Source organism: Canis lupus, chromosome 10, assembly GCF_003254725.2.
Source record: "Canis lupus dingo isolate Sandy chromosome 10, ASM325472v2, whole genome shotgun sequence".
Taxonomy (NCBI): Eukaryota; Metazoa; Chordata; class Mammalia; order Carnivora; family Canidae; genus Canis; species Canis lupus.
Genome location: NC_064252.1, coordinates 36,715,217 through 36,787,305, shown reverse-complemented (window position 1 = coordinate 36,787,305; position 72,089 = coordinate 36,715,217). Strand labels below are relative to the sequence as shown.

Here is a 72,089-nt window from a genome sequence, read left to right as displayed (position 1 = left end):
CATAGTGTTAAATTCAGAATACTTTAATATAGTAATGTGGTAGGTAATTCACCTATATAACTCTATGTATTAAAAATGACTATAAATACAATAATTTGTTAATTTGTTAATGGACACACAATATTTAAAAATGTAAATTGTAATATCAAAAACATAATATGTGGGGGAAGTGTAAAAATGTAGTTTTTGTATGTGTTCAAAGTTAAGTTGTTATGAGCTTGAAATAGACTATTAGAACTATAAAGTGCTTCCAATGTAAACTTCATGGTAACTAGAAACAAAAACTTGCCTAGATATACAAAAGATAAAGAGATAGGAATCTAAGCATACCACTACAGAAAATCACCAAGTCATAAAGGAAGAAACAAAGGAAATAAAAAAAGCCAGACGACAATTTAAAAAATGACAATAATAACTCCATATCAGTCGATAATTAACTATTAATGGACCAAATTCCTCAAAGGACAGAGTGGCTGAATAGATTAAAAAAAAAAAAAAGGGTGAAACAAATCAAAGCAAAAAACCCACTCAATAGTATGCTGCCCACAAGACTCACATGAGCTTTGAGGACACAAATAGACTAGAAGAGAAGGGATGAAAAAAAGATACGCCATACAAACAGAATGAAAAAGAAAGCAGTGTTAACTACACTAACAGCAAACCAAAGTATACTTTAGCCAAAAACTGTGAGAAGATACAAATAAAATCATTATAATAATGACAGAAGACCCAATTCATCAAGAGAATGTAACAATTATAAATACTTATGCATCCACATTACAGCACTTAAATATATAAAGTGAATATTAATAGATACAAAGGGACAAATAGACATCTATTCAATAATAGTAGGAAATTTTAAACCCCACTTGCACCAATGGTTAGATTTTCCTGGCAGAAAATAAGGACACATTGGACTTAAGTATACATTAGATCAGATGGACCTACCAGATATGTACAGAACTCTCCATCTAACTGCAGCAGAATACACATTCTTCTCAAGTACACATGGAATTTTTCCTAGGATAAGTCATATATTAGTCCAGAAAACAAGTCTTAATAAATTTAAGAATATTCAAGTCATAAAAGCCATCTTTTTGGACCACAGTGACATGAAATTATGAATCAATTATAAGAAGATTAGACAGTTTACAGATATGTGGAAATTAAACAACATACTCCTAAGCAACCAATGGGTAAAAAAAAAACAAAACAAGTCAAAAGGGAAATGAAAAAATGCCTTGAAACAAATGAAAACAGAAACACAACATATCAAAACTTGTGGGATGCCCCAAAAGCAGTTCTTAAAGGGAAATTAATAGTAATAAATGCATATTTAAAAAAACAAAGATCTCAAATAAATAATCTAACTTTGCATTTCAAGAATCTAGAAAAAAAAGAAGAAATGGGACCCAAAGTTATTAGAAAGAAAGAAATAACAAAGATCAGAGTGGAAATAGAGGCTAAAAAGACAAGAGAAAAAAAATCAGTGAAAATAAGAGCTGGATTTTTGAAAAGGTATACAGAATTAACAAACCTTTAGGTAGACTAAGAAAATAATTCAATAAATAAAGAGAAAATATTACAACTGATACCACAGAACAAAGGATCATAAAAGACTTCTTTGGACAACTATATGCCAACAAATTAGATAACCCAGAATAAATGGACAACTTGCTAGAAATATACCAACCATCAGGACTTAATCATGAAGAAATTGAAAATCTGAACAGACCAATTACTGGTAAGAGATTGAATCAGTCATCAGAAACCTTCCTTCTGGGGAAAAAAAAAGTTCAGGACAAGATGGATGGGGAATTCTAGTAAACACTTAAAGAAAAATTAATGTCAATCCTTCTCCAACTCTTCCAAAAATAGAAGAGGGAGCACTTCCAAATTAATTTTCCATATCGGCATTATTCTGATACCAAAGTGAGACAAGTACACTACAAGAAAAGAAAATTATAGGCTAATATTGCAGATATACATATATGGAAAAATACTCACCAAAACATTAGCAAATCAAATACAATAGCACACATTATGCCTTGTATCAAATACAAAGATCACACATTATGACCCAGTGAGATTTATTCCTAGATGCAAGGATGGTTCAACACACACATAAATGTGACAGATCACATTAACAAAATGAAGAATAAAAACAAATTATGATTACCTTAATAGATTCAGAAAATGCATTTGACAAATTCAACATCTTTTCATGATAAATAAAATCACTCAACAAATTATGTATAGATGTAATATACTTCAACATAATAAAGGTCATATATAACAAGACCACAGCTAACAACATACTTAATAATAAAAAGCTGAAAGCTTAAAGACTTCATCAGAATAACTGTTAGAACTAATAAACCACTTCAAAAAAGTTGCAAGATAGAAAATCGTGCTAAAATCAATTATGCTTCTATACACTAACAATAAATTATCAGAAAGAGAAATTAAGAAAACAATCCCATTTATAGTAGCTTATAAAAGAATAAATCACTTAAGAATAAATTTGACCAAGGACATGAAAGAACTATGCACTGAATGCTAGAAGATAATAATGAAAGAAATTGAAGAAGACACAAGTAAATGTAAAGATATGTTCATGAATCAGAAGAATTAAAATTGCCAAAATGTCCATACAGATTCAAAGAATCCCTACCAAAATGCCAATGGCATTTTTCACAGAAATAGAAATATCAATCCTAAAATTTCTGTGGAGCCACAAAGACTCTAAATGTCCAAAGTAATCTCGAGTAAGAAAAAAAAAAAAAAAAGCTGGCGCCATCACACCTCCTAATTCTAAACTATTATACAAAGCTATTGTATACCACAACAGGGTGGTACTGGCTTAAAAGTAAACACAAAGATCAACAGAACAAAATAGAGAGCCCGTAAATAAGCCTATTCATATATGGTCAAATAATTTACAGCAAAGGAGCCAAAAATATACAAAGAGGGAAGGACCACTATCATACATGGTACACACAAATTAACTCAAAATGGTTCAAAGTCTTGAACATAAGACCTAAAACTGTAAAACTCCTGGAAGAAATCATAAGGGAGTAATCTCCTTGACACTGGTCTTGGCAATGAGCTTTTGGATTTGAAGACAAAAGCAAAGGCAAATATAAATAAGAGGAATTACATCAAATTAAAAAGTTCTGCATAGGGCAGCCCTGGTGGCTCAGAGGTTTAGCGCCGCCTTCAGTCCAGGGTGTGGGCCTGGCCAAGTCAGCCTCTCTCTCTCTGTGTCTCTCATGAATAAATAAATAAAATTAAAAAAAAAAAAAAGCACTGCATAGCAAAAGAAACAACAAAACAATCTATAAAATGAGAGAAAATCTTTGCAAAGCACAAATCTTTTAGGATTTATTCATTCATTCATTCATTCATTCATTCATTTATGAGAGACATAGGGAGGCAGAGACTTACGCAGGGGAGCCTTATGCAGGATTCAATCCCAAGACCCCAGGATCACAACCTGAGCTGAAGGCAAGCATTCAACCTCTGAGCCACCCAGGTCCCCTGCAAACTATGTATCTGATAAGAGGTTAACATCCAAAATATATAAGAAACTCATATAACCCAATAGTAAAAAATCAAACCATCCAAATTTTTTTATGGACAAAGGACCTGAATAGACATTTCTCCAAAGAAGACTTACAAATGATCAATAGATACAAAGGTGCTCAACATCATAAATAATCAGGGAAATGCAAATCAAAACCACAATGGGATATCACCTTTTTCCTATTAGGACATTTCCTATCAAGAATACAAAAGATAACAAATGTTCCTGAGGGTATGGAGTAAAGAGAATCCTTAAACATTGTTGATGAAAATGTAAACTGTACATCCTAAATGGAAAACAGTATGGAAATCTCTCAAGAAATTAAAAATAGAACACCATATAATCCAGCAATCCAACTTCTGGGTTTAAATGCAAAGAAAATGAAATTATTATCTTGAAGAGATATCTGTATTACCATGTTTATTGCAGCATTATTCACAATAGCCAAGGTATAAAAACAACCTATGTGTCCATTTAGAGATGAATAAAGAAGATGTGGTGTATACATACAATGGATGACATTCAGCCTTAAAAAGGAATGAAATCTTGCCATTTGTGACAACATGGATGAAACATGTTAAGTGAAACAGGCCAGAAAAAGTGAGATATAAACTGCATGGTACCACTTACATGGTAAATCTTAAAAATAAACAAATAAATAACTCATAGAAACAGAAAGACAGAGTAGAATGGTGGTTGCCAGGGCTCAGGGTTGACTTTCAGGTATAAGATTAATAGGGTTTGAGACTTATACATTAAGTATAACATGGTGACTATAATTGGTTATACTGTATTGTGTAATTGAAATTTGCCAAGAGGAGAGCTTATATGTTCTCACCAAAAAAAGGGGGGGGGGGATATAAGTACATGAGGTGATACATGTATTAATCAACTCAACGATAGGCACCCTTTCACAATATATATGTATACTAAATAATCATGTTGTAGACTTTAAATGTATTATAATTTTATCTGTCAATTATACCTTGATAAAGCTGGAAAAATAAATTTATCAACCTCACTGCATTTAATAGCTGTTCTCTCCACTCGGTCCTGTTTTCTATCCTAGTGACCTGAAGTGTGGGTCCTTAGGTTTATAAGTCCTGATCCTATAATTCTTTAAGAGGACTGAGTGTAGAGAAGGTAGGGGTAGAGGTTGCAGGACCCCCCAAAATGTTATGGATGGAAGGCCCCTCAAAATGTCATTTTATCCTTCCAAAATTTTAACCTGTTTTCATTTCTTCTGTGGGTTCACCAGCAGAGGGCCCCCAATACCTTTTTTCTTTTTCCCCAAAAACCATATTTAAACAAGTGACCTGAAAAATCAGAATCCACTTCATTATAACATATTGATCACTTATCACCCTTACAAGCAATTAGAGATGCTCTTCATGGCACAGAGTGTATGTGTGTATCCTTCTGAAAAAGGAGGCAAAGCTGAATTTTATGGAGAACATGCTGAGAGGTGGTAGGTCTTTTGTCACTATCTTAAGGAATGCAACAAATTTGAACTAGCATGATAAAGTCATTTTATTTAAGATGAAAATTCTTGCAAATTATGTTTCAGAATTAACATTAAAATGGTTGCTTTTAAAAGGATCTGAATTCTGTGTATGTTAACTGAGAATTTAGTTTTCAATCAAGTTGGAGAAACCAAGATTATTATTTTTTTTTAGTCTAAGCTAATCAGTTAAATGAATTTATTGGTTTCCAGCCTACTTTTAATTAGTACATTTAAACTTTATAAATGCAGTGTGCTATCCTATTGTCTCTTTTGGGAGCAGACTATTCTAAATCTGTAAACTACCTTATTTCCTGAACTGGATTTTGTTTGATTAAGGACTTGATTTATCTATTTCATTTACCCTGAGAAAACCTAAAATTTGACTTACTTAAAATCAGTTTTGTGTTCTATATGATAATGTACAACAGAAGAAGTAAGCCCTACTATGAATTATGGACTTTAGTTAATAACAATGTATCAATATTTGTTTATAATTCTAACAAGTATACCACACTGAAACAAGATAATAATAGGGAAAATTGAGTGATAGGAAGGGAGCATATATGGGAACTCTTTGTACTATCTGCTCAATTTTCTATAAACCTAAATCTTCTCTAAGATATAAAGTCTAGTAATTTTTTTTTAAAGATAGAGGAAGAAATAGAATAAGAGTCCAACACGGCCTCCTCAAGGGAAGGAGATACTGTATAGCAATGCCTGCTTCCGCTTGATCTGGAAAAAGCCTTGGAGAGTAGGGCCCCAGAGAATTTTCGGTTTGCTGACCATTTCATCAGTTGTTAACTTAGAAGGTTATTCATGGGGAGGGGTGCACTAGAATTTTCATTTCTAACAAGTTCTGAGGTAATATTTCAAATATGTCTAGGCAGAAGGGCTACTTCACAGAGATCCTGTCCACATGGCAGGGCAAGGAAGTAATAGACATTCCCCAACCCTTAAGCCAGGCCAATCACTGTGACTGGAGGGGCCAGGCCCATCAGCTGTGAAACCATGAAACTGAAAAACAAACACCAGAGCAGACAAAGAACATCTCAGAATTCCTGTGGAGACCAGTGATGCTAGGACCTGACATCTCCTACTTCCCATCTTGGCACTTCAGAAATTCCCCGACATAATTAACAGCCCTGGGGAAGAGAGTGGGCTTCCGTTGGTAAGATTAGTGTCATTGCAGGGGATCCCTGGGTGGCTCAGCGGTTTAGCACCTGCCTTTGGCTCAGGGTGTGATTCTGGAGTCCCAGGATCAAGTCCCACCTCAGACTCCCTGCATGGAGCCTGCTTCTCCCTCTGCCTGTGTCTCTACCTCTCTCTCTGTCTCTCATGAACAAATAAATAAAATCTTAAAAAAAAAAATCATTGTGATTGCAGCTGAGTGGGGGGCCTGAAAAATAAAGCTCAATTACAGAAAAAAAATCTATTTGTTATACATTTATACAAGATATTGAAGATTTGGTAAACTCTTTGTTTACCAAAATTAAGATAAAAGGGAAAAAATTCTAATAGGTTAATAGAGAAATTCATTCTTCATCATTTGTGGTCTAAGATGTACTAAAATACTTTCAATGATTTCATATGTCTCAGGTTTAAAGAAATATCCTTGTTTAAACAGAGACACTGGTACAAATTGATATTTGTTAATAAATTTTGATATGCTTGTTAATCAGAGACAATGTTATAAGATTCAAAATATAAACCAAAGGTCTTAGAAAATTTTTAATAGTCTCACTGTTTATAAATTGTTCTTATATACAGGGTAATTATTGACTACATCTTTACAAATTAATTGTTTGTTATTCCTAAAGAAAGGATTCCACTCTCTTTATTCTGATAATGCTAGCTAACATAATTCATTAGCTAGAACTGTTCAACACCCTCAGATAAGTTTACAAAGCTCTCTGAAGACTTACCGTAAAGTTTTATGCAGGCTACCCCAGCTTACAACTAGCAGGTACAGACAGATTTTCCTGCAGATAAAGTACAGGAACCCTTGCAAGAATTTCAGCTCAGAGACCTGGAAACATCACGAGTGCATGACTGCCCTTGAACCACGTGGAATGAGTTCACAGGTAGTGTGGGAGGGAGAGTGGATTGTACTATGGTAAATCTCCAAGGAATCAAACTTGGGGCTCATTTCTCAGTTAAAAGACCTGACACAGCCATCCTGGATTCCATGCCTGTGGGACATGTAAACTGAGAATCTCTCAGGATTCTTGAGAGAAATATTATAATATTATAATTTTCTCCTGGAGGAGAAAGCTTTTCTGAGATTTTCCCAGATTTTCCCAGATTGTTAAGTAAGAAAAGCTTTTGCCCAAACATTCAATCAAGACTTTGAGTACTAGGAGCCTGCATACCCCACTTTCTCTCATTCTCTCCCTCCTTCTTCTAGCTGTCTTTCCCTCTCTTAGCTTAACATTCTGGGCTGTTAATTGTCAAGGTTGGAAACTTTAACATATCTTCCCTTAATTCTGATGCTTTGATCTCTAAGACTAATCCTTTGTATTTTGACACCTGCCTAATAGGCAGAAAACATGAGCAAACTTGGAGACTAGAAACTGTGCCACTTTCTAGGTGGACCTGGGAATTCAGATACAGGATAGGATTTGCTTTCCTGGTTAGGCACCTGAGGGGAACATTTCTATTACTTCTCACCTTTCTCTGCAACAAAATAGTCACATGGGGGCACCTGGGTGGCTCAGTGATTGAGCCTCTGCCTTTGGCTCAGGGCATGATCCTGGGGTCCTGGGATCAAGTCCTGCATCGAGCTTTCTGCAGGGAGCCTGCTTCTCCCTCTATGTCTCTGTTTCTCTATGTCTCTCATGGATAAATAAATAAAATCTTGGAAAAAAAAAAAAACAGTGACATGTACTCCCATTCTTTGCCATTTTTATTGAGTTTGGAAAGTTGAAAACAAAAATGATTTCCTCTGATAATATTTCCAGACTTCATCGAAATCAGACCTCTTTTCAGAAAGGTGATTTCTGCCTTAAACTCAGGTTAATTTTGAAAAAATGAAATCCAATAAATATTATGTTTGCACTTTTATTGTTTTCAATCTTTGAACTGTTTACTTGACTGAGCTTTTAGATGATGTGAAGTTTGTTGACTTCCAACTATAAGCTTTTCTTCAATAAAAAACTAGGTTGCAAGAAAACAGCTTTAAAGAGATACATAGAGGTCTCTCAAGCTTTGTGGTTTCCATAATAATAAACATTATTTATTGAGTTCCCACTGTTATCAAACTCTATACTAAGGGCTCTACCTTTATTATCTCATTGAATCTTCAAAATATTATCTTGCAGTAAGATAAGGAAAGTGGGGTTCAAAAGTGTATGTAATTTGCCCTGTGTCAAGAGGTTATTAAGAACCTATGAATGAGATCCTATGCATGAGGTTCTATGTATGAACAGGATCATTGTTTGAAATATTAAATATCACCGATCCTGAAAAACATTTTTCAGATTTGTCTTTTGGTTAAAAAGACAACTACAGTCCAAGCATTACTTTATTTACTGTAAAATTAGATTGTCAGTCCAGAAATGCTTTGTTGCTGCTCCAAAGTCAACCAAAACCTTAGCTGTAGATCTGAACACATAGTTTTTGTGAAGTTTACCACTTCATGTAGAACTGTGTAGACTATGAGGAATTGCTATAGTTTCAGAAGAACATTAACTGTTCTTCTTGAGAGTCTCTAATAAATCACTGTAAATCATGTCTGTTTTGGGGTACAGTTACACTCACAAGCAGTTCTCCTATATTATAAATGAATCTCCTTAAACTAACAACCTCTATAATTTTTCCCTGTCTCCCTAGCCTTCTATTCCCTCTCCAGTTACACTAGAGGTTGGCAAACTTTTTATGTCAAGGGTCAGATAGTAAATACCTTAGACTTTGTGGGCTATATGAACTCTGTGGCAATAACTTACCTTAGCCATTGTAACATGAAAACTGCTACAGATAATATATAACTAATTTAGCATGACTGTTTCCAATAAAACTGTATTTACAGAATTGAATTATGAGCTGGATTTGGCCTTTAGGTTGTTAATTTGCCAACCCCAATTCTAAACATACATTATGGGACCTTAAATGAATTAAAACTTCTAAAGCTCTTACTACAGAGCCTAACACACTCTAAATTCTATTTGTTAATAAAATAAAATAAAAACTGAAATACAGGTAATTCCCTAAATATATCACACCCTTCATGTCCCCATGGTTTTTGCCCATACTTCTTCCTGAAATTTTCTAGCCTCTTCTGTACCTGGCTAACTTTTGTGACCTCACTAGATTTGATGTTGACTTTCACCTCCAGGACACTTTCTTTGCTATACAGTTTGGTTAATGTTCCTGCCTATTTAATTACACAATTCCTGATGCCTGCCCCAAATAGCCCCATCACTGGACTCAGAGCTCCCTTACCTGACTACAAGTTTATTCACAGCAGGGACTTTGTCTTCCCACTCAAAGTCCTCAATTCCTAACTGGAGAAGCTTACAAATCTTTTTTAATCACTGAACAATGAAAATCTTCAAATAAATAAACTAAAAGTTTTGTCCATGGGACCTCAGTGATTAAAATCATAATCTAAACAAGTTATAAACCTTTTTCTCAAGTCCCAAACTTATATCAAGAGAAAGAGGAGACCTGTCCACTAGGAGAGAACTCTGCTCCTTTTATACCCTTGAGTAAATTCTGGGAAAGGAAATATTTTGAGAACATGGGGTAAATTACCCTAGAAACTAAAAGATATGAACATAATGAAGATAAAGATTTAATTTAAAAAGAAAAGAAAATACCCTAAGGAAGAAGTAATCTGAACATGTACAGGAAGGCCATGTATGTTGCTCAAAGCTTTGTTTAGGACATTCTGTCTGTGCATTTCTCTCTGTCCTTATGGAAAGAAGTCACATTTATGTGTAATTGCTGAAGAAAAGTGTGTGTGTGTGTGTGTGCGTGTGCATGTGTGCATGTTATGTGTTAGTGTGGTGAGGAACCAAATATTAATAAAATGCAGAAGGTAAGACTTATCAATATATCTGTCATTAGAGGTCAAAAGTAATGGAGAACAAAAGTGTAGTGACTATCATCTTCTTCCATAATTCAGCTTTCCCCTCCTTTCATTTGGTAACTGAATACCTTATTTTCCACAGGAGGACTAACTAGCTCATTCCCACTGTTTGGGTGAGACTCCTACTCCTGGTGAGCACATTCATCATGGTACTCTCCCCCATTGCTACCCAAGGTAAATATGCTTGACTCAGTGAGTTCAATCTGATATTCTCTCCAGAGGTTTCAGGATTTTAATAAACCTATAGGATGGAAAATAATCTGCTTGAGTATTTCCAATGAGCATCTTGTGGAGGTTCACCCTCTGTTCATACTACCTAGTTCTCCAGATCAATCCAACTCTTCTTTTCCACTGATAGAATGAGCTACCTCAAACTTTTTCTTTTGGCCTAAGTTAAGGGAGATTCTGTTGCCCAAAATAAAAACATCCTAATTGACACGTCAGATAAAGTGGTTTGAGAACTCAGAAGAGAGTTATTTTTGGTTAAAGAGATTAGAAACTACTCTATGGATAAATTGGCATTTTATTTAATCACTGAAAAAATAGGTAGGATTCAGATATGAAAAAAAAGAAGGAGGAGGAAAGGGGTTTCCTGAGTAGGATAGTTCTGTGAACAAAATCACGTAGGTAAGATATTGCAGAAGATTGCAAAGGACACTTCAAATAGTTTATTTGGCAGAAATATTTAAATGGAAGAAAGAAGACTGAAAGAGTAACACAACTGACTAAAAAGTAAACACGTGGCACAAAACAAGAGCTTCTATTCCATAACTGAGTAACTGGTACAGAAAACTTGTCAATCAAGTAGGTCCTATTGATGAAGTTTTGGAATATAGGTGAGGTCCAGAGCCAATGACCAAGAAAGAATTCTTGAGATGTCTTTGGTGCAAAATGGTGGTTTTATTAAAGCACGGTGGGGGGGGGGGGGGGGTGGACAGGACCCTTGGACAGGAAGAGTGGCTGCCCCAGGCCTTCAAGGGGTGGCTGATTATATACTTGGGACTTAGGGGAAGTAAACAAAAAGGAGATTTCAAAAGGATTTTCATATGCTAAGGAGGACCTATAAGATACTAGAGGCCTTGCCATTATCAAGTTAAAGATTGTTTTTCCCTCTAGCAAGGCATTAACTTTAAGTCAACTGGAACCTTCCTGAGGAATGTCACACATATCCCACCTTAGGCGGGGATTGTTTGTGGGATATCAGCTGTGCTTTGTCCTCAGCTAGCCCTGTTTCAACCTACAACCATCACTAGTCTCAACCCTTATTCTAATCTTGGTATAGCAGATCCCTGGAAAACCAATAGACTCTTTGTAGGAACCACTATACTATTTAAATATTGCCCCTTTAAGACACCATTGAAACTGGAGAAGACTTAACAGTCTCAATAAAGCATGGCTGCCTTAGGTTTGAATATTAGTACTAAAGAGAAAGTATTCTATATGTCAACAATGCCATAGTGCCAAATGAGAAGATAGAACTCTGGTCACAGTGAGTGAAAATCAGAAAAACTAAAAATGATTCTGTAAAAACTTATGGGAAGAAAATTTTTAAAAAAACAACACACAACTAAAAATTCAGTGAAAAGAGAGAATAAAAATTATAGCTATTTCAGTATTTCTCTAGTTCATTTAGGAAAGCTTTACTCTATTTCACAATTTTCTTAAATAGAACTTTAATGATTCTAAAATTTATTTGAAAGAATAGTCAAGAATTTAAAAAATCAAATGACAAAAAGATATTAGCTATATTTATATACACATACAATCAGAAAAAAAATCCATGGGACAAGGAATAGAATACTCAATAAATGTTGCTGCTAAAAATTGTGGAGGCCGAGAAAATTAAGGCCATTCCACCTTAAGTTCAGCGTTAGCACAAGTACAGCCATCTCAGGCCCCTGTGAATAAGAGCTGAACTTTACCTTACTTCAGTTACAGGGAAAAAAAACAGCTTAACGCCCTAGAAAGCCCCATATTAGAATGAGAACAGAGCTTAATGCCCTTGAAAGCCTCCATATCAGAATGTAAACAGAACTTGAGAAATTTCTCCACCCCTTCTGGAGATCCCCTAGACCAGCCCATAAAACTCAGCTGGAGCCCACCTCGGGGTCCAAGTCCCAGCTCAGCTGTGTCAGGTATACTTGGACCCAAGCTTGATCTTGTTAATAAACCCTCATGTACTTGCATCGGTGTCAGCTCCTTGGTGGTTTCTTGGATTTGCAATCTTAGGCACAACAAAAATTGCTACTTACTTGAAAAATAAAATCAGTTTCCATATTTGCCTGATATTACATATTTTCATGCATTCTGTTAGAATATTAAATATAAAAATAATAGTTTAAAAAAAACTATTTGAATCTGTATTTAATTAACCTCAGGTAGAAAAACTTTTGAATTACAAATGCAATGGAAGAAATCCAAAGTAGAGATGTAATAATGCAGCAATATACTTGTAAAAGTATTTTGATATAAATATGATAGAAAGAAATACTTGATATGCTTCATGTACATAGAGATGTTAAAGATTAATCAAAAGAAGACAATAAGCATCAAATAAAATATGAACAAATGTTATGAAATGGCCAGTCATAAGAGAGGAACTGAAAACGGATAAATTCATTTAAAATCAATCATAATACTAATCAAAGAAATGAAATAAAATAGATATACTATTGTCCTACTAAATGAACATAACAGTTGAGGTTTCAGTCCTTCAGCCCTCATGAGGATTTTGACTATTTGGGAGCATTTATTGGTAGTGTTATTTAAGCCAGTCACCCATCGTGAGATTTCCAACTTCTCTGATCGCAGCTAGTCTTGGCTGTAGGAATCGACCATGAAGGCTGTCCTTTACCTAAAAGCTACCTAAAAGAGGAGACCAATTCCTCCTCTTACATTTGCAGCCCTTGTACCACTGTGTCTTCATCTGGCCCTGATATAGTTCTGTTATTTCTAGAAGTCCATTTTAAGCACTGAAAAAATATTTTTATACCTGAATACTTGGGCTAATGTATGTAATCTTGGAACTTCCATGATTACCACTTAAAAGTCAAAGTATTAAATGTTGAGCATTTTATCAGTTGTTAGTATTATGAAGACAACAATGCTTTTTATGTTGGTGTTACTATTTTTCTGGGCACCCATGAATGTATGCTTATAGTAGAAATAGACTAAAAGGTATCCTTTTCTTACAGTATGTTAAGGGTGCAGGTTTGCCTAAGATTCTTTCTGTACCAATTCAGTTCATTAGGTCTTCTTTTGGGTAAGGGCTCTGCAGTTCCTTCTTCCTGTCAAAATCTGTCCTACCAAGATGGTGTTCCACTGGCCTAGCCCAGCATGAGCTTCACTGGTCATCTGTCTGCTTTGGTTTAGAAAAATGTTTGATAGAGTTACTGACAGGGAAACATGGATGCCATATCTCTAGAAAGAAGAAAAAACGTAGGAGTTCAATTCCTGATATGTACCTTTTATTTGTATTTATTTATTTATTTATCTATTTCTTTATTTATTTAATGTAAAGGTAGGACTTTGTACTGACTTTTCACTTGGATGTTCTGGTTTTAAAGGCTAGGTGTTTTTCCATATCCCTTACTCCAGCAATCTAAGAATTCCATATGTTAAAGAATAGCATAATTTGCATTACTTTCAATGAGTTTTTAGATATTCTGAGTATTTAGTAAGGACCTGGCAGGGAGTAAGAGCAATGAGGAACACATAATCACCATTGACAAAGAGGCCTGGAGCCAATTCCAAAAATCCTTCCAATCACTGGATGCTTTGCATGTGTTTTCACTGTTTTGTGGTCAGCCATGGCTGAGAATAACACTGCTACTTTCCCTCCACCCCTAAGTTAGGAGCACAGGAAAAATAGAATTACCTTGATATCTAATTTCCAATGAGTATTTCACAAATGTCATGTCCACCCATTAAAACATTCTTCCTCTACATTTCTGAATGAAATTGCCTTTAGATAGTAATGTGAATAAATTATTAGGGCAATTATTTCCAAGATACTTACTTATTCAAAGACTAATGACTGGAGGTGACATTTATTGGGGAAATATACATAGCTAAAAACTTTCAGAGAAAAACTAGTTTTATAGCCCCACCTCATTTGTAGCCTCATAATATTTTTAAAACATTCCAATACATAAATTCAGATATCACAGTAGTGACACAATCAATGCTACAGCATTTTTTTCGTTTGCAAAAACAAAGAAAAATTCTCTTTTCTAAACAATATTCAGTATTTCAAAACATGATGAATCCTGCAGTCTTGTGGATATACTTTTTGGTAAAAGGTAAAGATTAATAGATTGGATTAGAGTTTATTCCTAGTAGTCTCTAACTTTGAGCCATAAGATTCCATTCTTATCAGTAGAAAAATTGCTTCTATCCATTGTCACAGAGGTCTATTGGGAAGATAATAAGTTGATGCTGTAAAAAAGATCTCTGGTTTCTTCAATTGTTTAATTCCAATGCCATCATGCAACTGAAAATTCTTATTCAACAAGAGAAAATATTTTAACATCAGTCATGTTAAGTCTGGCTCATAGTTAATCCACATAACTCAGAGTAGTTATTAGAGGAAGATGTCAACACCTAGAGTCTAATGAAGGGGGTCAGATTGCCTTCAGTTGGTGTTTTTCCAATAAAATGAAAGCTTCCTCAGTAATCAAAAGGCAATTTATTATGAATAAGGATTCCTTTGGAATACTACTCAGCCACCAAGATATTTAAATCTTGCTATGACATGGTTCCAATGACATGGAACTTAAGGGTATTATGCTAAACTAAATAAGTCGATCAGAGAAAGACAATTATCATATGATCTCACTCATATGTCACTCTTAATCATAGGAAACAAACTGAGGGTTGCTGGAGAGGAGGGGGGATGGGGTAACTGGGTGATGGACATTAAGGAGGGCACATGATGTAATGAGCATTATTATCATTTAAGACTGATAAGTCACTGAACTCTACCCTTGAAACTAATAATACACTATATATTAATTAATTGAATTTAAGTTTTTAAAATAAATAATTTTTATAAGGGCAATTTATTAAGGAATATTTTATTAATTTATTAATAATATTAAGAAAGAACATGCCCACCATGTTCTTTCTTCTAAAAACTGGCAAGCAAGTTTTAGAACAATGTCATAAATTGTATAGGAATCAAATGGGAGATCGTATAGAGAAGTTGTAATTTTCAGCAACTACATTATGGTGTGTGAGAGGGAAAGATGGACAGAAGCTTTTGGTTTCTCATTTTGTTAGCATAAACCAGTGTTTCCTAAAGAGTGGTTAGGGAACACTAATTTCTTAAACTATCCTGAGTAAAAAAAAAAAAAAAAAACCTAAAATATAATGTTACAGAGTCAAATATGTTTAGGGAAGGCCTTCTTACAACTACATTAGCATATCAAGAGCTCTCAGATATCTTTCCTTAAAGAAACCTATTCAGAACTCATGAGAGCAATTCCTAAACTTACATGGCCATAGAACTATTTTATTTTTTTCATATTATGAATCAATTTCAGAAAAACTAACATAAGTCTTCACTTACCATCTTATTCTCAAGTTTCAACAAATGGACACCTATTGAACTCTGGTAGTAATTCTGTTTATTGTATTTATATTTATTATTTATTAAATATTGGCCTATAGAGTCCCCAGTATGGATATATTCTACAAGACATGATTATCCCAGGTGAATTTGTATGTGGCATTTCCTGTGAGGTTTATCTAGAAGTTTCCATCCCTGTGGTGGGGGCAAAAGCTTGAATATGATATCCATTGAGTGGCAGATACCTGGAGTGGTACTCAGGTGCCATGTATCTTAAAACTGGTTCTACTGAGTAAGGAGGAACCCAAGACAGGCAGAGGAAAGGCTCCATTCTGTGTACGCAAAGACATTATAGGGACAGAAAGACAGAGCATGGACTTTACAGGCATGGAGAATTGCAATTGATTCTTGGTTCCAACACTCACTTACCAGTTGAGTGATTCAGGGAAATTATTTAATCTCAAGAGAGTCTTGGTGGACTCATCAGCAGAATGGGAATAATGACACTACCTCATACTGCTTTAGAAAGACTAAAAGAATTAATAAATATAAAGTAGCTGGTAAGTAGCCAATTCTTTCTTCTTATTCCTTCTCCACTTTTGTCCTGGGCATGCAGAGAGTTGAACAATAGTCAGAAGGCTCAATACTTGTGCTGGCTTATATTACTGGGGCAATTAGGCCATAATCCAATCCAGTAGTAATGATGATAAAATGGAAAACATAGATATTCAAAAAGATGTTGAGCCTTAAAGGAGTTTTGTAATATTCCCCAGAGAGGAAAGAATAAGTGTATGAAGGAGTCCTGTCTTTGGGTACTCGTTAATCACTCAGCATTTGATATGACATTTTATTCAGGTGGTACTTTTAGCTCATCACCCAGAAATCTAATAATAACTTAATTAATGTTGCTATGAAATGCAGATAATTCATACATGAGACTGAGTATAAAGGAAAATTACTTGCAAGATCATTTGCTTGAAGAGAAGTACAAAGAAATCATTTCCCAGTGTGATTAGAAGCAGTTTGGGGAAAAGATTTTACACAATAAATTAGGAAATCTTTACAAGATTTTTAACATTTGCCAATTTCGAACATGAGAAATGACATTTTAGTCATATTATTTAAAAAATTACTAACGTGATCTGTGTTCTAAAGACATAGACTGTCAGTAGTAAAAAGCAATTAAATCACAGCATTTTTTTCTGTCCAGAGACATTAAGGACATCAGATTAAAAGTGTGCTTTCCTCACATGCTCCTCAATTATGACAATTGTTTTGCTTTAATCTTTTCCAAACAGGAAAAGTTTTAAGGGTTAAAAAAAAAAGTAAACTAGGATACAGCTGTGCTGTGGGGGAGAGTCATATTTATGATGGCTTTCCTAAGAATTTATCAAACTTCTACCCATGTTTCCTTGTATCTAGTTTACGAATCAAGCCACAGGATTTTTCTTTAGTTTTGTTCTGTTTCTCCATACTGGAGAGTCTCTAATCTCATCTTTAATAGAGCATCAACCACCTATAGTCACCTCAGGATTATCAAACTGTCAACAGGGCAATCACTTATGGCTTTAAATTATAAAGGCATCAATTAAAGCCACTGCCACTGTGACCTATAAATTGATTTCCGTCCTGTGGGCCTTTTCTGGCAGATGGATTAGGAAACAGACACCATCATGTTGTGAACACCCAGTGTGTGCAGTGAAATTGTTGAAAGTTAGTGATGATGATACCTTCCTGAAATTATAGATATTTATTTTATTTTTTTACCTTCTCTCTCAGACAATATTATAGATAGATTTGACTGATGTTCAAGGCATGACAGATGAATTGTTTTAGTTTTCTTTGAAGAATATTTTCCTTTTCTCTAGGTACACTCTATAATTCTTGCCAGGAATTAATTTTTCCTTAATAGAAATAATCTTATCCTCCTTGATATGTCAGCTATCAAATTTTTGTTTCACTGTACACTACCAGTAAGTTTTGGGAAATTTGTTTTCAGACTTAAATGGAGAGTATCTTTGAAATATGTGAGTTTTTATTTTGGCTCCTATCTAAAGACCAGTATATATTTGTACTAATAACAAATTACATGGGAAATTTAACTCTGGCTCAAAGGATTATCATGCAACACACAATAAAAGATAGTACATTTTAAAAATGTAAAATGAATTAGGAAACAGTTATAATGGACTTTTACTGTAGCTGTCTGCACCATACACTCCTTTACAATAATATCATGTCTCCCTCATTTATGTAAACCCAGCTCCTAACAAAGTGCAAGTATCTCATTAACTCAATGGCCACTGCACAGAATTAAGCTAATGAAACTTCCAACACACATATATACACAAGTGTATATTTGTTCAAAATAATATTCAAGTATATTAGAGGTCACAAACTTAAGTGTGGGGAGGGGGGCTCCAGGCAGATAATCCAATAAGGGAGAGGGAAATGGTGAAATAATTGATCCTCTCTATCCTTAATTTTCCCACTTTTCATAAAGATATTAATTCAATAACTATTTTCTTTATCTCCTAACACTCACTCTGATAAAGGCAAAGTAAATATGCAAAAATAAAGGCAAAGTGATGCTTGCCCTTGATCCCAGGAAAGCCAGAGCAGTCCCTAAAGTCTATGGTTCTATATGTCAAGGGAGTAGTGATCATTCAGCCAGGCCTGGCACTTTTCTATGGGAACCAACAGCCAGCCAGGTCAGCTTTGCAACTTTCATGGGAAATCTGAAATTTTATGTGAAATCTGATTTTAAGATGTTTAGATGCGCCAAAACTCTGTGGCTCAAACAAAACAGATGTGCAGATTGAATCCAGCTCATGGAACACCACTTTGCTGCCAGATGAGCCATATGGCAACCCAGTAATGCCAGAGAACTGAGTGAGAAAAAGTTGAAGCCACAGTGAAGCTACATCATCCAATGCCATAGCAACAGTAACAATAAGCCTTGTGTATTTCCAATTGTAATATATGAGATGTAGACTCACTTAACTAGTGAAATCATTGCGATGGAAAGAAAAAGAAAGTCATATCCATCTCCAGGTTTTTTATTCCCCAGATACAATGACTTACCCTGAAAAGGCAGAGAGAAGAGACTAGGCAAGGGGGTCCCAACTATGCCTTAGTCACAGCCCAACAGTATCTAAAAAGGGAAAGAATTGTTACTATTTTTTTAATATAGAAGGCAGTTGTTCTTTTTGTAATACTGCCACATTTATTTTTATTTTAAATACTTCCTTTTTGTTAATGTGCATCAATGATTTCAGTAAAGAAAAAATGTGCTTCTGAGATGTAATAACCAAGTGACTGGTCTGTAGTCCTCTGAGCCACGCGATCTGATGTTTCGTTGAGGGTAAGTATTACAACCGTCGGAAGCACTTTGTCTTCAGTACAGTTCAGTGACTGTCCATCTTTAGGCTCAGATCAACCTCGTTCTTATCTCCTGTTAGGAGGAAGATTTCCACTGAGACCAGGGGCCAAACTCCATTCCCCAGGAGACAGTCTTACCTCAAGCTTCATTTCCTTCTGGTCAGGGTCACATATAACATCATGCCTAGTGAGACTTTGTCCCAGTGCACATTTTGCCACAGCTGGTACATTTACACATTGGTAGGTGCCTTTCCTCATGAAAGGCAGGTATCTGATAAAGTTCAGAAAATAAAATGTCAGTGTTGAATAATTAAAAAAAAAAAAGCCCGAGGAGGGCAGGGTGGGGCTCTCTGGCCTGCTGAACATGAAGGCAGCGATGTTCAAGAATGACAACGACATCGCAGACAGGGCTTGGCCCTGGTGCCTCCCTCCCCACCACCCCATACTCAGTCAGGCACAGAGCCCTTGGGCACTGCCAGCTCTGCCTGTGTTTTCCTCTTCCAGTAGACCCTCCCCATGACTTGAAATACTTTGTAAAGTAGAAAATAAGAGTGCAGTTACAAGTATTAGGCCAATCAGTTAGGAATGTCTGTTGTTCTGGTTCAGCAAAGAAAAAAGACAAACAGTAATACGTGTTTTGTTTTGTTAATTCACAATACCAGCACAGTTTGAAGAAATACTTATTCCCAGAGGATCACAATTGCATAATTACATGAGTCTTTAAATAAAGTTTTACTTTTATCATTCAACTTTTATGGCAAATGCAAAAAAATAAAAATAAAAATAAAAAGCTATTATGCATATAAACCTGGCACATGGTAGGTGATCAATATATATTTGTTGAAAGAATGAATGGATTGTTTTACCATGTTCAGCAAGAGAGCACACATGTCTCTAAATCATCTATAACTAAAATTAACAGAAACAGATAATTGAATCTGCTTATGTAACCATCTAGAAGCAATTATTTACAGACTAATGGAGCTAATAAAATTTAATCTGAATAGAAACATAAAAGTATCTAAAAAGGAAATTATAAGTCAAATTGCTTTACTATTGTTTGGATTAAATTCTTAGCATGCAGTGTAAATTTCCTTTTAATAACCTAGAATGTCTCTAAAACTATTTTGCATTGGAAATATAATAATATCCATCCTAAAAGAAATCTGAAAATCTTCTATTTGTTTATTTAAAGGAGTCGGTAATGTAAATGATTTTAGCAGTGATTCCTGTTAATTTTTATATCAGATATCTTCTGAATTTCCACACCTATTGAGTTTTGAGCCATTGGTTGACTAGTTGCAAAAATAATGTTCATTTTCATTTTCTTCCTTACTGAGCAGCAATGCTTAATGTCTAAAACATTTACTAACAGAAGGTATTTACATTCGACATGAACAGCAAACAGATTCCAATCATCAATTATAATATGGAGAACATGATGCACAATCCAGATCATTCTGTGTGACTAAGGAATGATCAATGTCTCTTAGGAATTAGGAAAGACTCACCAAATGGCAGTGGATTCACATTCCGAGACTTTCTGTGTAATTGAATTAAGTGAAGTGTTAATGCTTAGAGTTTTTAATCTTTAAAATATCAAGACTAAATCAATACTAATCATCAGGAAAAAAATAAGCAAAGAGACCTGAAGTATACCTATAGTTTCCAGGTTTTAAAATATTTGTCCTCTGAAAATCTACGATTCTGTGATTAAAAATGTAAGTGTCCCCAAAAGATAGCATATATATCCTAGATGAAATCAAGATGCTGAAAAAAAAAAAAAAGAAAAGAAATCAAGATGCTGAGAACAAAAGAACTTCTTCCACAGTTAAAGGGGTGGATTAAAGCTGGGTCTTTTCATTGTATTACATTTCTCTCAACAGTAAGCTGGAAGCATTATGTCTTTCTGGCCCCAGAGTGATGGATGAGGAATTGGCTTATGTCTTTTCCTCTAGTTACCTCCACTTTTAAGTAGCAAATACTAGTAAAAATTTGCATGAATTAGAGGCAAAAAACCAAGGTTCACTCTTAATTAGTCATCTTAACTGGATTTTAACTTCCTTAAATACATAAAATATTTCTTGTGAGTCCTTAGTACAGACTCCTTTGTCTTACTACAGAAAAATACACAGAGTTCAAGAATGGCCTTGGCTAACATGATTTTTGTTTTGTTATTAAAACGTGATGTTGAAATTCTGAAACTACGATACAAGTATACCAAATTAAACAAGTAAGTAAGTTGATGGAAGATGATGGAAACCAGGTTTATCATTGTTTGAGTGGGAGTTATAGAAAAAAGATAACAATGGCTAAAATGATCCAAGTGGTCTTGGATTTGAGTTGGATACAACAATATGAACTCATGGTTTTGTTTTAAGATTTTATTTATTTATTCATAAGAGACAGAGAGAGGGGCAGAGACATAGGCAGAGGAAGAAGCAGGCTCCCTGTGGGGAGCCTGTTGCAGGACTCAATCCCATGACCCCAGGATCATGACCTGAGTGAATGGCAGACATTCAATCACCGAGCCACCCAGGTGCTCCTGAACTCATGTTTTAACATAGATAGAGATGAATACAGGTAGATGATAGATAAAGATGGAGATATGTAGAATATAGATATATGTGTAAACATGGTTATTATTCATACCTATTTCTAAACTCTTATCTGAGAGAAGTAGAACCAATAATGTTTCAGAAACAAGGAGTACACTAGAGACCATTTCTTACTTTGTAATACCATACTTCATAAAAGGAGCTAGAATTTCCTGGTAAAATGGTTTGTTCTACAACTGGGGTAGGGAATATATAAAATGAGCTTGAACCATCTTGCAGCTGTAGAAGGTAAAGAAATGCTCAAACACACACCTACGCCCCCCCCCCCAACAATGGCAGTATGTCGAAAAGACACAGTAGCCAACTGTAAAAGATCCTAATTCTAAAGCTGGAACAATTTAAGCAACAAAATACATAATTTGGTTTTGGATCATTATTAACCCCAGAGCATTAAACAAATATCCATGAGACAACACCAATATAAATAAATGATTAAATAAATAAGTGAATTGGGAAGATTAACAATTCTATCCTTCCATGCAGAAGAATTCCAAGAAATTTTTGTAGATAGTCCCTGCTCAAGGAAGGGGAGAATAAGTCTCCACACCTTAAATGTGAGTAGCACATAGAAACTTCCTTCTAAAAAGTATAGTATGGAAAGGGGGAAAGGAAGGGACAGTAACTTTTCAGTGGAAATACATAAAAACACTGCCTCAGCCAAGTGAGAATCCATGTTCACAGCATGTACATTTGATATAATATGATAAAAATGATATCATACCTCTCTGGCCCTCTGCCCCTAAAGCCATAATCACAGTCTAATTGTGAGAAAAACATCAAACAAACCCAACCAATGTACATTCTATAAAACACCTGACCAATACTCCGTAAAACTGTTGAGGCCATCAAAGATAAGGAAAATCTGAGACACCACCACAGTCTAGAAGAACCTGAGGAGATATGATGACTTACTGTAATATGACATCCTGGATAGGATCCCGGCACAGAAAGGGACGTTAAGTAAGCACTAATGACATCTGAATAAATGATGGGTTTTAATTAATAATAATGTATCAAAATTAGTTAATGGTGACAGATGTACCATACTAATGTAAGACATTAATAATACGGAGAATTGAGTTTGTTATATATTCACAGTTTTTCTGGAATACAAAAATATTCTAAAATAAAAATTCATTGAGAGAAACATTATTTCTTTCCTTTTGGAATAATGATAATTGTAGAATTTTTATTTAATTGGTTTTCTTTTACATTAGAGCTTGCTCTCTCTCCATATTCCTAGCATTTATAATCCCCTGTTGGCTTTAGTTCTATAAACTAGCTTGCTCTGCTTACTGTTCCCCTAGTCCTTACTGATGGTACCTGAAATATAGACAGTGAATCTGTGTTGTTTTAAATTATATTTGCAATAATAAGAAATGTGTTGGTGATCAAGACCAAAATCTGGTGGTGTTACTGCCATCATAAACTGGTCAAGGTCAAATGTGCTCAGTAGCTCACGGATTCATTTTGAAGTTGCTTTAGCAACAGTTTATTAAATTCATTTGACAGCCCATCCATCATATATCATGTTCCTATGTTCTTTGAAAATGGAAGGTTTTTCAATCAATGAAAAGCACACATAAAACTATTCTTTCAAAAGAGTATAATTTAAATTTAATGGAAAAAACTTCTCAAAAGAATGCAAGAAAAATATTACTCTAGTTTTGAAAAATAAAAGCCTTCTACCTTTTAAGTAACATACTGTACAAGAAAACACACATATAGTTTCATGTATATACAGAGAGAAAGAAATTAATATTATTATTAAGTATGACAGAAGCCTTTACTTTCTGTTTGATAGTTTCAGTGCAAAAGTTTTTACATCAAAGAACCAAGTCACATCAAAGGAAAAGGGTGGAAAAAGGAAATTACATTTCATGTAATTATATCCTCCTAAGGGTAAGTAGCATTGAAATTTATTAAAATTACCTTTTTGGAAAAGAAGACTAGAAAAAGCTTATAAAAGGAAAAGTGTCAGGTATTTAGCCTAAACATTATGTAATACAAGTACACAATTTTGGTTAACTCATGTTTTCTTTGTATTACAGCCAGCTACCTTAATAAATTTTTGATACTAGGCATAATTCCTTTAAAAGATTTTATTTATTCATTTATTTGAAAGACAGAGTACACAGGGGAAGGGGCAGAGAGCAAGGGAGAGAATCTCAAGCAGACTCTGTGCTAAGCATGTAGCCCAACATGGGGTTTAGTCTCATGACCGTGAGATCATGACCTGAGCTGAAATCAAGAGCCTGACACTTAACAGACTGAGCCACTCAGGGACCATTAGGCTATAATTTTTAAAAGAAAAGAAACATTAAATAATTGTTCCAAAAATGTATATTCTGGATATCACTTCAATTCTGCAAACCAAGCAGGCCCTAAAGCAGAAATCTAGGCTCAGTTAGAGGATTCTGAAATTTTCTCCTGTAGACCTCCAAGCATTTGCTGCTCTAACAGTCATCTTATTTCCATTGCTAATTTGGAATCTGAAATGGAAACAAAGACATGCACTGGCAATCCTAAATCTTCTCAAAGATTTAAGTAATAGTACTGAACAACTTCTGGTGATACCAAGAATTTTGTAGAAATTACAAATGGTTCTCTCTCAATAAAATTGGGAAGATTCTTATACTCACCAAATATATTAAGGAATATATTGTTCTTAAATATAATTGGCTTATGGCCTCTACCAAATAGTACTAGTGAGAACAATATCTATTGGGTCATTTTTCCACATTATATTATGAAAATGTCCAAATATACAATATTTGTTCACCATATATATAATGAACATGCACAATCTCATCACCCAAACTCTATAATTAACATCTTGCAATATTTGCAAATTCACACGTCTACTCATTCTTTCCTCTATCAATCATTCTTTCTACCTTATTTTTTCAATTTCAAAGTAAGTTGTAGACATATTTCACTCCTAAACATTTCATTATGAAAATAAATTTCTGTTTATGTTTTTTGAGGTAGAATTTACAAAATGAAATATTTAAGTCTCGAGTGCACATTTAAAGGATTTTAGCAAATCTGGATACACAAAATACTAGCAAACAGCTGTTAAGATATCAAATATTATCACTGCACCAGAAGTTTCTTTCATGTTCCTTTCCAGCCAGTGCCCACCCTACCTCAACAGAGGGAACTAGTGCTCTGTTTCACCACAAATCAGTTGAGCTAGTACTAGAACTTCATGTAACTGCATTCATTACAGTCTGTACTTTTTCCTGAAGGCGTATCACACTCAGTAAACTGATTTTGGGATTCATCCGTGTTTGATTCATGTACCAGTGATTTTATAACAGCTTAATTGAGATATAATTCACATATCATGAGATTAATATATTTTATTCAAGTACAATTAGCATGCAGTGTTATATTAGTTTGAGGTGTAATTGATTCAACAATTCTACGCATTTCTCAGCGTTCATCAAGATAAGTGTACTGTTTATCCCGTTTATCTAATCCATGCATCCCCTCTCTCGTCTCTGGAAATCACCAGTTTGTTCTCTATATTTAAGAGAAATACTGGGATCCCTGGGTGGCTCAGCGGTTTGGTGCCTGCCTTTGGCCCAGGGTGCGATCCTGGAGTCCCGGGATCGAATCCCGCATCGGGCTCCCTGCATAGAGCCTGCTTCTCCCTCTGCCTGTGTCTCTGTCTCTCTCTGTGTCTATCATAAATAAATAAATCTTTAAGAAAAAAAAGAGAGAGAAATACCTATTGTAAATGTAAAATTCAGTGAAGTTTTGGTAAATACATAGAATTGTGCAACAATGTTGCACTTGAGACTTAGAATATTTCCTTTAGCCCAAAAATATCCCTCATGCCAGTATGCAATTTATTCCCACTCACAGTCACCTGCCATAGGCAAATAATGATTTCCTTTCTGCCACTATTAACTTATTATTGCATGGAATTACGAATATGTAGTCTTTTGAGTCTGGCTTTCTTTCACTTATTATAATGTTCTTGAAGTTCATACATGTGGTAGGATGTATCAGTAATTCATTCCTTTTATTATTAAGTAGTATTAAGTAGTATTCCATTGTATGGCCATACCACGTCTTGTTTATTCCTACACCAGTTTATGGATATTTGAAGTATCTACTTTTAGACTAATCTGAATAATGTTACTATGAACATTTACATATAAATCTTTGTGTGGATTCCTGTGTTCAGTTGTCTGAAGTTGCTGGGTTACATGTTATGATTATTATTTAAAGCTTTCAGAAACTGCCAAACTATTTTCCAAAGTGACTGCTTCATTTTATGCTCTTGCCAGTATAATATGAGATACCAGTTTCTACATATCCTTCTCAACACTTGCTATTATCCTTATTATTGCCATTGTAGTAGGTGTGCATCTCATTGAGGTTTAAGTTTGTATTTAATTTGTATTTAATATTACTACTCTAATGACTATTTAAGCATCTTTTCAAATGCTCATTAGACATTCTTTGGTAAAATGTCTCTTTGGATACTTTGTCTATTTAAAAAATTGAGTTACTTGTCTTTTATTATTGAGTTGTGTGATGGTTAATTATATGTGTCAATTTGACTGGCCCACAGAAAGCCCAGATATTTTGGATGTGTCTGTGAGGATGTTTCCAAAGAGATTAGCTTTTGAATTGGTGAACTAAGTATAGCAGATGGTCCTCTCCAAACAGGTGGACGTTATCCAACTCATTGAGGGCCTGAATAGAGCTAAAGGGCAGAGGAAGATTGACTTTGCTTTCTGCCTCACTGCATGAGCTGTGAGAGCAATATATTTATATATATAAATAAAATATATATAAATTATGTGATCATCCTTTTGGCTCTGTTATATATATATAATTTTATTTATATTACATATGTGATATTATTTATATTATATATGTTGTATATTATAGTCATGTATTATATATTATATATAGTTATAGTAATATATTACATGTGTATATGCCACACACGTGTTCTCTCGGTTCTGTTTCTCTTTGGCGAACTCTAACTAATATGTAATGGTTCTTTATGTTTTGAACACAGTCTTTAAATCAGATATATAAATCTTTTTAGTACCTAGATTATCTTTAGGTTCACATACACACACACAAAAGAGGGTAAATTTTTTAATTGAAATTTTTATTGAGACAACTGTAGATTCAGATGCAGTTACAAGAAATAATGCTGAGAGATCTAATATTTTTCCAGTTTATCCCAAAGATAATGTCTTGCAAAACTGTAGTACATGTACTATAGTACTACGATATCACAATCATGATATTGACACTGATACAATTTATCAGTCTTATTTGGATTTCCTCATTTTCTCTTGTACTTATTTCTGTATGCATGCAATGTCATCACATGCATAGGTTCACATACAGGCAGACTTCATCTTATTGTGCTTTGCTTTATTGGACTTTGCAGATATTACATTTTCTGCAAATTGAGGTTTGTGTAACCTGGGGCCCCGCAAATCTATTGGTGCCATTTTCCCAACAGCATTTGCTCACTTAGTATCTTTGTGTCACATTTTGATAATTTTCATAATATTTCAAACTTTCTCATTATTATTACATTTGTTATGATGATCTGTGATCAGTGAGCTTTAAGGTTACTATTGTAACTGGTTTTGGGGGCCCATGAACTTTACTATATAAGGCAATGAGCTTGATCAATAAATGGTGTGTGTGTTCTGACTGCTCCACTGACTGGCCATTCCCTCATATCTCTCTCTCTCCTCAGGTCTCCCTATTACCTGACACTAAACAATATTGAAATTAAGCCATTTAATAGCCCTATAACTACTTCTTTTCTTTTTAATTTTATTTATTTATTTATTTATTTATTTATTTATTTATTTATTTATTTATGAGAGTAAGAGTGGAAGGGGAGCAGAGGGAGAAAGTCAAGCAGATTCTGCTCTGAGCTCGGAGCCAGATGTGGGGCTTGATCTCAGGACCCTGAAATTATGATCTGAGTCAAAATCAAGTCAGACATTTATGTGCCTGAGCCACTCAGACACCCCCCTACATCTGCTTCTAAGTGTTCAAGTGAAAGAAAAAGGTAAAAATAATTAATTACACTCAGTGAAAAACGCCTGTGTAAAGCAGAAATAGGCTGAAAGCTAGTCCTCTTGTAGCAAACAGCCGAGGTGTGAGCAAAGGGAAAGTTCTAGGAGGTAATTAAAAGTGCTCCTCCAGCACATGAAGAAGAATATGAAACAACCTTATGCTGATATAGAGAAAGTGTTATTGGTCCGGATAGGAGATCAAACAGTCACAACATTCCCATAAGATACAGCCTCCTCCAGAGCAAGGTCCTAACATTTTTCTTTTAAAAGATTTTATTTGTTCATTCATGTGAGACACAGAGAGAGAGAGGCAGAGACACAGGCAGAGGGAGAAGCCAGCTCCATGCAGGCAGCCCCAAATGGGACTTGATCCCGGGTCTCCAGGATCACACCCTGAGCCAGAGGTAGTGCTAAACCGCTGAGCCATCCAGGCTGCCGGCTCCTAACTTTTTTCAATTCCATGAAGGCTGTAAGAGGTGAAGAAGTTGCAGGAGAAAAATTTGTAGCTAGCAGACATTGGTTCATGCGGTTTAAGCAAAGAAGTTGTCTTCATAACAGAAAAGTGCAAGTTAAAGCAACAAATGCTGATATAGAAACTGCAGTGAATTACCCCAAATATTTAGCTAAGATAGTTAATGAAGGTGGTTACACTAAACAACAGATTTTTAACATAGATGAAACAGCCTTCTATTGGAAGAATATGCCAGCTAGGACTTTCATAGTTAGAGAGTAGAAGTCAATGCCTGGCTTCAAAGCTTCAGAGGACAGGCTGACTTTCTTGTCAGGGGCTAAGGCAGCTGGTGACTTTAAGGTGAAGTCAATGCTCATTACCATTCTGAAAATCATAGGGCCCTTAAGCATTATGATAAATCTGCTCTGCCTGTGCTCTATTGGTGGAACAAGGCTAAGTGACAGCACATCAGTTTGCAACAGTTTACCAAATATTTTAAGCTCACTGTTTGAGACCAATTGCTCAGGAAAAAAAAATCCTCTTAAAATATTACTGCTCAGAAGCTACTGCTCAGTTGGTTAACTGTCTCCCTTGGGCTCAAGTCATGATCTGATCTCAGAGTCCCAGGATTGAGCCCCAAGTCAGGCTCTGCCCTCTTCCCTCTGCCCTCCCCCCACCCCCAACTCAGGCTGTCTCTCTTTCACTCTCTCTCTTTCTCAAATAAATATAAAGTCTTTAAAAATAAATAAATAAAATAAAATATGACTGGTCATTAACAATGTACTTGGTCACCCAATAGCTCTGATGGAGATGAACAACAAGATGAATGTTGTTTTCATGCCTGATAACTATGGGTCAAGGAGACTTTCAAATCTTATTATTTAAGAAGTACATCTTGTAAGGCTATAGCTGCCATAGATGGTGAGTCCTCTGAGGGAGCTGGGCAAAGTCAATTAAAAACTTTTTAGAAGGATTCACTGTTCTAGATGCCATTTAAAACATTTGTAATTAGTGGGAAGAGGTGAAAATATCAATGATAAGAGGAGTTTGGAAAAAAAAAAATCTTCATGGATGACCTTAAGGGTTCAAGACTTCAGAGGAGGAAGTAACTACAGATGTGGTGGAAATAGGAAGATAACTAGAATTAGAAGTGGAGCCTAAATATGTGATTCAATTATTGCAATCTTATGATAAAACTTGAACTGATGAGGAGATACTTTTTATGGATGAGCAAAGAATGTGGTTTCTTGAGATGGAATCTACTCTTGGTGAAGATGCTGTGAAGATTGTTGAAATAACAACAAAGGATTTAGAATATTACATAAACATAGTTGAGAGGGTTTTTGAGAGGATTGACTCCAATTTTGAAATAAGTTCTACTGTGGGTTTATGGGAAACATACCTCAACATAATAAAGGCTATAAAGGACAAACCCATAGCTTATATTACACCCAGTGGTGAACAACTTTCTATGATCAAGAACAAAACAAGAAAAAAAAAAGAACAAAACAAGAATGTCACCTCTTACTGCCTTTACTCAGCATAGTATTGGAAGTCCTAGCATATCAGTCAACAAGAAAAGAAATAAAAGAGATCCAAATTGGTGAGGAAGAAGTAAAGCTGTCATTCCCTGCAGATGACATGATACTATATATATATAGAAAACCATAAAGACTCCACTAAAGAGCTATTAGAATAAATGAATTCAGCAAAGTTGCAAGATACTAAATTAATATACAGAAATCAGGTGTTTCTGTACACTAATAATTAATAAGAAAAAGAAATTAAGAAAACAATTCTACTACTTATAATTGCTTCAAAAAGAATCATATGCTTAAAAATAAATTTAACCAAGGAGGTCAAAGGTCTGTACTCTGAAAATTATAAGATATTGATAAAATAAATTGAAAACAACACAAATGAATGGAAAGAAATAGTGCTCACAGCTTGGAAGAATTAATATAGTTAAAATGTCCATACTACCCAAAGCTATCTACATATTCAGTGTAATCCATATCAAAATACTAATGGCATTTTTCATAGAACTAGAACAAATAATCTGAATAATTGTATGGAACCACAAAAGTTCAAAATATCCAAAGCAACACTGAGAAAGAAGAATGAAGCTGGAGATACCATAGTCTCTGATTCCAAACTATACTGAAAAGCAAATTAAAACAGCACCTTACTGGTCTAAAAATAGACATAGATCAATGGAACAGAATAAAGAGCACAGAAATAAACCCACACTCATGTGATCAATTAACCTACAGCCAAGGAGGCAAAGAATATACAGTGGGAAAAAGACGACCTCTTCAATAAATGGTGATGAGAAAACTGGACAGCAACATGCAAAAGTATGAAACTGGGTCACTTTCTTACACCATACACAAATATAAATACAAAATGAATTAAAGACCTAAATGTAAGACCTGAAACCATAAAACTCCAAACAGAACATATAGACAGTAAACTCTTAAGCATTGGTTTTAGCAATATTTTTCTGGATCTTTCTCTTCAAGCAAGAGAAACAGAAGTAAAAAATAAACAATTGGGACTACATCAAACTTAAAAGCAATCACATCTTGAAGGAAACCATCAACAAAATGAAAAGACAACCAACAAAATGAGAAAAGACATTTGCAAATGATACATCAATAAGAGGTTACTATTAAAAATATATAAGGAATTCAGATCACACACACACACACACACACACACACACACACTCAAACTAAAAAAAAAAAAAAAAAAAAAAAAAGAAAGATAAAAGAAAGAAAAAAAGGCAAAGAGGACCTGAATAGACATTTTTCCAAAGAAGACGTAGAAGACATACAGATGGCCAGCAGGTTCATGAAAAGGCATTCAACATCATGGAAAATATAAATTAAAACCACAAAGAGATATCACCTCACTCAGGACACCTAATATCAAAAAAGACAAGATATAAATATTGGCAAGGACGTGGAGAAAAAGGAACACTCACACACTGTTGGTAAAAATGCCAATTAGTGCAGTCACTGTGCAAAGCAATGTAGAGATTCCTCAACATATTACAAATAGAAATACCTATGATCTAGTCATTCCTCTTCTGGCTGTTTTACCCCCAAGAAATCAAAAATGCTAATTTGAGAAGGTATGTATACCCCTATGTTTATTGTAGCATTATCTACAATAGCCAGAATATGGAAGAACTATAAGTGGGCATTGATAGATGAATGGATAAAGAAGATAAGGTATATGTATATGTATATAGAGTAATGGAATATTTTACACACACACACACACACACACACACACAATAATGAATATTACTCAGACATAAAAAAGAATGAAAACTTTCCACTCAGGACAACATGGATGAAGCTAGAGGGTATTAAGCAAAGTGTGATAAGTCAGACATAAAGGACAAACACCACATGATTTCACTTATATGTGAGATCTAAAATCAAAACAAACATACAATTTTTTTTTAAAAAAAGAAATAAACTCATAAATACAGAGAACAAAGTGGCATTGCCAGAGGGAAGGGGCTGATATGATGAGCCAAATAGGTGAAGAGGATTAAGAGGGATAAACTTTCATTTATAAAATAACTCACAGATGAAAAAGTACAGCATAGGAAATATAGTCAATAATATTGTAATAACTTTATATGGTGACAGTAACTGCATTTACAGAAAGCATTTTATAATGTATATAATTGTCAAATTTTTATGTTGTACATCTGAAACTAATATAATGTATGTCAACCATACTTCAATTAAATTTTTTTTTTAATTTTTATTTATTTATGATAGTCACACAGAGAGAGAGAGAGAGAGAGAGAGAGGGAGAGAGGCAGAGACACAGGCAGAGGGAGAAGCAGGCTCCATGCACCAGGAGCCCGACATGGGATTCGATCCCGGGTCTCCAGGATCGCACCCTGGGCCAAAGGCAGGCGCCAAACCGCTGCGCCACCCAGGGATCCCAATTTTTTTAAATTTAAAAACAACAATATATGTTTTAAAAACAGAGACACATGGGCACCTGGGTAGCTCAGTTGATTAAGCATCTGTCTTCAGGCATCTGCCTTCAGATCCCATTGTCCTGGGATTGAGCCCCTCATAGGGCTCCACGCTCAGTGGGGAGTCTGCTTCTCCCTCTCCTTCTGCCTGACTCCCCTATTCATGCTCTCTCTGGTATTCTCTCTTTCTCTCTCTCAAATAAATAAATAAAATCTTAAAACAAAAAACCCGAAAATTCCAGAGAGACAAATCCTGTATTTGAATATGAAAATATTATATAAATAAAGTGAAACTTTTTGGAGGAATATACCAAAATCGAAAAATCTATCATTCCCATTGTCCAGAATACAAACCAAATTACTCAACATAATTAGCAATGGAAAAATGTGTGACCAATTCCCAGTAGAAAATATAGCAATAGGCAAGAAACTGTAGGTGACCCAGATCTGCCATTAGCAGATCAGGATACTAGCAAACCTATTTTTAACTATGTTTGATTACAAAAAGAAAATATGTTATACTGATGGGAAAGATAGGAAATTCAGCAAATATAACAATTTAAAGGAAACTAATAGAAATTTCAGAACTAAAAAATACAATGTGTGAATTTTAAAGAACATCGGATAGGGTAAAAGCATAATGGAGATGATACCCCAGAATTTCAAGTCAGTGAGCTTAAATATATCTGAATAAGATCGATCCAATCTGAAAAATAAAGGGAAAAAACTGAACTGAAAATACAACTAGAATTTCAAGAATCTGTGGGACAAATTCAAAGTCTTTTGCACATATACACGGAAACATGGATGTGGAGAAAAGAGAGAATGAGGCAGAAACAATTTTTTGATGATGTGAAATTTCCTGATACCATGCACAAAAATTAATTTGAGATAGACTACAGAATTAAATGCAAAAATTAAAATTATAAAGCTTTCTAAAAAGAAAATATTAGGGAATATTGTTTGACTCGAGCTAGAAAGTCTTAGAGAAATGAAAGAAACTAAAGAAACTAGAAACTAAAGAAGCTATTCATAATTACTTTAATAAAACTAAAGAAAATAATTAGATTTGATTGGAATTAAAACTTCTGAACCTCGGGGATCCCTGGGTGGCGCAGCGGTTTAGCGCCTGCCTTTGGCCCAGGGCGCGATCCTGGAGACCCGGGATCGAATCCCACGTCGGGCTCCCGGTGCATGGAGCCTGCTTCTCCCTCTGCCTGTGTCTCTGCCTCTCTCTCTCTCTCTCTGTGTGTGACTATCATAAATAAAAATAAACATTAAAATTAAAAAAAAAAAAAAAAACTTCTGAACCTCAATAAGTAAATAGATACAAAAAGAATGTCTGGAACTAAATAATATTTTTTAAAACAAGTAACTCATCATAAATGGGGAAAATTGAATACACACTTCACAAAAGAAGACATACTAATGTTTTTTAGATTTTATTTTTTAAAAATAATTTCTGCATTCAATATGAGGTTCAACTCACAACCCCAAGATCAAGAGTCACATGCTCTATCCACTGAGCCATGGAGGTGCCCTAAAAGAACACATACTATTGATCATTAAGCACATCAGGGAAATGCAAATTAAACCCACAATGACATATCTCTACATAATAGCCAGAATGGGTAAAATTAAAGGAAAAAAAATATATCAACAATAAAAATTGTTGATGGCAATTATATATATAAACAATTATATATAACACATATATAATTATTTTAAAACAGGACTGATAACACCAAATGCTGGCAAAAATATGAAGCCAAAATTTATATGCTGTTGGTGAGAGTGTAAAATGACACCACTACTTTGGAAAAGATCTGGCATTTTTAAAAAATCCTAACTTACATTTTCTGTGACCTAGAAATACAACTTTTAGGAATTTACCCAAGAACAAAAACCCATGTCCACAAAAATAGTTGGACACATCCAGTTGTCTATCAATAAGAACATAGATCACCAACTGTGATATTGTGGTAATAAGAACTGTAATATTTATATTAACACAATGAAAAATGACAATAAAAAAGGAATAAATTACTTATCCAGTCAGCAATATGGATGAATTTCAAAAAACTATGCTGAGATCAAGTACCTATTGTATGATTCCATTTACATGAAATTCCAGAATATGCAAAATTAATCTATAGTAGGAAAAAAATCAGAACATCACTTGCCTTTTAGGGACAATGGCAAGGATTGACTCAGAAGAGTTGTAAGAGACTTTCTGGGGGATAAGTAATGTTTTATATCTTGATCAGCATTTGGTAATTGCATTTACCAAAACTCAACTAACATACTCTCAAGTTTCATGCATTTCATTGCATGTAAATTTTACCTCAATGGGAAAGAAAAAAAAAACTGTAAATGATGACTGAACTCTAATGATATACTTGCATCAAATAAGTAAAATGAACTGATGAATAGATAGAAGACAAGAGAAAAATAATTGTTTTGATAGAATCTAAATGGTGGCTATATAAGTATTAACTTTGATTATGTATTTCAACTTTAATGTTTACTTGAATATTTTCATAATAAAATGTTAGGAAGAAACAAGGAAAAATATCTTCTGCTACAACAAGAATGATAGCAATGGTTGCACAGAATGACTTTGACACCACCAAGAGAAGGTGATTCTAAAATACATTGTTCATTACTCTTATACTTTTTAAAAAACTATAATGAGGGTATACAATTACTTAATTCCCATATAAGTTCTTGTTTTAAGAGTATGAAGATTTAGTCCTCATATGCCATCATAAGGACAGAAGAAAAAAACTTGGCATTTCCTGGGCAATTGCATTTGAATCTAATGGATCTGTTTCCAAGTGATTAATTTTAGTGTTACTGTCATCACATGGAGGTCTATTCAATGACCTTTATTTATTTTGGATCTCAGTTTTTCCTTCTGTAGAATAATAAGGCAATTTAGCTCAACTAAGTTTTTGACTAGTGGTATTCCAGGAGCAGTGCTAAGCACTGACTATATAAAATGCATGGAATGTGATCTTTCCTTTCCTAGAGTTTACAAGCTAGTGGAGAAATAGACATATGATCTGTAAACAATCAATAGGTAGTAGTAAGTGCCATGAGACAACAGCTTGAAAGAGGGACACATCACCCTGACTGGGTATAGACAGGGATCATGGGAGTTTCTCTTGGATTCATAAATGAAAAGGTGTTAACCTTATACAAGGTGACTAAAGTGAAGAATGTATCACTGAAAAGTTTCTGGGGACTGTCGGTAAGGGCTGCTTCAGACAGAGGAAGAAGTTGGATGTATCTCCCACCTGTATCTCTATGAAAGTGAATTATTATCTGTCCTTCCAGCCCTACCTACAAAAGCATAAATTGAATTTAGTTAAAAATTGATCAAGAAGCAGAATCTAGACCTTATTTTATGATGCGGTTCAAGGAATATATGAACTTCTGAAGCAACCCTGAGGTTATTAGTAAAACAATTATTTGCCATTAGGTAAGGAAATGGGCAAGAACATTTATCCAGCACACTCCTTGGGTGATTCACTGCCACCAGAGGCTGGAGCATCAGCAGGCTTTAACAGCAAATCAAGCAAATAAAACAGAAGTTACAGCTAAAGTGGCAATTATCTACTGTATATTGAGCACCAGTGGGAAAATATGTGTTACATGTTTTAGAAAATACTGTCTCAATTAATCTTCACATTCATATGAGATCAACACTAACTTTGCATGGTTTTTATTTCCACTTTGGAGAAAAGAGAATTAAAATTCAAAGAAAGCAAAATAATTTTTTGAAGTTCCCGTAACTAGCTAAAGTTGTGTGTTTTGACTTCAAGACTTTTTCCACTCTGAAATGCAGTAGGACCCCCAAACTTAGCTGGTTATCAGGATCACCACAGAAGGTTTCAAAAAAAGAAAAAAGATTCTGCTTTCCTATTTTCCTATATACACAGAGAACAAGTGGAATCTGAAATTAGAAGGGCAACAACACTTACATTAGCACCCCCTAAAATAATGCAGATGTAAATATAACAAAACATGTACAAAATCTATGTGAGAAAAACTATGTAACTGATGAAAGAACTAAATAAGTGGAGAGATATTCCATGTTCGTGGATAAGATAGGAAGACCCAATATTATCAAGATGTCAGTTCTTCCCAACTTGATCTATAGAGTCAAAAATTCCGATCAAAATCCCAGAAAATTATTTTGGGGATTTTGAGAAACTGATTATCAGGTTTATATAGAGAGGCAAAAGACCAGAATGCCAACACAATATTGAAATTTGGAGGACTCACGTTACTCAACTTTAAGACTTAGTAGAAAAAAAAAAAAAAGACTTAGTATAAAGCTACAGCAATAAGAAAAAGTAGTATCGGTGAAAGAACAAATAAATATACTAATGGAAAAGAATAGAGATGCCAGAAGTAGATTCCATAAATGTAGTCGGCTGATCTTTGATAAAGGAGTAAAGGCAACATAACTGAGCAAAAATAGTCTTTTCAACAAATGATTCTAGAACAACTGGATATCTTCATGCAAAAAAAAAAAAAAAAAGAATGTAGACATAGAGCATTTACCCATCACAAAAATTAACACAAAATGGATCCCAGGCCTAAATGTAAAACATAGAACTATAAAAGTCCTAGAAGATAACGAGAAATAGATGACATTGGCTATGAAGATGACTTTTTATATAAAACATCAAAGACACAATCCGTGAAAGAGGTAATCGATAAGCTGGACTTCATTAAATTAAAAATTGCTGCTCTGCAAAAGACACTGTCAAGAGAATAAATAGACAAGCCATAAACTGGAAGAAATGTTTGCAAAACACAGAAGTAAAAAAGAACTTTCATCCAAAAGATACAGAGAACTCTTAAAATTCAACAATAAGAGAATAACCTGTTTTAAATCATGCTAAAAGCCAGGATACCTGGGTGGCTCAGGGGTTGAGCATCTGCCTTTGGCTCAGGTTGTAATCCCAGGGTGGCAGGATCAGGTACTGCATTGGGCTTTCCACAGGGAGCCTGCTTTTCCCTCTGCCTCTCTCTGTGTGTCTCTCATGAATAAATAAATAAAATCTTTTTTTAAAAAAATGGGCTAAAAGCCTTAAAAGACACCTCATAAAGGAATATATACAGACACCAAATAAGTATATGAAAAGGTGCTGTACATTATACAACCTCAGGGAAATGTAAATTAAAATAAAAATATAATACCATTACACAACTATTAGAAGGGCTAATCTTCAGAACACCAGTACCACCAAATGCTGCTGAGGGTGTGGAGCAATAGGAACTCTCATTCATTGCTGGGGGAGTAAAAACTGAGGGAGACACTTTGGAAGATAGTTTGACAATTTCTTGCAAAACTAAGCATCCTCCTACCCATGTGATCCTGCAGTCCTGCTCCTTGGTACTTACCCAAAGGAGATGAAAACTTTTGTCTACCCAAAAAACTGCACACAGATATTTATAGCAGCTTTCCTCATGATTTCCCAAACTTGAAAGTAAAGAAGATATTCTTTAGTAGGGGAATGGATAAATAAACTGGTACAACCAGACAATGGAATATTATTTAGCACTACAAAGTAATGAGCTATCAAGCCATGAAAAGACCTAGAGGAAACATAAATGCATGTTGCTAAGAGAATAAAGCCAATCTGATAAGCCAACATGCCACTTGACTCAAACTCTATGACATTCTGAAAAAGGCAAAACTATGAAAACAGTAAAAAAAAAAAAAAAAAAAAAAAAAGCGTTTCACAGATTAGTGAGGAAGAAGGAATGAATCAGTGGAGTATAGATGATTTTTAGAGCAGTAAATCTACTCTGTATGATACTACAATGTTAGATACATGTCATCAAACATTTGTCCAAACCCATAGAAAGAACACCAAGAGTGAAATCTAACATAAACTACAGACTCTGGGTGATAATGATGTGTTAGTCTAGGTCCATCCATTGTAACAAATGTACCACTGGGTAGAGATAAGGATGGGTGTGGTACTGATAGCAGTAGAGGCTATGCATGAGTTGGGAAGGGAGTATTTGGGAAATACCTTCTATTCAATTTTTTTTGTAAACTTAAGTCACTCTTTAAAAAAAAAAAAAACAGTCTATTTAAAAAAAGATTTCTGAACTCTTGTCCAAGATTTACTGAATCAGAGTTTTTTGCTGTTGGAGTCCTAGTATCTATAATTTTTAAAGTACTCTGTGACTCTGATGATAGCCCTGGTTTGCAAATGACAGGCCAAATTGCAATTGAAGCTGAATATAACCAATTAGAAATTATGAAAGGTTCAAGTAAAAGTTGTACGAGAAAACTGGGACATTATGAAGAATAATGACTTAAGGAAAATGGATCCCCCAAAATCTCATTATGCACTGCCATTCACATCTGAGTCATGTTCAATGTGTGTATGCCAAGTGATGTCCTTCTCAAATTACCAATGTTATAAAAACAATAGAGAGAGAGAAAAAAAGAGAGATGATGATGATGATGTTTGACACTATTTTTCCATGGACCATACTTTGAGTTGTAGGGTCATAGACTATGAGCTCAATGAGGACAGGGCTTCCTTTTTTTCTGTTAAGGTACCTGGTATCTCTCATAATTCCTGGCACACAGTAGGTCCTCACAGTGTGTCTGTTGTATGAATAAATCTCCTTGTCCTCCCAGAATACCCCGGTCTGATTAAAGCCTTTTTCTGTATTTTCCCTAAAATCTGTGTGTGTAGATATGACATATCTTTGCCAGCAGGTAGACTCAAGTAGAGCTTTTGCTTGTTTGCTCCTGCTTTCCTTTCACTAATTATAAATTGCCTCGGGGCAGGTACTATATTATTTTCCACATGTTTCTCAGTATTTAGAACAGTGCTTAGAACACCAAAGGCACTTAGGAAGTGTCTGTTAAATACATAAATGATTTGGAAAGGCAAAATCTGCTTTTTTATCTTCCAAAGCTGCAACTGAGCTTTCCACTGCCATATATTTCCCATATTCTCAGGGAAGTAGATGAAGAGGTACACACTGAAGACAACAGAGAATGGGTGTCTGGGAAGGCACAACCTGGAGCAGAAATTCACAAGTGGCATCCTCATGAGATCAGATGCAGGGGCTCACAGGGCTCAGCAAATGAGGAAATGTTTCCACAGAAGCAGACTACATCAGCAGTTGTCATTTTCAACTGGTGCCCTCCATCATGAAGGATAGCCGCTCTGCCAGGTCAGAATTGCTTGGGCCACCTCCAAAATCATTGTACCTTCCCAGATCTGGCACTGAATCTAGAGGCTGGCAAATCTGGCTTCTTAAAGTGGATTAGGTGAGCCCCATAGAGAGCTTTGTGTCCTGGCTGCATTCCCCATTCCTACAGCCAAAAGCTCAGATGGTATTTCTCTGTGGACAGCCACCTCTTTTGTCTCTGTTGGGATCTGAGTCTAACCCCCAGAACCTTAGCCTTGCGCACTCCTTCATACACTCTCTTGCCTACCCGCTGCCCTGCTACAACCACAAGCTTTTTGTCATTGTCACCCTAAGTGTATTCTGGTTGGGAAGACACAAATTAACCTGTGACCAAAGTCCGGAATCAGAAATTGACTCACACATAACTGTCAAAAACAAAATCAAGAATGAAGAGATTCTGTTGAAAAGCACTTGAATAATGATATGAAATTCCATCTCTGTTTTCCCTCTATCCATTTCTTAAAATTGCTTAAATTCATAACCCTTCCGTGCAAAAAATGGAGTTACATTGAAAGGCTTTCTAAACCATTTCCAGAAAAGCAGTGAGCATATCATTCAACCCAGATGAAATAACTGTCCATGCAGACCCTTCTCCCTGGTCCTAATTTCAGCTTTAATTCCATTGGCCTCTTATCCCAAACAAAGTGTTTGGATGCAGTTATTGTTTACCCAGAGAACAAAGCAAAGGAGTAGTGATAAAAACTTGAAAGTTCATTTCCAAATGCTGTGTAAGAAGATGGGGATGGTCCAAAATTTCACCTAGAAAGAGGTGACCAGTAGTCAAGAAATATTTATTCTATCAGTTACTAGATTTTCATATTTCATTGTTCAATAGACTGGCATGGTGGAATATGGGAAAAAGGAAGAAAGTGACCAGAGGGGCTTGTGGCTTTGTGACTTGTGGCTCTTCTCTCTCTCTCTTCCCATACACTCATGTCTGTGTATACATGCACAGATATCTATAGCTATCAATCTATCGACATATCTAGATATATAAGTAGAGCTATAGATGTGTGACTGGATCTGTGGACATATAAATAATCTAGGCATTAATATAGATATCTAGGGATAGATAGATGATAGATGGATGAATAGATAGATAGATAGATTGATAGATAGATGATAGATAGATGATAGATGATAGATTAGATGATAGATAGATAGATAGATAGATAGATAGATAGATAGATAGATATTTTAAACTTATGCAGTAAATTTTTTGTAACGCCGGAATAGGATATTTTGATGGGCGACCAACCTAGTTAGCTCTACGAGGAAAGCTACCTCATCTGGCGCGTGTGATAACTTCACTGTGGTTTTGGACAACTCCTAGGAATAGTGCATTATAACCCCGTTTTTAAGCGAAAGGGACATGATTTTAAGTCGACTTTGGAAACCGTCCTGAAATGTCTTCCTCGAGCACCCCGGCGTGGGTGGCACCGGCGTCCACCACGGCCCCCGGGAGGCAGCGCGAGGGGCCCGTCTGCTCTAGATGCCAGAAACCGCTTCGGGCCAAGTCTAGCGAGACAACTGTCGCCCCTTCCCCTCCGCTGGACTTCCAGCAGCTCCAGCTGAAAACGTGATGCTCCGAAGCCCTCCCCGTCTCCCCATTGCCTGCTTCCAACCAGAGTCGTGGGAACACCGAGTGGGACACGGCCCTGGGGCCACGCCCTGGTTCCCGGAGGAGGGGCGGGAGCGGCGGGGCGCGGGGTCCCGCGGCGGCTCCAGCGCTATGCGAGCTCAGCCCGGTGCGTCGCATCCCCCACCCGCCCCGCGCCGCGCCGCGCCGGGCACGGTCCCCAGCACCCGCCCATCACCCCTTGGCTCTGACGTCCGCCTTCCCGGCTCTGACGATCGCCCCCGCCGGCCGCCCTTATAAAGGGGACTTTGCCAATACGGGGATCGATCGCCACCTCGGCCGCTTCCAGTGCCCTCGCCCCGGCGCACACACCTGTCGGCTCCGCGCGCGCCCAGGTTGTGGGGGCCCCGGGGCTGGAACCCGCCGCCCGCCCGGCCCTTCCCCGCGGGCGCGGCCCCCCGAGCCCCGGCCCCCAGCCCCCCGCTCCCCCGCACTCTCGCAGCCCCCAACCACCGCGCTGCCCGAGGAGCCCCGGACGGCGGAGCGCTTCCCGGCCAGGCGACCACTGCAGGTAGGAGCGGAGCGGGCACCGGGGCGCCTCGGAGCCCGCTCCCTCGGGGGCGCGGTGGCCGCCCCGCGACGTCTGTAGGTCGGAGGGACGCGGCTTCCCCCTGGGGGGGGACTCGCGGCGGGTCCGCTGCCTGCAGCCCCAGGCTCTCCGGGGCTGGGCGCTGCGCTGGGGCCGAGGGGCGGGAGCCGGGGAGCCTCGGGCTGGCCCCAGAAGGAAGGACCCCCCAGCTCCCGCGTTGGCGGAGCCCGGCCGCGCTCCTTTCGCTTCCCCGGAATCCGAGGGAGCCTAGTTCTTTCGCCCGAGGTCTCATTCCCCACCTGCGGACACAAATACCTGTATTCCCCCCAGAAACGTGCTTGTGTGAAGGCGAGTCCATGAAATAGCCGTGGTCACGAGGCTTGAAAAATAGCAGAATTCCAGAAAGAACAGGCGTTAGAACTCGACGTCTTGTTTTTAATACCTTTGACACCCTGTTATATTTTTAGGCAATTCTGTATTTTTAAATTGTTTTCTTGTATATACAAAAGGGTGGGGAGACATGAAAAGAGCAAAGAACAATGGAAGAGGAAGAAGAGGTGCAGTCTTTAAGCGATGTAACATCTTTAGTTGCTTCAGTAACTTGGACCACAGGCACTTGTTGAAAATTGGAGCTGATGTGTTTTTGAAACTGAGTTTCCTAAAGTTTTTTTTTCTTTTTTGTCTCCCAGATTTACATATCACATTCCTTTTTGAACCATTCCCTGATATTGTTTGAAAGGAGAGACAGAGGAATGAATGAATGAATGAATGAATGAATGAATGAATGACTATGTTAGAATTCTCAGAGTAGTATTGTAAGACGACTGCACAATTCTCGATGGAATAGTAAGTTCCAAATACACAGTCTTTGGAAATGATCTCTTGACCAAGTCACAAGACAAGGTCAATTTCAAATTGAAAGAATTCATTAAACACTAAAAGTGACTGTGGTTACATTTGTTAAGTGGCACTTTCTATTTTTTTTTTCTTTTTCGTGAAAACTCAAAACAACGTTAAACTGTTAAATAGTCGGAAAAAAATAGTGGACTTGTGTTGGCAACTGCTAGTGTCATATGTGATTTCAATGTGTTTTTTCTGTAAGTGGCACAGGATCTCTCAGGAGCCAGCTGGTTTATTCCCAGCTGCCTACGCATGCTTGACTGGTTTATAATGCATTACTGTATTTTCTTCAGAGATCTTAATGAAGTAGCTAGCTGTGGAAGAATCTGGACCCCAAAATAAAAATGACTTTCCATGTGGAAGGCCTGATAGCTATCATCGTATTCTACCTTCTAATATTACTGGTTGGAATATGGGCTGCCTGGAGAACCAAAAACAGCGGCAGCTCAGAAGAGCGCAGCGAGGCCATCATAGTTGGTGGCCGAGACATTGGTCTGCTGGTGGGTGCATTTACCATGACAGGTAGGTTCTGATGCCTCTGCGCCATGCTGCCCACCCCTCCTTGCCCTCCCAGAGTGACGAAGCAAACCGTAGCCTTTGTCCTCTGAGGATTCCTTATGTTCACTGCTTATGTGTTCTAAAAATAACTTTACATTTATTTAAAACAAAAATAAAATGGTTTCAACTCAGTGGTACTTGAACAAAATGATTTTATAGTAAATTGCTGGACAGAATATCGATGAAATGAATCTGAGCTATCTGGACAATTCAGTGGGTGGGAACAGAATAAAAACAAAGAGGTAGAGAAGTGTCTTAGTCTTAAAAGTTACACAATAAAGTCAGCATCTCATCCTGTTCACTAATTTAGGCACAAAATTGTGACTTTGGGTGTTCTTAAATGATGAATGTCAATGAACATTAACTCGTGATGGTTTGCAACTGAATAAATCAGTTAGGGGCAGCACAATTCCAAATTGATTGATGTCCTGTTTTGAAACCTAATTCTCCCATTTAATAAACTAATTTCCTCACAGGAAGACAATCACAAGTTAGGAATCCACAGCACTGGAAAAAAAAAAAAAAGATTCCCAGGAACCTAGATATAAAAGGGGACAAGCTAGGGCGTGTCCTAACAGGAATGCCTCAGCCAGCATCTGCAGCCTTCTCCCACTCAAACCACCCCTGGGCTCTGAGGAGCTGATGCCCAGAGGTGGTTCTGTTTAAGTGGTGATTTGTTTCTCTTTTTAAATCTTCTTGGTTGTAGAAAATAGTTCTGAAAAACAACAAATGTATTTGATACATTTTCACCAACAACACACATTTCACTTCCAATTCTTACTAGGTTTTTTAATACTAGCAACATAATCTACACTAACTGGAACTCTGAGGGCCCATTGGAAAGTATCTCATCAGAAATATATCCAAATAATGCCCAATTTCAGCCCTGAGGTGCTATTTAAAAATGATTCCTCTGTATATGGAATAGTTTACCAAAGCAATCTGTGAAGACTGCATCTCTGCTGGCCATCTGAAACCTATACTATTCTAGAATAGTTTATGGACTATACGTTTTATTTTTCAGATACGCATGTTTTATATTCATTTAACTCTTTGCTAACTGCATATGGTTTCATATGATCTTTATGAAGCTCCTTATATTTGAGCAATGTGAAAGGGCTCTGGGGTTGAGTAAGGATGCAGAGTTACATGATTATCAAGGATTGGAGTCAGCACCCAACACAGGTCTCCCAGCAGCCACACCCTGAGGCCCCTCCTCAATGCACTGCCTGCAGCCTTCCAGCTGAATTCACTTCCTTTCTTTACAAAGGCACATCATTTGTAAAAGGGTCCTTTTTTACCCTCTGTTCCTCAGTTTTTCTACATACACACATATATAGAACAAATTGTATCGTGCAAAATATTTTCTGTAATATCTAATATACACAGGTAAGTACAAAAACAGAGTGAGAATCATCCAGTTAGTCTACCACCTGCATATATGTTTACTGAAATGCTGGTATACATTTTAAGATGTTCTCTTATTATCTACCTATGGATGAACACCATACACATTTACATCTTAATGTTCATTGTTCATTATAGCACAAACATTTCTTCTTTATCCTAAAGATCCAGATGCAATACTGATGTCTGAAGTGAATTATATTCCCTTCAGATTTTTCCTGTACAAAGAAAATAAGAAGAAAAGCAAAATAAAACAATGAGAGTTGATCCCACTCAAAAAACTGTTGAAAAGACTAAATGAGATTGTCCATATCAAAATCTTTGCTCATTGTTAATTTTGTTCATTACAATGTGCTATTATTACTCTAGTTTAATGTTATATCTATTGTGTTCATAAAGATCATATTCCAGGATTTGTTTTTTTATCATCTAGAATTATTTTTCAACAGAATAGTCTAATTAAGTATATAGAAAAATTTAAATCATGATATTTCATATGAAGTATCATGGTCTAGCTCGATTTTGAAAGATTTTAGTCTTTCAGAACTGAAAAGAATCTTGGTCAATATTATAATTCATTTAAATTCTGAACCATATTATCTAAACCCTGTTACATTCATTGATTGTATGTATTTGAAAAAGAATAAAGATTAAAAAATAAAAATGCACATAGTTTGAAAGAATTCTTGTTTTCACTGGTGAGTCTGACATGAAATATACAAACATGCAGAGCAAATTCTGGCATAAAAGGGACAAGACTGATAAAAATGGGAGGACTTTCACATGATAAGTAACCAAGTCTTCATTTCTATATTATAATGTTTGTAATCATTCAGTCACCAAGTTTTTTTTGTTTTGTTTTGTTTTGTTTTTGGACAAGGGAGAGGAGACCTACGCAAAGACAAATGATCACTAATAGGCTTTGTTCTCATAAGACCATTCACTTTATGCAATGAGACGATGCTGGGTGGTGTTAGCAGTTCCAGTTGCCTAGTAGGCGAATCAGGTCTGATTCAGTACCTGTGAGAATCATTTCTTCAAGTCCTAGTCACACACCCAGTGAAGGAGGGAAACTGTTTAAATTTTCAGGAGGGCTTACAATGAAAAAAACAAATTATAGCATTTGTTGTTTGTTAAGACCCACGTAAAATCTTCCAGGCAGATGAGAGTGGCTGCCAAGAGCATATTTGTCCACTTGAGGATTTTGTATATACACTTTCCATTTAAATGTGCTGGAAATTCCTTTGCAGGGAGATCTTTTCATGTTAACCTTTAAGCAATAGTACTAACCCCACAACACTCTCTTCTTAGCTTTGTATTTGGAGCAAAAGCCAGATATATTTTGGCATGAACACAAATAGAGACATCTGTCTTTGATAGTTTCATGTACATATTATTTATTTTACTTATATTCTGTGAGATTTCAGAGAACTTTTCAGAGTTAAATTTTATCCCCAATTGGATGATATAGCCTAGAATTCAGACACATATCTGGTAAGCCATTATGTTCCTCATAATTTTACACAAATTATACAGAGAATTTTAAAAAAATATCTTGGCAATACTCTTCAAAGGATATAAACTGTAAAGATTTAAGTGTTCCATTAACTTTAGCTTTTTAGCAATAATTATATGTGATATTGCCTTATCACAGAAAATGGTAAAGTTTATAGATCCTTTTTGGTCCAATCTTGATTAACCATCACGTGTTTTCTTTGGTTCCTTGGTCTCCTCCTTCAGCTATTATTCTACAGAAATTCTATTAAATGACAACTGAAGAAGACATTTTCTTATTATTCTCCATGAAATATCAAATATCTTACTAAAAGACCCAGATTAAAACAAAGAATGCAAGTAGATATTCAGTCAACTTTTCAAATTCTAAATGCCATTTTTTATGTCTAAATGCATACGGGGCACTTGGGAAAGATAATTTACACTCACTTTAGGACACTTTGGAGTAAAAGTGCGATGTCTCCTTTAACAATTTAGGGAAGTAAACAATATGTTACAATGGAAATCTGTCTAAATCCTATATACTCAGGGTGTTTAAGAAGTGACCCTATTAACAAATTTTAAAAAGGCACATACCTCCACACCTGTGCATGCGTGAAACCCTCCCCCTAACCCCGCAAGAAGATAAACCTGATCAATGTGAGAAGATCAATGTGAGAATATCAATACAATTAAAACAGAAAGACCTTAAGATAAAGAAACTTGACCTCATGTTATGGAGGGTGGAGGGAAAGGTTGTAATATTATTGAGAATAGAAATAGTCGGGCAGCCCAGGTGGCTCAGTGGTTTAGTGCCACCTTCAGCCCAGGGCCTGATCCTGGAGACCCGGGATCGAGTCCCATGTCGGGCTCCCTGCATGGAGCCTGCTTCTCCCTCTGCCTGTGTCTCTGCCTCTGTCTCTCTCTGTGCCTCTTATGAATAAATAAATAAAATCTTTAAAAAAGAGAGAGAATAGAAATAGTCACATAATATTTTGTATATAATGTCAGACTCTGGGATATAACAATATGGTTTGAAAGTATTGACGACTAAATGGACTCAGAAAACACCCAGGGCAAACACTGACCAAGATAAATATGATGTGAGCCACAAAGGGAATGTTAAATTTTCTACAAACCACTTTAAAAACATGAAAAAATAGGGGGAATAAATATAAATAATTGAATGTAACTCAATTATGTTGAAAATGTTTTCATCTTATCATGTAATAATACAAAAAAATTATTGAGATAGCTTACATTTAATTTTTCATACTCAGTCTTTCAATTTCAATGTGTATTTTACACTCAGAACATTTCAAACCAGACTAGCCATATTTCAGGTGCTCGATAGTCATAGGAGGCTACTGGCCACTGTGTTAAACTGAGCAGGTCTGGGGTATGGCAGTGTCTTTCCCTCACTGTTCATTCTATTCCAGCCACCTGGGTCGGAGGAGGTTACATCAATGGGACAGCTGAAGCAGTGTATGTACCAGATTATGGTCTAGCTTGGGCTCAGGCACCAATTGGATATTCTCTTAGTCTGATTTTAGGTAAGTGAAAGTTTAAACCTTAGTGACCCACTCAGTAAAGCATAAAGAAGAGGAGTACAAATAACAAGTGAAATAATGAGTCAAACTGTGAATAACTATTGTGGAAAAAAATGTTACCAGGAATCTCTCAAGTACCTGCTACCAGAAGTCGGTAACAATAATGCTTAGATTATTTGATCTCTTGATTACGGAATATGTTTTTTAAAAATCCCTTGATCTATGGTAAGAGAATAGTGAATTTCTTAACATATGATTTTTTTCTTTTAAAAATAGTAAAGATATCATTAACAATGAATCAACTTGAATTGTACCTGAATTTCTTTGTGTAAATCAAACTAAGAAAAGGTCAAGAATATTATATAACAGAGTTCTTTTTTTTCTTTCATTTAAAATACATTTATTGGATCTTGAGCTTAATTAGTATCTGAATGCTATGGTGGGTGATACAAAGGCATTTTAGTGCGTGTCACACTGGTCCATGTTTTTCAATCCACATGCCTCAGATATACCATCCAATGGCCCTTTGGATGCATACAATGACAAAGGTGTTAAGAAATGCATGTTTGATTGCTAAATATGTGTTGGTTCTGTACTCACACTATATTTCAGACTGGTTCCTCCACACAAATAAGTGTTCTAAAAATTTATTTCCCTTGAGAAATTATAGCATGGTAAAAAAAAGTTGGCAAAGACTATTATATTATGTATTTTTTTATTTTCTCACAAACATTTGTTTAATTTATTTTAGGTGGTTTGTTCTTTGCAAAGCCTATGCGTTCCAAGGGATATGTGACCATGTTAGACCCGTTTCAACAGATCTATGGAAAACGCATGGGTGGGCTCCTATTTATTCCCGCTCTAATGGGAGAAATGTTTTGGGCTGCAGCCATTTTCTCTGCCTTAGGTAAGGACCTCTGCCTCTCTCTGGTTAAGGGAACATCACATACACAACTTTACTCCCTTAAAGCCCCAGGCCAGGCCACCTGCAGCTTCCCTCACCTGGGTGAATGCAACCAACTCCCTGTTTATTGCTCAGACTTCCTCCTCTAGTCTATTCTTCTGAAATGCAAATCGGATTTTGTTCCTTTACTGTTCTTTTCCAAACTTTTAAGTGGGTGCATAGGCTTTTTATGACTGAGACTCTGATTCCTCTCACCATCCCTTCCCCTCCTTCCAGAACTCTAGGCCTCACCTCCTTTCTTGCCTCTAACACTGTGCAAGTGCAGGTGCCCTCTGCTTCTGACTTGTTCCCTGCCTGCCCTTTTGCACATCTGCCAAGCCAACCAGGAGATGTCCTTCAATCTTCTCTTACATGTCACTTACTTGGACCAGTAATCCTGACCGTGCTGTGGGCTTCCTTAGGCACCTGGAATTTTGTTTTCATTGGACTTGTCACTTTGTATGATTATGTGCCTGTTAATCTATATCAAGCCCAAATCCAACTTCTCAAAAGGGATTATAAATTTCTTGAAGGCAGGACTTGTGTCCTGTTAATAGTAGTAATCTTAATCACAAATGAATGAATGAGTAAATTATCTCCACTTTCTTCAAAAGAGAAAAAGAAAAACATCACTTGTTTTCTCAATGTAATCCTAAAGTACTGGGTTATAAACATGTTTAGGGATCTAGAAAATGAACCTAGAGTCCTTAGGGTTTAACTTACTACCAAGTCCAATTAATCCTAAGGACAAATTATCCTTGGCCCACTGATTCTCAACCCACTTGTAAGGTTTAGAAAACAGGAGATTTCAGTGGGATAGTGGGAGATCTTCAGTCAGGCTTCATAACCTTCCTTTTGATCACGGGGAAATACAGATCATTTAACTGAGTGTTGAGTTCCTTCTCGCAGATCAACAGAGTTGGAAGTTTCACAACCTTCCTCACTGAAATATGTCCATATTTAACATCCAGGCATCTACATATGTTTCTCTTTATCTCATCTTACAAATGAAGATAAAGGGCTCCAGTCTACAGCTAGACCCAAAGTAATCAAAGCAAAAGTAAGATAAGATGAATGTCCTTCAGTTTTTCCTTCCTTCCCGTATGATCTTCTGCACTGTTTCTTATATTCCACACATGAGTGAAACCATATAATAATTGTCTTTCTCTGACTTATTTCGCTCAGCATAATACTCTCCAGTTCCAGTCATTAGAGAGGGAGACAAACCATGAGAGACTTTTAACTATAGAAACAAACAGAGTTGCTGGAGGGGAGGTGGAGGCAGATGGGATAGCTGGGTGATGGGCATTAAGGAGGGTATGTGATGTAATGAGCACTGGGTGTTATACACAACTAATGAATTACTGAACACTACACCTAAAACTAAGGATGTACTATATATTAGCTAATTGAATCTAAATTTTTTTTAAAAGATGAATGTCCTTCTATGGTATATATTCCATACCACAAACTTGTCTTTTGGTTTCAGTATTATTATCAGATCTGTCCTCTGTAATATCAGATATTAGTTTATATTACCTTTCACACGTTTCTTTTTCAAACTCCCATATAATCTTACCTTCTTGGTCTCCAACTGTAAAATGAAGAGATGATTTGGTGTAGAAGAGAGTTTGATAGCTATAAAGTAACATATACCTCAGTGGAAAATGTTGCACTTTCTTGGTGCAATATAATAATATGCCATAATTACCACTGCACTTATATCCTAATGAAATTTTGTGTAAAAATGCACCTTTCTTCCCACCTTGCTCTCATTAGCCAAGAAGCAATGGGTAGTTTATTTGTCATTGGTTTCAACACTAGAAAATGTTGGTTTTAAGAACAAACTGCCTGCTGAGATATTAAAAAGGGAGTGGGCTGAATAGCTAACAGAATACAAAATGTTCACTCTCATCAAATAAAGATCAATCTATACAATTGAGCCCTGAAGGGAGAATTGAATTAATAAACTAATATTTCCTTCTTTTGAAAAGATTTATTTATTTTAGAAAGAGAGCATGAATGGGGGAGGGGCAAAGGGAGAATGAGAGAGAGAGAGAGAGAGAGAGAGAGAGAGAAAAGAAGATGCCCTGCTGAGCATGGAGCCCAACATGGAGCTAGATGTCCCAACCCTGAGATCATAACCTAAGCCAAGATCAAGAGTCAGACACTCAACCAACTCAGCCATCCAGGTGTCTTTTGGTTTCAGGTGCCCCAACTAATTTCTAAAGTATTTTGGAAATATAAACTTGAACTAAACTCTGAACTTGCTTCAATTAATTATTTTTGTATATGAGCATGTGTCTCTATGTCTGTGTGTATGTCAATATATATGTAAAATATTAGGATATATATACATATCAACATAGATGCACACACATATCAAACAACATGTATAAAAACATTGCTGCTATTGCTTGAAATATATGCTCTGGTAAAGAAAATAGTTTTTTTAAAAGATTTTGTTTATTTATTCATGAGAGACACAGAGAGAGAGTCAGAGACATAGACAGAGGGAGAAGCAGGCTCCATGCAGGGAGCCTGACGTGGGACTTGATCCCGGGACTCCAGGATCATACCCTAGGCAGAAGGCAGGTGCTAAACTGCTGAGCCACTCAGGGATCCCAAAAAGATGTATTTTTAAATTAATACATATTTTCTTCAAAAATAATAGTTGGACGTAATTCAAAATTAGTGTTTATTAGAAATAACTTGGAATACTTAAGAATAGACAAATACAATATCTATTACCACTTTCCTGTGAATGTGCTTAGTTCACCACAGAAACTTAGGAGAATTTTAAACTATCTTCTTACCATAAATGGACAACATCCTTTACAAACATTTTTTTAAGAAATGTATCTGTAAGGGGCACCTGGGTGGTTCAGTCAGTTAAGCATCCAACTCTTGATTTTGGCTCAGTTCATGATCCCAGGGACTTGGGATCAATCTTCGCATCAGCCTCCACACTCAGACTAGGGTCTGCTTGGAATTCTCTCTCTCCCTCTCTGTCTGCCCTTCTCCAAAATCATGCATTCTCTCTCTCTAAATAAGTAAATAAATAAAATCTTTTAAAGATGTATATTTACACTTCTCACAGCTCAAATTCAGTGAATTTTATGATTTTATTTATAGTATGTTTATTTTATGGCTGCATGAATAAAGTAATATTTCATTAGCAGGTAATTTATTTTACTCACTACAAATGATGGAATTATCTAGAAAATATTTTAAAGAAAATTAATCCCAATCTTAATAGTAATAGAAAAGTGGGAGACTTCTTTAAAACCACTGAGTTACAACCAAATGGTAGTACTTACCAGTATCCAAATCTTTAGAATCCTAGTCCAGTGATCTTTCTTCTATAGCATACAGCCTCCTTCCCTTCCTTTTGGAGGTGTAGAATTAATAAAATTTTCACTAATGGGTAGAAAATTAAACAGCAACCCAAAGAGGCAGGGTAATAATTGTACTTAGAAATGTTATTAAAATAGAAAACCAGACCAAAAGAAGAATGGCAAAGAATTGCAACTAAAGTTTCAACATGAAGTAAATAATTGCAAGGGGGAAAAAAAGCCTGTTAAATATCCATACAACAATAACTCAGTCAATTACCCAAAGTCATTTATAAATAATTGACTACCTTCCATTGTCTTCATCTTCCAATTCCTTGTCAGTCTTTTCCTTTTATTCATTTGCTTTACTCAAGAAAATAATTTTGTTACCATATTCAAAGCACTAAGAAAAAAATTCTTGAAAAATTGTATTGTTATCTTAGATCAAAATATTTTATACTGCTCCTTGAGAAAAATGAATGCATTTTCATCTCTAGTGGGTTGCACACACTGTTAGCATGCAACTGAGAAGTGGTGGCAGAATATAAGATCGCAATTAATGATATTAAAAAATCACAGATTTGTTCCATGTATGTTAGCATTCCTATAATTGCTACATTTAACAATATAAAATATAAAATATGTAGCTTTTGAGAACAATGGGAAAAGAATTTGTAAAGCATTAAGTGAATGCTGAGAGAAGTCCAAGAGCCATAGTGGTCTAATTGTACATTCTCTAATATTCTCATCCAAGATATAGACATCAACAAACTCAATAAACAAAGACATAAAGTAAGAAAAACTTAAATTTTATTTCTAAGACAGGCTTAAAACTCTGATAATGAAAATTACTTAAAAATCTCAGTTGGCTCAGCGGTTTAGTGCCGCCTTCAGCCCAGGGTGTTATCCTGGAGACCTGGGATCAAGTCCTGCATCAGGCTCCCTGCATGGAGCCTGCTTCTCCCTCTGCTGTCTCTGCCTCTATCTCTCTCTGTGTGTCTCTTGTGAATAAATAAGTAAAATCTTTTTTAAAAAAAAATCTCAATTGAAATCTAGGGCCCTTCAACACATTGGTGTCCTAGCAGTAGGACTGGAATAAAATTTGCTAATTTTATTATTTTCATCTACACACTTGTCTTAAACCTTGGTACCTTATACCACCCATCATCTAAAAAAAGCTAACAAGGGGGCACCTGGGTGGCTCAGTTGCTTAAGTGTCTGACTCTTGGTTTTGGATTCGGTGTTGATTTCATGGGTCATGAGATTGCGCCTCATGCTGGGCTTTGTACTCAATGGGAGTCTGCTTGGATATTTTCTCCCTCTTCCCCTTCCCCTGCTCTCTCTCTCTCTCTCTCTCTCAACAATAAATAAATACATCTTTAAAAAATAAAAATAAATGAAAATAAAAATGAATTTTAAAAGCTAGCAGGGGTCAGAATTAATGGAAAATGGGTGATTGGGCTTATCTCAAGGATATGAGTAAATATATTGCATATATTTAATTAAGTCTGTTTCAGATAGGTAGTAAAATTATTTCGGGTTCTTATAGTAGTACTAAATTTAGTATACTTCATGGAATTCTGAAGTCATGTCATGAATTTTGGGTGTCCCACATAAATAAGTTACCAAAGCATAAATTTCAGAGAGAAAGAATGTGTTTAAATATATGTAGATTTATATATGTAAGTATATATATGTATATACATATTTAAGTTATAGAGATTATAAGATTTTGATATGAAAACTTACATTAACTGTTATCATCCAATACTTTTCACATGACACAGGGAAATACCTACTGTCACGGAACATTCAATATATCCTTAAACAGAAAGTGGAATCCATTTGAGTACCTTGACCACAGTGTTCTCTTGTCTGCTTTCTTCAGGAGCCACCATCAGTGTGATCATTAGTGCCAACGTGCAAGCTTCTGTCATCGTCTCTGCATTGATTGCCACTCTGTATACACTAGTGGGTGGTCTCTACTCTGTGGCTTACACGGATGTAGTTCAGCTTTTCTGCATCTTCATAGGCCTGGTAAGTGGAGTCATTTGCAGACTTTCCTTCTTCTTTTCCTTTCCTCTCCTTTTTCTTTCTAAAAGGTACTGTGGTATTATGCTAACTCAGCAAAAATTAATAGAAATGTCATTTTCTGTCATGAGTAATACATAGTAGATCACATACCATTTGAAATTTTAAATTTCTCAATGAATTAATTGGACAAAAAACTGTAGTCATTTTGTTAGATTTTAACAGAAAATATGCCCTCAATTTAATTCTTAAACAGGCCTAGGGCTTCCTTCCCTTCATGCCTACATTTGATGGAAACTTATGTGTGCTATTCCTTGAGTTTGAAGGCAACATACTTTATTCAGAGTTAAAATGTAAACATTGGTGCTCACCTGCATTAGTCTTTCTTTTTAAAAAAGATTTTGTTTATTTATTTGATATAGAAAGAGAGAACACGAGACAGGGGCAGAGGGAGAGGGAGAAACAGGCTTCTCTCTGAGCTGGGAGCCTGAGGCAGGGCTGGATCCCAGGACCCTGAGATCATGACCTGAGCTGTAGGCAGATGCTTAACTGACTGAGACACCCAGGTGCCTCCTGCACTGGTCTCTTAATCTCCCCCTTGTATTCATTTTAGTTGATCTGTAAGACTTCTCATAAGACAGAAATTATCCCATTGGAAAAACTGTGGGTTTCAATATTAATCATCACTATCTGGGGTCTAAAAACAAAGAAAAGGCTTAATTATATAGGCACTAGAAAGGTTTGTTATGTATTGTTTATAAGTTCTAAATTAAATTAGGAAATATATGTGTGTTTTATTCAGTAAAAAGTACTGTATAATTATGAGATGTATTACTTGTATTATGTTAAGAGTGCTTTGGTGTGTTATGAACACATTTTAGTCAACGTTGAGCCTTTGTAAGCTCAACATCTTAAAATGTGAAGACTATATTACTTTATATACAATAATATTCAACACCTAAGACATATCAAAGAAAATGGTGTGAGTACTCCATGCTGGGCACTGTAGCGTAGTACTCACTCACATGTATTTTATCTCAGAGACATAGTGTGTAGGGCTGGTGCCCTCACAGATAGGCCACAGAGGAAGTTCAGACTGCACATCGTGATACCCTTCCCATGGATGATTAAAGCACCTTTGAGCCTCCTCTTTTTTCCTCATAATGAAAAGCTCTTCCCTCTATTTTGGTGTTTACACTAGACACTTAGAAATGAAAAATGGAGTCGAATCTCATACTCACTTTTTGTTTTGTTTTGTTTTTTTTTATTGTCTAGAATCTTTAATAATGGCAGGAAAATTTTAAAAGAAATGACTACAACTAAAATTATAGTTAAGCCATAAATTTACATATGCTAGCAATAATCACAACATTTCCTCTTTTCCCCTAGTGTCTATGTGCATTTCATGGAATTTCATTCACTAGTGTCTTAATTGAATTCAAGTCAATTTAATTCTCAATCAATTTAATTTGAATTGCCAAAACCAAATGGACAGTGCTGAAATTCAGAATTCTCCTTAGCATCATCATAAACTTCCAAAAATAAATCTCTGTTTGGAACTTTGGAGGCAAGGTTGGTTTGACAATGACAAACTTCTTAGCTGAGGCACTTGATATACTAAGAAAGCCAACACCAGGGATGAAGCTATTTATTCTCGGTAGATGTAATTTCTCATTGCTTTTCATGAGGTCAGAACTTAAAACACACAGGAGCATAAATCAAGCATGCCAGTATAAAGATGATAGGACAAATATATGTGAGATAGATGTTAGAGTGGTTTTCTGCTACAAAATGTAACTAAACTGATAAGAAATCAAGTTCTTTTGATTACTAGTTAAGAGCCTATTGACTTGACTGAGTAAAAGGCCAACTATGGTTTGTTATCCAAGCTTCAAAAGACTATGCATGCACACTTAATTAATGAAGCAACTCACACCTTAAACTATCCCCTTTTCTCAAATTCTCCAATTCTGTTGATTTTATCACCACCCTTGGAGCTTGACAACTGTAAACTTGAGGTTCATCTGTTCATCTTCCCCCTCTGATCTCTTTCTTCCTACTATAATCTAGGAGCTGCTCGATCTCCCTTCATAATCCTTTTCAGTACCAATGTCTTTCCATTTCCAATATCATGGCTCTACTTTAGGCCTTCATCTAGATCATACCAGTTCACCTACTGCTTATCCTGACTCCTCCTTCTCCTAAGCTCACTGTTCACATCTGTGATATTAAAATGCAGAAGAAATCTACTAAAATCTTTTTATAAGTCAGAAGAAATGCTTCTAGCTTCCAGTTGCCTATAAAACAAAATATAAATCCCTTAGCTTGCAATTAAAATTTCTTGCCATGTATTTATGTTTCTCTTTCCCATGTTCCTAACCCACTCCCACACCAGCAAACCTTGTCACACAAGAAATATGTGCATACACACTTTATGTTCTTCTCCTCTTTGCCTTGTTCCATTTAGATGATCTCTCCATTCTCTTCCTTCTATTAGCACTGAGCTCACCCTTGAAGTTTTGTTTCACTCACCAAGTTCTCAGTTAGATTTTTCATTGTCACTTTATTAATGGACATCTTTTACTAACTCAAAGAAAACATTAAAAGTTAATATGCCAATATACCTATGTTCTCAAATTTAATATTTTCTTTCAAAGGTTGGCTGACTGCTCCTATAATTGATATGACGTGATAAAATTAAGCACAGGCATGGATAATATGTTACTAACTTTTGTAAATCAGTATTTCATGGCATCCCACAGAGAACATGATTCTAGGTTTTTCTCTGGTGGACAGGAAGAACAACTGAGCTTTTGTGGTCTATTAGAAAACAAAGTGTGTGGCTAAACCGTGCATATATAAGACAGGCAAAAGTCATAGATTAACTATGTCACATTCCTCTTTGGTTACAGTGGATCAGCGTCCCTTTTGCCCTGTCACATTCTGCAGTTACTGACATTGGGTACACTGCTCTGCATACCAAGTACCAAAAGCCTTGGCTGGGGACCATTGAATCATTTGAAGTCTACACTTGGCTTGATAGTTTTCTGCTGTTGGTAAGTAATGCCGTTAACTGAGGAATGTAATCTCATTTTTCCTAAAATCAAATGCATTTTTAAGATTTTAAGGTTTATATGTTAATTTCACCTGCTGACTCATGTCTCTTTCTGCACTGACTACTTCTCGTTGGAAGGATGGAGCCACTTACTGACTATGGTAGCTGACTAGTGTCAAAGTGGAGAGAGTGTAAAGTCTTAAAGAGACAATGTCTATGGAGTAATGTATGGCATATCCACATTACTGTTGTGCTGTAAGTAAGGAACACCATGCCCTAGCCACAGAGACTTCCCCAATCTGAAACTAAGCCATCAAATGTTTTAATCTGGATTTTGGATTTAAGGCATTAAAACCAACTTCTTCTAAAATAAATAATCCATTTGGTCTTTAATTACTGAATAAGTAAATTATTGCCAAAGAGTTTTTAGTACAGACAGAAGTTTGGAAAGGAGGTGTCACTCAGGAAAGATGCCAAGAAGAAGCACTGGTAAGTCAGAGATAGCTTAGGAACTTACAGAACTTTTGGGTGAAGGTGTTGGCAGTGAGATGTGGGGCACAGAAAAAATAAAGGAAGATCACATATTGAGGGAAGAGGGGGAAAGCCAAAAGAACCTGTCAGACTTTGTGATTTTGCTAATTGGGTTACGAACAAGAATAAAACACTATATTTAATTTCAAAATAAGAAATAGATTAATGTTTATATCAAAATTAAGGGGAAATTATTTTTGTTAACTTTTTAGAGGATTCACAATATTTTGGTGATTTCACTTTGTATTCATGGCCCTTTGCTAAATTTCAGCAGTAAAAGTGTGTGTTGGGACACCTGGGTGGCTCAGAGGCTAAGTGTCTGCCTTCGGCCCAAGAAGTGATCCTGGAGTCCCAGGATCGAGTCCTACATTGGGCTCTCTGTATGGAGCCTGCTTTTCCCTCTGCTTATGTCTCTGCCTCTCTCACTCCGTGTCTCTCATGAATAAAGAAATAAAATCTAAAAAAAAAAAAAAAAAAAAAAGTAGATGTGTCTGTCCCAGTAAAGAAATTCTAGGTAAGAAGGCAGGAAAACATGCAAACAAATTGTTTCCAGTGGTAGGGAGGAGAAATTCTTTCCCAAGTATTGTTAAGAAATGTATTGGCTGACACTTTTCTAGAATGGCTTATAATTATGAATTGAAGGGAGAAACGGGTTAAATATTATGTGTGTGTGAGATTGTATCAGCATGGCAGGTTTATTTAGGGTTATATGGAGGAGATTATGGCACTCAGAAAAGATCGACAGTCTGTGGATAATCACACCATTGTCTGAGTGAGGGATTTGAATCGAAATGCCTGAGCATTAAGACCCTAAAATCATTTCTCCTACACCACACTTTAGGCCTCAGATGTATTAATCTTTAAGATAAGGCATTATATCCAATGACTAATAAAGTTTCTTCCATCTCAAAAAAATTATATAACTAAGTCATGTTCATTCTTCAAAATGCAGCATAAGTGGATGTGAAATGATAGATGTTGCATGAAAGAATGAGTGAACTGTAGAAGTTAAGCCTTAAAATGTTTCACCAATGATCTCCCATCTTCCAACTGTCTCTCTGCACTTCTGCTTGTCATAAATGACTTGTGGGGTCTTGCTCTGGATATCTCCAAGGTATCTCCCAGCCCTACTCTGAACCTATTCTCTGGCAGTATTCCTCAGCTGGCCTGTCGTGGTGGCTCTTCACAGTTTCCACATGGCAGCCCACCTACCTGCATGTCACTCCTCCTAACCCATCTCCCACCTTGTCATCAGGACTTCTGTTTGTCTGCGGAGGGCAGATTTTATTTTAGTTACAAAGCTCTGATGACTTAAATGTCCAGAAAGATTGGCATGTAAATTGTGGTGTATCAATTCATACAGGCATTGAAGTTATTGATGAATATTCATTGGTAAATAAAATGTTAATGATACTCACTCAGATAATCCTGTCTTACAATGGTTCAGCTTAACAAGTTTTCAACTTTGCATTGATGAGAAAACGATAGCATTCAATATAAACCATACTTTGAATTTTGATCTTTTCCTGGGCTAGCACTGTGTAGTACGAGCCTCTCAGGGTGGTGGGCAGTGGCAGCTAGCCACAGCTCCCAGTTAACCAGGAGACTGAACAAACGATACATTGACAAACATTCTGTACCCATACACCGTGCCGTCTCTCACTTTCAGTATAGTATTCAATAGATTATACAAGATATTCAGCACTTTATTATGTGCTGTGTGTTAGATGATTTACCCAGCTATAAGCTAATGTCAGTATTCTGAGCATGTTTAAGGCAGGCTAGGTTGAGCTATGATGTTCAAGAGGTTAGGTGTATTAAATGCATTTTTTATTTTGACTTCAGATATTTTCAACTTATGATGGGCTTATGGGGATGTAACCCCATCATAAGTCAAGGAAAATCTGTATTGATTTATAGGTTGCAAACCAAAGGAAAAGTTTTGGAAGCATATAGACTTGAGGCATGGATTATGAATTTTAGAATTTCTTCTTTTACTTTTTTTAAAACTTTTGAACATGCATAGCTTCTATAAAGAGGAGATTGCATTGGAATCAATATGTAACAAGCACTCTGAATGGCACAGAGGTGACAATGACAAATAAGACATCCCACAATTTAGAGCCCAGTGAGACAGGCAACGTAATATGGAAAATGCATTCACCAGTTCGGTCATTCATATGATAAATATTTATGAACATTGACTGTATGTGAGTCAGAGAACCATGACAGTGATCATGAGGAAGGTATTTCCACCTCCTCGTTAGCCACTCCTACACCCTGACCTTTCATTAGGCCAATTTCTCAGTGGTCTCAGAGTTGCTCCATTGCTTTTTTTTTTTCTTCCTTTTTCACACTGAATTCTCTGCCAGGTGTTCGCTTCTCTCTCCATCTTTTCCTAGTGACACCCTCTCAGTGTTTAAGGACTGACTCCATGTCAATTCTGCAGGTTTTCGTGATTACCATGCAGCTGTCCTTCCTCCCATCTAACCCTGTCCCTGTTATCTCTGAATAGTTAGTTGTTCATCAATTTCCTTCCCATACAAACCTCTTTATAACAGGCAACAAATTACGTTATAGTTCACTGTCTCCAAAAGTTTCATGATTGCAAATCCTCAATAAGAATTTTAAACACACCCCCACATAGGTATATGTAAGTATTAATTACTCATACATAGCATACTAACACATTTTGTAATCATTTAATAAAAACAATGTAACACATAAGTATGAGGTAAACATGAGTCTAAATAGAAATTCTAATATTTTCTTTGATGCCCTTCTATATTATCTGGGACATTCTGCACACCCCACTCTGGAAAACACTGCCTTGCGTTGACTCTTCTGGTGAGCAGGGAGCTCCAGAGCAAGAACCATTCCCTTGACAACCATCTCATTACCTGGTCCAGAAATATTTATTGGGTTTTATTGATTCAAATAAAAGTTCCTCCTTTGAGAATCTTAATTTTTTTTAGATAATTTTGTGTTGATTAGAACCTCTAGATGAAAACAAATTGTAGGCTTCTTATGGGTAGTTGTAATGCAGCTTAAAGTAGGTAAATTAAGAATAGATAAGATTGGGTTATGTAATTATGAAGGAAAAAAAACTTGAGGAAATTCTGCACAGTTGAAAACGTGACAATGAGATGATTGCAATTGAGATATTTGACATGTAGGACATTTATGGCACCTCAGAGCCATAGGACGATTGTGATTGTGACTGTCAAAAGAATCTGATTTAAGAATACCTAATAGAGAGACTCCTAACTCTGGGAAATGAACAAGGGGTAGAGGAAGGGGACGTGGGCGGAGGGGATGGGGTGACTGGGTGACAGGCACTAAGGGGGGCACTTGACAGGATGAGCACTGGGTGTTATGCTATATGTTGGCAAATCGAACTCCAATAAAAAAAATTATACAAAAAAAGAAAAAAAGAATACCTAATAGATGTTGTTTGCCTCCACCTCATTCTGAGTCCCTGTTGTTCCCATGCAGATGCTGGGTGGAATCCCATGGCAAGCCTACTTCCAAAGGGTCCTCTCTTCATCCTCAGCCACCTATGCTCAAGTGTTGTCTTTCCTGGCAGCTTTTGGGTGCCTCATCATGGCTCTACCAGCCATACTCATTGGGGCCATAGGAGCATCAACAGGTATATCTCTTGCAGCTTTACTAATTGACCCATGAAGCTTCACTGAAGTAATCAATTACCACACAGTGGCTCTCCCTCCCCCACTTGCCCTCTTACCCCCACATAGTTGATTGTTTCTCATCTTATTCAGATACAAACCTTTATTATAGCATTCAAATCATTATTAAACGTCAGTTCCTCCAAACAGTTTTTGATTGCTCTCCCCACCAATAAAATGTATGTGAGCATACCCTTCCCATGTTAATGTACTTATCAATTATGTATATGTAATCCTGTCAGCAGTGGTTCTCAACCAAAGTGCACATTGACATCATCTGGGGGAAGAGAGGTACTTTAAAAAATACCTATTTCTATTCTACCTCACAGGGATTTAATTTTAATAATCTAAGATGGAGCCAAAGATCAGTGTTTTTTAAAGCCCTTCAGGTGGTCAAATTTGACCTGAGTCGAAAGCTACTGGCTTGCAAATTTACCTGACACCTAAGGACCACTTTGAATTTCAGATTCCTACGTTAAATTTTTAATATTTTGTTAATAAAATGTTTTTTTTCCTTGGGGAAATAAATAAGTGTGTAGGTTAAGGTAGACTTAAGGCACTAAGTCTTAGAGAATAACTTACTCAGAATTGGTTAAAAGAGCATTATGAAATGCTTATCTCCTAGTTAGCATCTATCTAGAACATTTTTTTAAATCTCACCCTTAGCTTAATTGAATTCTTAATTATTCCTAACAGTTATGTATCTATGCTATACAGCGTCCAAGAGCATTTCATGAAAATACATCAGAATAATCCAAATTCAATGGAGTCCTATCGATAGGGGTCATTAAAACAGACTAAAGAAGTTTACCTTTCATTCCACTGTGTTTTGAAAAGATGATACAGGATGATACTCTCATGGCTATTTTGATTTTCAGTTAGTAGAACTACTTACTGGATCATGTAACTTTTATAAGAGCAGTCATGGTCCATAGTGCATACTCTCTATTCCAGTTGTTCATCCGTGTCACAAACAAACACTTAAAAAGATGACTAACAAAGGTAATTGTGTGCCTTTGAATAAAAGATAACATTTATGTCACAATCAGGAAACAAATCTGGCCATGTATATATACTTGTGCATGTGTGTGGGTGAGCTTGTGTGTGTGTGTGTGTGTGTGTGTGCTGTAGAACAACAGACTGAAAAAAATCTTTTTTTTTCTTGGATCAGGTTCACATTGTTGGTTGTTATTTCTGGTACCATAACATCTCAATGAATGCTATAAAATTGGCTTCAATGAATGCTATAAAATTGGCATTCAACAAAGAATGGCTTTGAACAATTGTAGTGGAAAATGGGGGAAGAAAAAAATGGTAGGATCCAAGGGAAATCACCCCTATTTGGTCCTGGAATTATGCCATCAAAGTTAAGCAAAAAAAAAAGGAGCTATACTACTGTGCATTTAAAGATTCCATTGTATTCTTCAGTACATGATAGTATAACTAAACAGTAAAGAACTAAATATTCAAAGGTAAACTTATTGTTCTATTTTTTTCACCATGATTTTTCTCTATCTTGCATGGTGCAGAAGATTTTTTTTTGTACCCTTTACAATAAAACCTTAGTAGCTATTTTCTAAATAATATGCAAAAACATATTAGACAATGCAGAATTTCATTTGTTAAAAAATTCAATTCAAAGATGTAATTCCTTCTATGAATTCTAGAGTTAAACAGACCAACTCATTATGAAATCTAAATAATCTTATAGCATATTTTACTTAGTGGCTCATCTCAGATTTTGTTGAAGAAGAATAATATGAATGTTGATGAGTCTTAGACTGACAATGGATAAGTTTGTATAATTCAAAACACTCAGGTTTTTGGCTGCATTTAAATAGTTAATGGAAAATTTTGGGAAATACTGCTGACAATGTTTAATTGATCATGCAATTCCTTCGATTATGATAAAAAGACTTAAACTTGCTGAAATAAGAAAAAATACAGATATAATTTCTAAGTTTCAAATTTTAAAACTTGAGAGCACATTTACCTATTTTATTTTTTCCAAAAACCTTTTTATATGCTTGAAGAAACTGCATGTTACTTACTTCGGCTTTGCGGTTTTAAAGAAAACACCTTCATATATATATATATAGTATGGAAATGTGTGGTTGTAGAATTTATCATCTAGTTTTTCTAAATCAGCTTCATCGTGTTATTTTTGTGAGATAAAGCAAATTTATAATACTCTGTAATGAATTTTTACTCCAATGATTAATCTATTGACTAGTATAATTTGATGAATTCCCAGATTTGGCTGAATGTTATCATCATTCAAACCTATGCAATCAGAATCTTTCAGGATAAGAGTCTAGAACTCTGCATTGTAAAGGCATGCCTGAGAGAGCCCTATGTTCATTCAGGTTTGCCAAGAACTTATTTAATCCAATGATGATTCTTCCTTTTACTTCTTGCTTTAACAAGATTAAGCACTTGCCATTCTCTGCCCATTTCTTCCTTATCCTCACGACTGTCAAACTGATTCATTGTTTTTAATAGCCTAACTCACAGACTTAGCCAGAGATGTGCTGCAAAAGTTTGCCTGTGCATCTCTGGTACCCATGCCCTCATGCTTCCTTGAAAGGCTTTTTATCTTTTATGCTTTGAGTCCTTTTATACAGAGTCCAAAATCCTCCTGAAAATGTCAGCCTCATACCTGTACTTTCTACTCAATAAAACAAAGATTTTCCTTTATCATGCCTCCCTATTTCCAATGCAAGAAAAATTTAGTTGGGAGAAAAATAATGTTGAGGGAGCCCCAAAACCAAGTTCCTATACAAGAAAAGGATGGGTGAGAATAGCCCCACTATTGTCTATTCATTAATGCATGTATGGCTGAGGACTGAAACAGTAAGTGTCCTCTCATATCTCCAGCTGGTCGAAGAAATAAATACTCTATGCTTTTGTTTTATGATGCTTGTTTTCTATGATTCTGTACAGTTTGATGTCACAATTGCAGAAGAGAAATAGATATTAAGTAGGTAGGTAAGTAGATAGATAATAGATGATTGGTAGATAGATGGGCAGATAGATGATAGATGATAAAGATTGATATAGATAGATATAGATATTGGTAGATAGATGGGCAGATAGATGATAGATTAGATAGATAGATAGATAGATAGATAGATAGATAGATAGATGATAGATAGATAGATAGATAGATAGATAGATAGATAGATAGATGATAGATAGATAGATAGATGATAGATAACAGGTCTTATGAATGAGGCTAAGTGTAACCAAAACCTATTAGAAGCTAGAATTGAATATAAAACGATGGACTTCCCACCTTCTCAGACCAACATACCCTGTTAGATTTCTAGACCTAATTATAGAATTCTCCTCTGATTAGACTAATTCATGCATTCTGAATTTATTTCAGGAGCTCCTGGTAAATAAGATGACCCCCAGATGGATAAAGAACCTAATGTTTCTTTGGTGGTTGTTTTATTTTTTGTTTCTATTCAACAGACTGGAACCAGACTACATACAGGCCTCCAGATCCCAAGGGCAACAAGGAAGCAGACATGATTTTACCAATTGTTCTGAAGTATCTCTGCCCTGTGTACATTTCTTTCTTTGGTCTTGGTGCAGTTTCTGCTGCTGTTATGTCATCAGCAGATTCTTCAATCTTGTCAGCTAGTTCCATGTTTGCCAGGAACATCTACCAGCTTTCATTCAGACAAAATGTAAGAACAAATTTTTTCAAACATAACATTTTTGTTGTTGTAGTGGTGGTCATCGTTGTATTTATTGTATCTGTAGTATTATGTATTTACTAATATCCTATATTAAAATCTGACCCTACTTTGATTAAGCATACAAGGTTAAATAATGCTGAATTTTATTGAAGCTCTACATGAACGTGTTTAATGCATGTTATCAATCATGTTGGTATGGAAGGAAACAAATCAAAGCGAGAAACTTCAAAAGGTACAGTCATATTGCTGTAATTTACATTTCTTGTCCTTCTAATGAAAGAGTCATGAAACCTAAAATATCTTAGAAAAACTTTGAGTTACATCGAGTATGACAAGAAATGTGAAGTAGAACATGGTGAGTAAATTATTTCATGGGCATTTGTGTAGCATCTGTCCCTCTTTTCGTTTAAACTCTTAAGTCCACTTTGGTGTGAAAGTTGTTGCTCAGTGTAATGGACTTTATTGAATCAAGTAGATACAGAACAGTGCTGTTATGTCACTGAGAAGCCAATAACCCCTATCCACTTTCTTCCTTCACCAAGGCTTTGCCTTTCTCAAGTTTTCCTAGGTGAAAACAAAATGCACCCAGTTATTTTTACAGTGGCTGGCTTTAAAGATGCTAGGAGTCCCAGGAGACAGCAAGCCAGAGTGGGTCATGCCTCCTCATAGCCACAGAGGAATTACTACTTAACATGTAAAGTATGTGACATCCTTTCTTGCATTATTATTGCCCTATGACAGCACATAAGTTCATCTTACCTCTCCCCTGCACATTCAGGGAAAGATGTAGCTGCTAGTGCTTCCTGTACATGACACACAAAAACCCCTCCCAATGGCCCACCAGAGAGGCCACCTAGATTGCTTGCCTCCTATACCATGGTTTAGGTTGATTTTGCCCAGGTAGAACTATAGGAACCAGGGCAATTGTTCAGACCAGCTTTAAGGCACAGAAATGCATCTCATTCTTTACCTAAATAAGCCAGTGCACTGTGTGAAAAGCTGTCCCTGTGGCAATTTCTTGCAGGCATCAGACAAGGAAATCATCTGGGTTATGCGAATCACAGTGTTTGTGTTTGGAGCTTCAGCCACAGCCATGGCCTTACTAACGAAGACCGTGTATGGGCTCTGGTACCTCAGCTCAGACCTCGTTTACATCATCATCTTCCCACAGCTGCTCTGTGTGCTCTTCGTCAAGGGAACCAATACATATGGGGCCGTGGCAGGTTATGTGTCTGGCCTTTTCTTGAGAATAACCGGAGGGGAGCCGTATCTGTACCTACAGCCCTTGATCTTTTACCCTGGTTATTACTCTGATAAGAATGGCATTTATAATCAGAGATTCCCATTTAAAACCCTTGCCATGGTTACCTCATTCTTATCCAACATTTGCATCTCCTATCTAGCCAAATACCTATTTGAAAGTGGAAAGTTGCCACCCAAATTAGATGTATTTGATGCTGTTGTCGCAAGGCACAGTGAAGAAAACATGGATAAGACAGTTCTGGTCAAAAATGAAAATATTAAATTGGATGAACTTGCACCTGTGAAGCCCCGACAGAGCCTAACTCTCAGCTCCACTTTTACCAATAAGGAGGCCTTTGTCGACGTCGACTCCAGCCCAGAAGGATCGGGGACTGAAGATAACTTGTAATGACCCCATCCAAATAAAATACTGTTTTCATGAACAGAGTGCCAATAGCAGGCTAGTCCAGGAAGGATGGGTGGCAGCATATAAAAAAATATACTTTAAGAACAAACAGCATTCAGGAGGTCAAAAATCCATATAAAAGTGCAATTGCACAAATGCAAGTCAAGCTACAAGGAAGCATCTGTGAAAGCAACAGCTTGCATCGATATTTCTCATCCCCATTTGATTCTGACTCTAGTTAGTTTTGTTAAGTATTCAAAATCGAATTAAGCCCTACTCGAAGAACAGAGGGCCAAACAGAGTATTTATCTTTATTCTGAAAAAAAGAAGTAGATACAAAAGAGCAAAGGAAATCAGGTGAACTTGATCCAGACCTTGTCCACTAACATGCTAGTGGGTTTAGTTTATTGTCATTAGTGAATCAGGAGAGGAACTGGCCATCACTCCAATGAATGGTGCAACAAATTAACCAGTGATTATCCTGATGTGTTGATTAATCCCTTCTTTCATGTCCTTAACTAGAATGTTTGCTGAATATGCAATTCATTTCCCTTTTTGTAGTGGCACGACATATTACTCTGAGCACAGACAAAACAAACACACACAACATATTGTGTTGTGGCATTTCTTTAGGTACAAGGTAATAGGAAAATCGAATCCATCTTGTAGAGAAGCACTGGTTCATTTGAGTGTATCTAAGAGCTACCATATGCATTGAGACACGTTCCTAGAGGGTGGAAGGCATGATTATTAGGCAACCTTAAAGCAATAAATCAAGAATGCCATCAAGCAGAAGGTGATAGGAAAACGAGTGGATTTTTACCTTCATCTGAGGTTTATATAGTTTTGTTTCATGATAAAAGTAGTAATGTTGTGGTTTCCTATCTAAATTAGTATTGGAAGGGAAATTGAGTCATATGTAAGGTGAGGTAGCAGCATAGCACCAGTTAAGATTAATGAGGCATGAACAGCACCTCTTGATAAAACTAGAAAAACAAAACCCTCTCAACTTTGGACATTCATTAATGAAGATGATTTAGTGTCAAGACAGTAACTCTGTGGCACTTAATGCAAAGCCAATCTTAGGTACTAGACAAATCACCACTACAGAGAGTAGATACTGAATTTTAAAATGCAGAAGAAAGCAGAAGTAAAAATATGTACTAAAGGGAAAAAGCCATCAATTTTAACATTTGGCATCCACATAACTTTCATGAGATGGTCATTAAATATTATTTTACTTCTTTTCTGGAGTTAAAAAATACGTGTGTGTATATATATATATATATACATTTATATGTATATATATGTGTATATATATGTATATAGCAGGGATGAGGCATATATATTTGCAATGATTTGTATCCATTTTAGAATTTTAAATGCTTTCCCAGTAGTCACATTGTAGAAATAACAAGGGCTGTGTCTATAAAAACAGAGTGAATTGATAAGCTAAATTATCTGAGCATTTGATCCAATAAGGAAAGGCAACATGACTTATTTAAACTAAAGCACTTTGTCCAAAAACACTTGTTTTGCAATTTGTAGACAAAATGAAGTTAATTCAGTGTTCAACATTAAGCATAAAAGATGTGTTCAAGAAGCTAGAATTCCTTTTAAAAAATTTTCAATTGTCTACAAGCATCAAATAATACGTCTCCTTTGTCATTAAACATGAGTTAGATTCATCAGGTAATTTATTTATTTATTTTATCAGATAATTTTTAAAATATGAATTAAATATTTTACATGTTGAAATGTCCCATATTTTAATGCTTTATCAGAGCTTGATGGAGAATATGATGTCACATTCAGAGTCTTTATAGAACATCATCCATACTTGATAATAATGAGAATAATAATAATAATGAGAATTCTTCTCATTCATCAATTTGCTCAGAATCTTCTCTATACCTAGTATACAATGAAGGACTTGGAAAGAAGCTGTAAGTGTGGGAGTCCCAAGATTCTAAGACATGAATGGAGAGAAGAACCCAGGGCAGGAAGCTCACAAAGACAAAGTGCAGTAATGGAAACATTTGGCATGGAAAAGTGATTAACTGTTGGGGATGCAGTTCCTGGCAGATCTGCTCCTTCAGATGTGCCATGCTTTCCAGCACACCGTCTGAATAACTGTACGTACTCCATCACTCTGAGTTCTTACTTCAACCTAGTAAGACACCAGATTCCATAGAAAACATCACCTGTGTTGCAATAGAATACAACAGGGGCTTAGAGTCTCTTTGAAGATGTTACAGTTTACAATTTTACTGGGCAAAAGGTGTCCATATATGTTCAAATATGTGCAATAACTATGTTTAAGTCCAGTGAAATGGAATAAATATTAACAGTGAAAATTTCTTTAATTCCATTCATTAATATCTAATAATAGAAAGATAAAGGGAAAATTTATCTTGTCTAAGATATTAAAAACTAGATAAATAATGTGAATCAACAAATAGTGTCCTATTTTTATTTCACGTTATTTCATACCTACTTTCAAACTAGATTTATAAAAAACTAGTTTAGTATAAAATCCACTAATACATGTAGATTTTAAAGGACAAAAAATGTTGATGATCAAAAAGAATGAAAAAATGATCACAGGGTCATTACGCACATTATCCCATTTCCAGGGAAGGAATACTGTTGTGACACTCAGAAGACATTGCCTAATGCTCATCCCTGCTCTGATTTGACATCATGGGTAATGCTGGTGGCTTTGTATTCTTCCCGCTAGTCAGTTGATTTAATTTTCAAAAATCCATTCTTGATGAAAATAAGACAATGGAAACATGTGATACACTGGCTATATTAACCTCTGGAGGCAATACTTGGATAAAGCATTAAAATAAAACATATTTTATTTTCATACTTCCACATTAATTATAACATGTTTCTTGGGTAATTTAAAATTTTTTCCCACACATATTTTCCAAAACATCAAGCTTGTAGCTGAACTGAAAAGTCATCAGGCTTTCAAGTTCTCAGTGTCAAAATTCAACTTTGTTGCTACAGTTAAAAATAATGAATTTTATGTGAATGTGAAATGAATGTAAGCTTGAAATAAGTGAATCTAATGTAATGGCTATTAGCATTTTTCATTTGGAAATAATGAACTGACATTGTTTTTTAAACATAAAGTGTGACTTTTTCTTCTTAGTTTCTGAGAAAATTTACTCCGGCATCATGTGTAATTTGTTGTAAGTTTGCTATTGAATGGACAGATACATATAATGGTTCTAAACATATATTTTTGTCTGTCAAAATATTATATAAACTATGCTTAAAATAAGTAGATTTGCAGCTCTAATATGTGTAAATGTTTTCAATGTAATGGTATTGTATTAAATTGTGCTGGTGCAATTCAGGAGATCATGTCTAGATTTGGCTTTTTGCGGCCGTCCCTTAAAACAAATATAAGTGGTGCTTCAAGACAACTATGCAATGGAATTGAAATAAACCATCTCATTGTTGGAATGTATACAAAAATGAAATGGAAATGTTTCACCTTGAGTAAGCCTTAGACAATTTGTGATATCATTTCTCAAAAAAATTGAATAATTTTCCCTGGAAAAGAAGTTTTGCCACTGCACACAGGCCTTTCTTTGGGATGAACAAATCAATAAACAGAATATCTATTCCATTAATATCAGAAAATCTGCATCTTAAAAACCAAGTAGCTGTCTGATAATTGCTGATCTAGGATACACAACCAACCACTAAGTGAAGAACTGCTTCTCATTATGTTCTAAGTATGTGCTTTATATCTCTTATCTAACTCTTTCAAAGTGTCTTTAAAAGTGTGATTATATATACTTTCAGAAGAACTTTGTCTTCTTACAGCTTAATCATAAACACTTGTGCATTTCGATATATATGGAGGAAGGGCCTAGAATCAACTTAAGGATGAATGAAGGAAAGAATAATTAGTTATGCAAAGAAATATACGAGTTTATCTGCCATTATGGACACATTTCTGAAAAGCCTATATTTTGTTTTATCACAAATCTATACTATAGGGGGAATTATTAGGAGCTAGAATAGACAATGTGTATTGGAGTCTGTGTATGTCTTTCTTCATTGTAACCCTAGTGTTAAGAGAGTTTAATTTGATCATTAGCATTCTCCTAAGGCAGATATTCTGAGAGCGGTCCAAAGACATGATAAATGATTACTTCTTCATATTTTATACAATCACCCAAAGAAGAACCCCAAAACAGTAAAAAAAAAACAGCCATCACCTGTTATTTAAATACTCTATAATCAAAAAGTATAAGGCAATTTTGTTTTGGTTTTCAGTTGGAAAGCTATGTCTATCTATTTAAAATAAGTACTGCCTTATATATTTTGAAGCCAAAATGCTGTGTTGGTTTATGAAGTTTTGAACCAAGAGCAGTTAAAACCATAAATCAGATAGGACCAAAAGGCTAATGATAGAGTAGTGGATATTAATGAGAGGAATAATTGAAAACAGCCCCCCCCCTAGTATAGCTGCAAAATGCAGCTGGAGTGAGCCACAGCACAAGAATGGCTCACACTCCTTGGCCTCTGGCCTGATTTTAACATAACTTGGAAGACAGTAGGTAAGAGTAGAAATGCAGAGTAAAGCATATATGGCTTCAAGTAGCTGCTCTGCCTCAGATTGATATCTCAACATTTATAATCTTAGCCAAGCCACTTGACCTCTGGAGCCTCAGTCTCCCAAATGAGAATTGCATTTATCAGTTAGTTATTAGGTTGAAACTATGATACCTAAAGGCTATGAGGTAAATGGAACACACTTAAAAAGTGTAAAGATGCAGAACTAGAAACATAGCTCTCCAACCGGGAAAATTGGACAAAACACATTTAGCTATTTAGAAAGTTATTTTGCCTATGAATCTTATCACATTCAAAACGTTTTAAGCCTGGATTCTAAATTAGGGATGAAGAAAGAATAGTCATGTTTTAAAGTACATTGAATATAGATTATATTGGCTTTATTTGGCTTTTCAAGAACCTAATGTAACAGAATTTTAGTGCTGTTTTGCATGCACCCAAATTGTGGTCCATATATGAATATGAATTTATTAAGGAGTGACTAAGTCTATGGGAAAGTTTATCTCATTATTCATGCAGAAATTTTCAGGCAATACCAGTCACCAAGACTACTTTGTGCTCAAAATAAGGACTGGAAAATCTATCGAAGGTTTGTAGGTTTGGGAAAGTCAATCAAAAATTTCTTTAATTTAGCTGTTTTTTTGTATTTCTGCACATCCAGTTTAAAATCACATGACTCATTTTTTTTAAACGTAAGAAAAATGATAGGAGATGGAAAAAGCAAATTTTGATTTTTGAAAACCACTCAAAGCTGGCTTTCAAAGCCCATAAATGTTTGTGTTGGGGTGGGAGTGGAAATGTGCTGATGGACATCAATAGAAATTATCACGAAATTTAAAAGTATCAGGATCAAGAAAGCGTTGCAAATCATATTACACTATATAGGTTAAAATGTCCTGAGCACAGATGACCAACGGCATAAAATATAAACTATGACTTAAGTGCAGAGAGTAATCTGGG

The 72,089-nt window shown here is 35.9% G+C and overlaps 1 protein-coding gene across 1 annotated transcript; it reads left to right on the top strand.

Annotated features, from left to right (window-relative positions):
* Nucleotides 1–42,776: 42,776 nt before the first annotated feature.
* Nucleotides 42,777–69,900, top strand: SLC5A7 (solute carrier family 5 member 7). Its single transcript, XM_035696114.2, has 8 exons — nt 42,777–43,104; nt 47,481–47,594; nt 48,343–48,498; nt 53,758–53,906; nt 56,813–56,956; nt 60,982–61,135; nt 64,650–64,867; nt 65,904–69,900. The coding sequence occupies exons 1-8, from the start codon at nt 42,927–42,929 to the stop codon at nt 66,528–66,530; spliced, it is 1,740 nt and encodes a 579-aa protein (XP_035552007.1). The 5' UTR covers nt 42,777–42,926; the 3' UTR covers nt 66,531–69,900.
* The last annotated feature ends 2,189 nt before the right edge of the window (nt 69,901–72,089 follow it).

Coding starts and splice junctions, on each gene's coding strand:
- SLC5A7 (XM_035696114.2), top strand. CDS start 42,927: ATGACTTTCCATGTGGAAGGCCTGATAGCTATCATCGTATTCTACCTT. Junction 47,595..48,342: donor TTCTCTTAGTCTGATTTTAG/GTAAGTGAAAGT, acceptor AATTTATTTTAG/GTGGTTTGTTCTTTGCAAAG. Junction 56,957..60,981: donor TTGATAGTTTTCTGCTGTTG/GTAAGTAATGCC, acceptor GTTCCCATGCAG/ATGCTGGGTGGAATCCCATG.